This window comes from Hibiscus syriacus, unplaced genomic scaffold, assembly GCF_006381635.1.
Source record: "Hibiscus syriacus cultivar Baekdansim isolate YM2019G1 unplaced genomic scaffold, ASM638163v2 tig00110865_pilon, whole genome shotgun sequence".
NCBI lineage: Eukaryota > Viridiplantae > Streptophyta > Magnoliopsida > Malvales > Malvaceae > Hibiscus > Hibiscus syriacus.
This window is the reverse complement of record NW_024062894.1, coordinates 2,008,873-2,080,519: the sequence shown is the minus strand read 5'-3', so window position 1 is coordinate 2,080,519 and position 71,647 is coordinate 2,008,873. Positions and strand designations below refer to the sequence as shown.

Below are 71,647 nucleotides of genomic sequence, written 5' to 3'. Positions count from 1 at the left end.
TACTCTTTGTCCTCAAAAGAAAGACAAATTAGTGAATTTGTGGAAAATCCTTAGTGTGGATAGCTAAGGTAGTGGACGTAGACTTTGGTTGAGAAAGTCAAACCACTCTAAATCGCTGTGCAATTTCTTTCAACTTTCTGCAAAAGCTTCCACCAAAATTTTTATTACCAATTCACCCCCCTCTTGGCCGATTCCGTCAATCGATTAACTCAACAATTGGCATCAGAGCCTAACTCATTTGAATGTTTAATTTCCTCTTGAGTTGATTTGGGAAGAGTTACATCGATAATCAAAGTCATCAATGGCCTCTACTTCAAACTTCGACTCCGGTCTCGATTCGATGGCCGTCAACAAGACTCATTTCTTCAATGGGGCTAATTATGCCTATTGGAAAAATAGGATGATGTACTTCATTCAAGCAAGTGACATGGGAGCATGGAATGTCGTAGAAGAAGGATACTTTAAGCCTCTCACTCATCCAAGATTATGGAGTGAAGGAGAGACAAAAATGTTCCAGCTCAACTCTAAAGCCATCCATGTCATATTTTGTGCTCTTGGACAAGATGAATACGAAAGAGTTTCATATTGTATAACTGCCAAATAAATATGGGACAAACTTAAAGTCACTCATGAAGGTACTGATGAGGTAAAGAAATCTAAAATTAGTATTCTAACGCATAACTATGAAAATTTCAGGATGAAACCAAATGAAGATATCAAAGCTATAACGGATAGATTCTCAATGATTGTCAATGGTCTCAAATCATATGGAGAGATCATTTCAAATGAAAAGCTTGTGAGGAAGTAAGTCTACTCCCTCCCAAAATCGTGACAATCAAAGAAGACGAAAATCATCGAGTCTAAGGATCTAACGTCCTTAACTCTTGAAGAGCTAATTGGTTCACTCCTCACTCATGAAATGATGCTTGAAGATGAGGTGGACCTTGATAAGATTAAAGAGACACCAAAGGAGAAGGAGAAGAAGAAAAACATTAGAGTTGCTCTCAAATCCACAAAAAATAAGAGTGATTCGAATGAAGATGAAGATGACGATGACGAGAAAATGGTATTGTTTGCCAAACGGTTCAGAAAAATGATGAGACCTTACCGAGGAAGAAAATTCAAACAAAATGAAGGCCTCAAAAATGAACCAAAAGAGAAGGACCCGATTATTTGCTATGAATGCAAAAAGCTGGGGCATGTCAAATATGATTGCCCACAATTGAAGATAAAGGGTCAATCAAAGAATAAGCACAAGGCTCATGTGGCTACATGGAGCGATAAAGAAGGTTCCGATGAAGAGGAACAAGAAGTAGCAAACTTGTGATTGATGGCATTCGGGGAAGATTCTAAGGTAACCTCTAACTCATCTAATTTTGATGATTTATCCTATGATGAGTTATTAGAGGAATATAATGGGTTGGCTTTGGATTATGAGAAATTATTTTTAAAATATAAAAATGATGTTTCAAAATTGAAAAATGAAAATAAACTCATATACAAAACCAACAACGATCTTGAAAGTAAAATCAAAGATTTGCAAATCAAACTAGAAGAGTTTGAAAAGAAAATTTTGGATTTACAAAATTTACTTTCAAAGGTCAATGATGATCATCAAAAGAAAATTGATGATCTTAAAACTTCTTTTGATAAAGTTGGAACAAAACGTTTTGAAAATGGAAAAAATTCAAAATCCAACTTCGTTAGAAAAAGTTTTAAAAACTACAATCATAGAGGTCCCCAAAGAACCTCTAATGGAAAAATCGTTAGAAGTATATGGGTTCCTAAAGAGCTCATTACTACTAAAGATAAGGATATCCTACACAAATGGATACTTAAGGGGACTAGGATTTTGGAAACTAATGAATATGGACCCAAAAGAATTTGGGTACCAAAAATTAGAAATTAATCTATGTTTGTAGGAAAAGGAGCATTGTTACAAGGCACGGGAAGCAAATCCAAATTCATGGTACCTTGATAGTGGATGCTCAAGGCACATGACCGGATACAAAAACCGGTTCATTGAGCTTAACGCAAAAAATGGAGGAGAAGTAACTTTTGGTGATAATTCAAAAGGTCACATTGAAAGTATTGGTACTATTGGTAATACCTCTTCCATAAAAATTAAGAATGTTTTATATGTGAATAGATTAAAGCATAATCTATTGAGTATTAGTCTATTTTGTGATAAGTGATTCAATGTCATGTTTGATATTAATGGTTGTAAAGTCATTGACATTGTATCTAATCAGATTATGCTTGTTGGTCATAGAATAGGAAACATATACATGGTGCATTTAGATTCTATTGATATGACTAATTTGTGCCTAATTGCTAAGGATGAACATGATAGTTGGTTATGGCATAGGATACTAGGACATGCTAGTATGAGTGTTTTGCAACTGCTAATTCAAGGTGATTTAGTTCGAGGGTTGCCTAAGCTTAAATTTGATAATGATAAAATCTGTGATGCTTGTGCTAAAGCAAAACAAAAGCGAGTTTCTTTTAAATCCATTAATGACGTATCAACTAGTAGAGTATTACAATTGATCCATATAGTTCTTTTTGGGCCAACTAGGACTACTAGCTTGGGTGGAAAACAATATGCATTTGTCTTGGTAGATGATTATTCTAGATATACTTGGGTTCTATTCTTAAGTACTAAATATGAAGCATTAGAAAAATTCATCACATTTTCAAAAGTAATCCAAAACGATAAAGGTTACTCTATAACTAGTGTTAGGAGTGATCATGGCACTGAATTTGAAAATATTGGATTTACTGAGTTTTGTAATTCTAATGGTATTAGTCACAATTTTTCAGCACCTAGAACCCCTCAACAAAATGGAGTTGTTGAGAGGAAAAATCGAACTTTAGAAGAAATGGTTAGAACCATGCTTTGTGAAAATAATTTGCCAAAATATTTTTGGGCGGAAGCCACAAATACCGCTTGTTATGTTGTAAATCGAGTAATGATTAGGCCTATTTTAAATAAAACTCCATATGAAATTTTCAAAAATAAAAAGCCTAACATTAGCTATTTTCATCCTTTTGGATGTAAATGTTTTGTTTTAAACAGCGGTAAAGAAAACCTTGGCAAATTTGATGCTAAAAGTGATGAAGGAATTTTTCTGGGTTATTCCTTAAATTCTAAAGCTTATCGAGTATTTAATAAAAGAACTTTAGTTGTAGAAGAGTCTATACATGTTGTTTTCGATAATAATCCCCTTCCGAGGAAGAATTCTTGTGTGAATGATGATGTAGGTATTATAAATACAAATGAAGTTAGACATGATGTTGAAGAACCATCATCAAATGAAGAAACAAAAGATGAGGTAACTCATGATTCTCTTGAGAATCCAACCATTGAAGAAAGTGAAGTATCTTATCCAAGAGAGTACAACTATGTCAAGGATGGTGAGATTATAGGTGATCCATCCAAAGGGGTAACAACTCGATCTTCTCTTAGAAATATTTATAATTATGTTGCATTTATTTCATGCATAGAGCCTAAGAATATTAAAGAAGCATTAAAAGATGAACATTGGATTATGGCTATGCAAGAAGAATTAAATCAATTTGATAGAAGTAAAGTATGGACATTAGTTTAAAGGCCTAGTAATAAATCTACTGTAGGTACTAGATGGGTATTTAGGAATAAGCTTGATGAGGGTGGTAATATAGTGAGAAACAAGGCTAGACTTGTTGCTCAAGGGTATACTCAAGAAGAGGGCATAGACTATGATGAAATATATGCTCCCGTAGCTAGGATGGAAGCAATTAGAATGTTATTAGCATTTGAATGTTTTCATGAATTTAAATTATATCAAATGGATGTTAAAAGTGCATTTTTAAATGGTTTTATAAAATAAGAAGTGTATGTGGAACAACCTCCAGGTTTTGAAGATTCAAAATTTCCGGATCATGTTCTTAAATTGACAAAAGCACTTTATGGTTTAAAACAAGCTCCAAGAGCTTGATATGAAAGATTGTCAAACTTTTTAATTGAAAAAGGTTTTTCAAAAGGGAAGGTTGGCACTACATTGTTTTTAAAGCATAAAGGTAAAGATTTATTAGTAGTTCAAATTTATGTTGATGATATAATATTTGGTTCTACTAATGATGTTTTTTGCCAAGAATTTTCTAAGCTAATGCAAAGTGAGTTTGAGATGAGCATGATGGGGGAGCTCTCATTTTTCTTGGGACTCCAAACCAAGCAAAGAAAAGATGGCATCTTCATCAACCAAGCTAAGTACGTCAAAGATATGCTCAAGAATTTTTGACTGGAAAATGGGAAACCTCATGACACTCCAATGAGCTCTTCTACAAAGCTTAACTTGGATGAAGGAGGTAAATGTGTAGATGTTAAATTATATAAGTAAATGATTGGATCTCTACTTTATCTAACTGCAAGTATACCTGACATTATGTTTAGTGTTTTCTTATGTGCTAGATTTCAATCATGCCCTAAGGAATCACATTTACTAGTTGTTAAGAGAATCTTTAGATACCTTAAGGACACTCCTAGTTTAAGACTTTGGTATCCTAGAGACTCTAGCTTTAGCTTGCATGCCTTTTCTGATGCGGATTATGGAGGATGCAAATTAGATAGAAAAAGCACCTTCGGTACTTGCCAATTCCTTGGAAATATGCTGATTTCTTGGTTTTCAAAGAAACAAAATTGTGTTGCATTATCTACCACTGAAGCCAAAAACATTTCAGCTGGTAGTTGTTGTGCACAAGTTTTATGGATGAAACAATAACTTTTTGATTATGGAATTGAAATAGGTACCATTCCTATCAAGTGTGACAATACTAGTGCTATTTGTCTCACTAAAAATCCCGTCCAACACTCTAGAACTAAGCACATTGAAATAAGACATCACTTCATTAGAGACCATGTCACTAAGGAAGATATAGTTCTAGAATTTGTTGATACTTTGCACCAATTAGCGGATATCTTTACAAAACCTTTAGACAAGGAGAGATTTTGGACACTTAGGAGAGAATTAGGTTTGACCAACCTATCTTCACTTAGTGTTTAAAATAATTTTTAGCACTTTTAAGACTAAATGAAAAATGCTTAGAATAATAATTTTTTTATTGCGTTCATTGCTATTTGTTATGGGGAGTTTATGATTCTTGATGAATATTAACTTTATGTTCAAATATAGTTTAAAGATTAATTTGATTGTTTGAACGTAATTAATTTTCAATATATGAGTTTCCAATACCACTAGAGAAAATTAATTTAGCATTTTGAGTGTTTAAAATTGGATTTTAGCATTTTGGTGCAGAAGGAATCGATACCCCCATGAGGGAACCGATTCCCCTTTGAAGGGGAACTGATTCCCCCTAGGGGAATCGATACCCCCCTGGGGTTCTGGAATTTAACACGGGCAGAACACCCAAAAATCCTAAAACCCTATTCTTTCTCTCATTACCGCCGTTCTTCCCCTCTACTCTCTCAAATCTCCATTCTTGCCTCAAAACAATGTTTTTAATCGGAATTCACTTCAAATATCATCTTCTAAACCTGCTAGCATCATTAAAATCGTGCAAACAACATTAAAATCCACTCAATCTCATTTTTCAAGGTAAATTTTTCTGAACTCTGTATTTTATTAATTTTGAACATAGGACTAGTTTTAATTAGTTCTAGATAGAAATAGTGATTAGGCATTGATTGTTTAGTGATTAGAAACTAGATATTACAACTAATTTAATCAAAAACACAAGAATTTTAAAAAATTTAGAAATTTTCGAAATAAAAAAAATGTTTTTCAAATTATTGTGTTTTAATTGAATTATGTTGTTATGAAAACTATACATATATTGTTTTTCAAAATCTTATTTTTCAATAGTTTTCAAAAACTTTGCCCATTAGGATTGATTTAGAGAACCTTGAAATATTGAGGACTCAATTGAGTTTTGGGATTGATTGAATTGCATACATGTGTTTTCTAAATTGCAGGTTATACATTCTATTCCGATTTCCTAAATCATGTCCAATCCTAAACGTGCTAGGTCATCATCTAGTCGCTCACACCGTCAACCAAATCCACCTCCAAATCCTCCTCCTATTCCTGAAATTCCAATTCCTAATCCTAATCCAGTTGATCCCAATCTAACCATCCAAAATTCATGCTTCAATCATCCTGGTCCTAGAAATCATCGTTTTTGGTATTATCAATATTTTGACTCTTAAAAAATTAGAGAAGAATGTATCCCTTCTCGTCAAGCTATGTTAGATATTAATTTTAAATATCTTTCTCTTTTACAAGAGTGGAAATTTGATAAACTTTGTGACCTTGAACCTATAATTTACCATCAACTTGTTCGCATATTTTATTCTAATGCTGTTTGTGTGAAAACCCGAGCTCAAACTGAGACCATAGAAGTTCGTTCCTACCTCCTAGGACAATTCTTACATATTAACTCGGCTTACATAGCCAAGGCATTAGGATTAGATAACGATGGTATTTCAAATGAAAAACAAATTTTAGGTTCTAATTATAAAAGAAGGGATAGTGCGAGTGTTTTAGACCTTCATGAACGTTTTCTTCACCTAATGATTTCTTGGTGGTTTCGACCATCCGGAGGTCGTTATTCTACTCTTAGAGCCTTAGATCTTTGATGGTTACATTGTTTCAAAAACAATATTAAAATAAACCTACCTCATATCATTTTTGCTGAAATTGTTGAAACTGTAAATCTTGTTCCTAACAAGAAACTATGTTCATCTCTAGTTTACGGTTGCATTTTGAGTAATCTTTTTACTAAAGCCAGGCTTAGAGTTGGTCTAGATGCCTCCTTTCCTCTAAAGAAACAAATTAATCTTCTTTCCTTAACGAGAGCAGGATGGATAAAGGATAAGGAAACCGGTGAATGGGTTCGATCTTCTGAAAATACTCTGGGAGCTAGTTCTTCACGAGCTCCACCAGAAGCTGACGATGATCCCGAGCTTGAACAATTAATGCGAGACATTGATGAAGCCGAAGATGATCCTGAACAGCCCGAGGAGCAAGCACAACAAACGCATAAAATGCCTCCATATTTTCAATCTTTTATGGAGACATTCGATTTCCGATATGCTACCATGGATTCACGCTTTACTTCTATAGAGTCCTATTTATCCACGATGGGAGCTCAATAATTAGAAATTCTCTGAGAGATGCGCACAAACAACGCTTCGATGAATGAACGTATTGATGCACTCTCACATGAGATGGCTGCTATGCGATCTCATTTTCCTCCTCCCGATCCGGATTTTTGATTCTGTGTTTAGCTTTAGAACTTTGAACTAAAAGATTATTGTTTCAACATTTTGAATATTTTGGAATGTTTGATTTTGTGGATTGCTAGACTTTGGATTTGTTTGGATGTTTAAATTTATATATTTGGTTTAGTTAAATTTATTGCATCATTTACATCATGTTAGATATATGACCAATTTTGCCATGTCACATTGTTTATGAATATTGATTATGAAACTAATGGCTAACGTTTCTCTTAATTGTGATCTTAGCAGCTTCAACTATAATCAAATTGGCTAAATGATTTCAAAAAAAAACCTTGTTTAAAATCTTTTACGAGTCTTTTTGATTTAACAAAAAAAGAGAGAAGGTGTTAAATGTTTTAAATGGGAGAAGTGTTAAAGTAAGGGGGAGTAATTTTTTTCAAAAACGTCGTTTTTGATTTCAAAATCTTAAAATTACTAAAATGTTTTGTTATATCAAAAAGGAGGAGATTGTTGAAAACATTTTGATATTTCGATATAACAAATTAAGTTAAATGAATTTTAAGATTTTTCAAAAAGATTTTCTAAGTATATTCGATATAATTATTCGAATATCAAAATATTACTCCAAATCTTTCAAATGTCATTTTTAATCCTTACTCAAGTGTAAAATTAAGTTTTAATCTTAAAAAAAATTTTAAAACGATTTTACAAAATATTTCGAACCATTTCAAAGCTAAAAATTCCAGATTGCTCAGAGGGAACCGATTCCCCCCCAAGGGTGTACCGATTCCCCCCTGAATGGTTTAGCTCTGAGAATTCCAATATGCTCGGAGGGAACCGATTCCCCCCAGGGGGTACTGATTCCCCGCACTGTTCAACGGTCGAAATATTTGAATTTTACACTTAGGGAACCGATCCCCCCTATGGGGTACCGATTCCCCCCACGCTCCAAGCTGTTTTATTAATTGATTTCACACTAAAACGGCTATATTATCGTCATTAATGATCCCCAACGTTCAGAAGTGATTCAAGGTGTATTTAAGCAAGCTTAGAAGCCATTGATCAAGAATAAGAAACATCAAGCAACTAGAATCAAGATAGAATCAAAGAGAAAGCATCAAACCTCAAGTTTGAGCATTTCAAGCCTATTTTTCATTCAATATTCATTTTGCTTTCAAGAACACTTATTGTGCTCAATTGTATTCATTCTTGAGTGTTCTTTTCTTTGTTCTAGAATTGTGCAAACAATCTACCTTGTGAGGATTTCCTTGTAAGTTTGCAAATTTGTATTGTTCTCTTTGGGAGAGAGTGTTCTCAAGAATTTGGGGTATAATTCTTGAGGGTTTGTAAGGTTACTCTTTGTCCTCAAAAGAAAGACAAATTAGTGAATTTATGGAAAATCCTTAGTGTGGATAGCTAAGGTAGTGGACGTAGACTTTGGTTGAGAAAGTCGAACCACTCTAAATCGCTATGCAATTTCTTTCAATTTTCTGCAAAAGCTTCCACCAAAATTTTTATTACCAATTCACCCCCCCTCTTAGCCGATTCCGTCAATCGATTAACTCAACAGATAGTAAAAGACAGTAAACTTTCAGTTCAGAGGAAAAATGTTTCAAAATAACTAGGTTCAGGAGATCAGAATAGTGTGTGTAGTGTGTTCCACCCAAAACCAGTGAAAAGATATAAATCTTTTTAAAACAGTAATTATTTAAAACATATTTTCAAAATAGTGAACCCTCCAATCGAACACCGTTATGCAGTTCCCCAGAACTGCAGCCATAAGGGCTTACCCTAAGCACACAGCAAAGGGAGCCACCCTAAGAGAATTCCTTGGGGCCTAAGAGCCTACCCAAGAAAGTTATTCGAGGCCACGGGACCTACCCAAGAAGGATCTCGGGGCATCAGGGCATACTAAAGAAAGATCTCGGGGCCTTGATGCCTACCCAAGGGTCGCCTTAGGTCTGTAAGGATTTACTAATTGGATCAGGGCTGAACCTCCACACTCCAGAATCCTACCCATATAAAATCCAGTAGAAATCAGTTTTAAATATAAACCATAATATATGGATCATGATCCAGAAAAATATCGTAAACTGACAATAAAATAAACCACATAATTGCCCTCCACTTGCACACCATATGTAATCCTATGATTAACTCAAGGGAGTACCTTGGGGCTTGAGAGCATACCCAAGAAAGTTTCTTGGGGCCTTAGAGCCTGCCCAAGGGTCACCTTAGGTCCGTAAGGATTTACCAGCTTGATTAGACCTGAACCTTCAGCCTACCCAGATAATGTCCCAATAAAACAGTTCAAGTAATAACCAGTGAAAACATAAAATCATAGTTCATAAACCAGTAAATTCCATGATTCCATAAATCATGAACACATACCATGCAGCTATGGTTCATAAGCCAGTAAATCAATAATTTCGGTGAAACATATTTTGAAACATATAAGACAATCATTAGTACATGGGGAACACACTAGAGGATCCAAGTATTTTTTCAGAGGCACTCGGTAGTTATCAGGAATGGAAAACATGAAACTTATGTAATTTGATCGGATTCTAGGAACGATGTTTATATGAGAGTGATCGGTTACTAACAGATCTATCAGACCATTAAAATTAATACCTTATGACCCCCTTTTTATTCAGGTGCATTCAAGAAGGTGTTCAGGAATCTTTATATCAGAATAATTCTAGATTCAAATTTACTGAGAGTGATTTCGTTACTCAAATAATCAGGGGTATTCAGGACTATGTATTGAATTATCAGGATTTTGAGTCAAATTAAACCAACAATCTCAACTCTACAATACTTGTCAATCTTTCGAATTGTGATACTTCATTATTATTATTATTTCCTTATTACTGACTACACCAATTGATCTGATCAAAATCAGAATCATCCTTGATTCATTCTTGAGGAGACGAATAAGTATTCTAGTGATATTTATTTCTTTTTTGTATTGCAACGATATCACTAAATGTCGACTTGCTTGATCTGGGATTTAAAACCCTTGAGGGCGGTACAACATACAAGATTATCAGCGTTTCCAAACTTGTCTAAGCCATCCACTTAATTCTAGACCTTTGAATGTACTTAGGTCATTTAGTAGTCATTTAGTAGTTAAGTCTATCCCGATCACTTTAGAGTTTCCATAGTAATTCCATCATTTCTGAAATTCAGATATATACAGTTTTTCCCCTTCAGTACTACTTGGTCATATAATTTAGTCATTTAAGGAAATTCAGACGTGTAAAGTACCTTCGATAATTCAGTCATCGGGTGTTATTTCAGAAAATAGAAATTCTAGGTCATTTGGTATTCGAGGTTGATTTATTCATTTCAAAGCTGATAGTATTTAGTTATTCCAAAGCTTGAATGTGCTTTAAATCTTATTACACTTCAGGGGTATTCCAAATAAATCAGGAATTTAATTGGTGATTTCCAGATTCGAGTGGATCATAATTTAAGTTCACAAGTCGTCTCCATTATTATATTCATCCATAGTCTTTTTTACTCTTTAAGGATATTATCGTTATTTCATTCAATTCTGTCAGTGGCATTACTTTTGATAACTTAGGCTTGAAAGTATTTTAGTTCTTTTAGAGTTCAAATTCCTTTATTCATTTGATCACTGGAGGTTAATTTCACCACTAGGGGAAGTCTTAGTCCATTTTTCTGTACAAGGGTATTTTCATAATTTACCATATAGTGCTATTTTTGGTAATTTCTTATCCAAATATTTTCAACATTTAACCTTTAACGAGATTAATAAGAATTTACGAATTCTAAGATTGATTGATTTACTGATTAAATCACTGAACTTAGGTTTGTTTCCGATCAGTCTACCAATTTCTTTTATTAGCCGTCTGAGTCTTATACAAATTTCTGTCTTTATTCTAAATTTAATTTGAGTCCAATGATAATTAACTACATCTCATGGACCAATTATTTTCATCCACACATTTACCAATTATCAATGTGTTTCGAAAAGCATACAAAAGGTAGTAGAATGTTACCTCGATTTCCATGCTCCACCGATTGAACATTTAATCACCATTCGATCACTCTCAAACTTGAATTAAATGTCCAATAATTCCTCGGATACATAGCAAACGAATTTACATCAAAAACTAAACTTAATTGAGAAACCATATTGAATCCGAAGGTAAATCACTAAAAAACGACTTACCTAGTGCGAATTTGGCAAAACGAACTTTGGATTCAGACTCAGGATGTCGAAAAACATAAAATAGGACCTTTTCAAAAAAGTTGACTTTTTTTGTCAAAGCTAACGGTTAACGGTCAAAGTCAATGGGTTAACTCGGACGAGTTGACTTACACGAGTTGAATCGGTCGGGTTAACCAGACCCGGTTCAGACCGGGTTGGGCCGGTTCAGAAAGGTTCCAGAAGCTTCCTGGACGGTGACAGAGGTCGGGGTGATCAACTGATTACTCCCTGTTTTAACACTAACCATAATCACTCCAAATCAACATCAATAATCAACTAAAACCAATTAAAAATAAGTAAAGGAGATGACAGGGGACACTTTCGACTGGGTCCTGACCGCGACTGAATTGGGAGCTCAATGGGAAAAGCAGTGAGACGAGGCGGCGATGGAGGTGACTGGAATCGACGAAAATCGAGGTGGTGATTTTGGGTTTTAACGTAGCTTCCAAACGTTCGATCCTGACGAACGATGATCTATACGGGGTTTATGACAGTCAAGGTTTGGTCGAGGTAGGACGTCGGTTCAATTGGTGGCGACGACGCACACTAGCGACAGCCGGACAGTAGAGAATCGACTATAAAGGGCAGACATGGGAAAAGAAATTAGGGATTTATTTTTTAAAATTTGGGGATAAATTCGGGGGAAGAAGTTGGGGATAATAACATTTTACTAAAAAAATGGTACAATTCCAGGCTGAGTCCCTGAATTCCTAAAATTTTCTTAAACTATCTATAAGTTTTAAAAACTTAAAATTTGACCCCTAAATTGGGGTGTTACAATATGACCCAGGCATGTTTCAAGTACTCTAGAGGAGTAGACTAGACTAGTAAGGTATCGATACTATGTGACCCGAACCTACCTTAAGGTACTTGGGAGATGTTGATGCTATTCGACCTAGATCTTGCCTAAGGTACCTCTAGTAATCAAATATAGGTGTGAGTTCCCTAATGCTAGGTGACCTCGAGCTACACCATGATGCTTACTTGTTATTGTGTGATTGTACTTGACATCTCTGTGATATCGGGTACTATCATTGTGTGTTGCATGATGATGCGTAGTTGTGTGATATTGTGGTTACGACTAATATATGTATACTTATGGTGAGACCCTTAGTAGTAGACTAAGAAAAGCACACGACTCAGACCCTCATGATAGTTGATGTACCTTGAGTAGACAGTTTAGTAACATTGATAGCATAATAATATTGCTTATCTAACTGCTCTTGTTAGCATGTTTATTTTACGAATGTGTGTAGTATAATAGATGTTTTGTGTGAACGAAGCTTACGAGCTCAACGTTCGGAATATTTTTTCGTTCGCATGTTATAGGTCACGTAAAGTACGATGGAACAACGATATCATTGAAAGAGTCTCAGCGAACTACTAGATTATATTAGTGACAACTTAATGGGCATGTAGAGGTCATGATTTGAAAAGAAATGACTTTAATATTTTAATTAATCATTTTACTTATTTTATTTATCAAGTTTTTAAATTAGGGCATTGCTTTTGTAAATGGTCGTGATTTCATACCTTGGGTAATATTTTAAAAATGAGTATGTTTTTAATAAAAAATAATTAGTCATTTCGGTGATTCCTTGTGACACTCAAATTTGTGGGATTTTTATGTTGCATTATGTTTCACCGGAGGCGCTTTCTCAAGGGATAATCATCACGAAGAGTGATATATGGTTATCGGGTTATTTGGATCCATTGATAGTCTTATTGTTCCTTGTTGGATTTGACATTCTACAATATTAATCTTTAGAAATTGAATTTTAGTTTGTATAACTAAGATTATTTAGGTTCATTTTATCTCTAGATACCTACATCTCATTTTCTCCGAACTTGTGGTGTTATTATTTGTTATCAAAAGTTGAAAATCTTTCATTAGTCTTGAAATGCAACACGAGTCCTTGAAAGAAGGCAAATTGAGCAATGGAACAATGGAGCAGAGATGTCTGAAGAAGCATGGTGAAGATGAACAACAACGAGGTTGATAAGAAAACCTATTAAAATGGATAAATTAAAATGTTATCCCTAAACTAATTTTAATTTACAAAAAGTCTCATAATAAATATTTTGTCTAAGGTGCAGGGGTTAAAATAAAAATTAAATCATTTTACTAATGGGTCACGTAATCAAACTAATTATATTTAATGTCTAAGTGACCAAAACTTGATAAAACAATAACGCAAGTGACCAAAATTTATGTTTTATTTTTAAATTTAATGAGAAAAAGTGTACAACATGAAGGGAAAGTGACCAAAACTTAATCCACATATTATCTACGTAGAAATGGCGTAATTTTAATTTTACATATTTATCGTGTCACATCAGCAAACCGTTAAAGGTTTAACGGTCATTAACATTCAGTAACCATTTCTTAATTAAAACAAAGCGAAAGTTATCAAATCTTATAATTTTTGAATTCAGTGAGGAAATGTTTATAAAACTCAAACAAAAATGACCATTTATGTAATTTACACTTTTTAACAAAAATGTATTTGGAGAGGAAAAAAGTATTGATAAAAATATAACCGAGTCAAGGAATTGATGGGTAGAAAAAAATTCATAAGGAGTTATAGTCGGGAGACCAAATTAAATAAAATATAAAGTTGAAAATTTTCATAAAGAGTTATAATCAGGGGACAAAAAAATAAATTTATTGTTAAAAAGAAGAATTGAGGTTATATAAGTATTCTATAGTGGTAAAGGACACGTGGTTCAAATTTTATAAGAAAATGACTTAAAACTAACGAGAATTGAAAAAGCAAAGAAATCATTTAAAATTGAGAGACTAAATTGTAAAACAATAAGAAATTTATCATCAAAAAGGGGAATTGAAGCTACATAAGTAATCCACAATTATTGATGAACATGTGATTCAAATTTGGTAAAATAAATAAATTAAAATGAAAAAGGAATTGAAGAAACAAAGAAATCAATGATCAAATCGCAAAATAATAAAATGAATTAGTTAAAGTCAAAACAAAATTGTTTTAATTTTTTATTTTTAAGTTAGTTAAACTTTACAAATTCAAACTAAAACTCAAAATATGAACAAAATAGTTTAATTGACTTAAATAAATCAAAATTTGAAAAAAAATAATTTTTCGAGTCGAATTGAGTTTTGATCACCCTTACCCCACCATTATCAAATATTCTTGCACCAGAGGCGTGTGCTTCTCTCATGCCTTTGGCACCATGGCAATGTACTTCGCCCATAAATACATGGTCATATGTGCAAAGCTTTGGTTACATCAAGCAAATCCCATTGCAAGTTAGCGAACTGTAGAAACTCCAAAAAGACCTTTTAGTTCTCAGCTCTAAAATTCACCATGTCTGACAAGTGTGGCAACTGCGATTGCACTGACAAGAGCCAATGCGTGTAAGTGAACGATAATCATCGATCCACAATGCACTTCGAGCAGTTCTAGTGTGTGGTTTGGAGATTATGTTTTTTGTTTAAATGCTATCATGCTAAAGTTCTACATGTTTTTAGCTGCAATTTTTTATCATAGGTTGTTTTAGAGGCATATTACTACATGCAAGACCATTCATTATATCTTTTCATCCCATATTTCCTCGTGCAGATCCTATGTACCTGGATATAGGAGTGAATGTTGGATAAAAATATACACGGGCCCTAACATGCCAGACATCGTACGCGGATACTTTAGAGAAAATGAAAACTCCAAATAACATACACTAACCGTTTTGTTCAAGCTTGTTATGACTAGGTGCATGAGTTTGCAATCACTTATCACTGAAACTAAAGGCTTTCTTTTTTTTCTATGCTTACAGGAAGAAAAGAAACACTTTTGCCATTGAAACTGGAAGGAGGTATATTTTCTGATCTCCAAAGATTCTGATATCTGCAAAGAAACAAATTGATATTACACATTCTCTCACATGCTGTTATTTTCTAAGTTCTGAACCATCTCTGAGATTTCCAAACAAGCAATCAAAAACTTGAGTTATGAATATGATAATTATAGTATGTTGTGTTATTTGTGCACAGCTACATCAGCAGTGTCGTGATCGAGGCTCGGCAGAAAACAATGGCAAGTGCAAGTGAGGAGCTAGCTGCAGCTGCACAAAGTGCACAAGTGGTGGTCATTAAGCAAACATATAGAATAATGATGTTTCCAGTCCATACCAATATTGGGACCAAATAATAACGAAATTCGGTTGAATAATTTGTATCTTCTGTTGTATGTCTATGGCCTTTAGTTGATTACTGAATTATTATTAGTATATATCTTCTCTGTCTTAACTCTAAGCTGCATTTAAATGGCTAGTGGGAGGAATCCCACCTCATTGTTGAGTTTAAAAGCTCCACTCATAAAACACAGGGATGATGCAGTGAGACCCTCCCCCCCCCCCCCCCCCCCCCCGCTATCCAAATGCAGTGCTAGTCCTCTTGTCATAGCTATAACACAACGAGAGACAGTGCAAAATAAAAATATAATCGTCTAACAGACTGTTACCAAGAGATATCAAGAACGAAGCAGTCTTTCAAGTTTCCAATTGGCACATTCATATATCAAACCAATCAAGTCATCACCAGAGTTGTAATCACAGTACTTTCGGGGTGCAACACAGGAAAATGGTACATCCTGCTTATCGATAAGCTAAAGCTTTTTATATTTCCAAGTGACTAGTTGTCCGAATCTATTCACATATTCATAACAGTGCACAATCTTCTTTCCTCAACTTTTACCAATGTAAGTTATGCAATAACACTAGGGAGAGAAAATTGATACAGGGAGACAGCTAATAGGAAAGTAAAGGGGGGATGTATTTACTCAAGGAATCAAGGCATAGAGTTTCACTCTGTCCATATCATGATTCATGGAAGTATTCCAGATGTTTTAATTCACTTGATAGAGGTAAATAACCTCATAAACAGAGAAGTACAAGAAAAATGAACAGTTGGGACTTGGGATGCATCCAAATCCAACTCCAACTGCAAAGAAAATCTCTTCTCTTTTTATTCCTAGAATCTTTTTATCAAATCATCTCTGTAATCCTATAATTAAAAAGTTTGTACCTCGAATTGTTTTCATTCTATAAACCTCAAGTACCAATCTCAAACATTGAATCCCTCTGCACGAAGGCATATACGATGAGCCTCTATCCATTTTGCACAAGCTTCTTCGCCATGCTCCACAATGCATTCATCTCTGAGCTTCTTTGTCTCGGGGCAAGCTCAGAAAATTTTCTTCTTTGGCTTTGATTCTGAACTAGATGTTGCCGTCTCTGATTCCCGGTTTAGCTGCAAGCGAGGCAAAGCTATTGCAGATGTATTTTGTGTTGGCAACCCATTCATTGTATCAGCAGTAAGCAAGTGTAAGATACTGTGAGTGAGAAAGAGAGAAAAACACATCACAAAAGAAAATGTCACCAAGCAATATGAAGTAATTTCATCAAAAAGACAAAGAAAATCAACATAGACTATTATAACATGAATCATATCATAAAAAAAAAACAGCAGATAATGTCTATTACTTTTCATTTGTGATCATTCAATTAGCAATGTCAGCATATTTACATTTCATACCATCCAATTAATCAGTATCGAAAGCAAATACATAAAAACCAGAACACCAGTCTGTCTAGTATGATTTCAACAAGAAATTGCAAATTTAGGTGTTTGTTCGTTCAGATTGGTTAAAACAGTAAACGAATAAGCATTTGAGTTATTTTAACCAGTTAAGAATTAACCAACTTAACGCAACACCAAGATCAAGTTTAGCCCAAAAAAATAGCCAATTTCAATCAGAATAAGGGAAAAGCAGTCATAATTGATCATAAAAACAAAAAAAACCCAGACAGAAAATTAAATATTAGCACTTTGCAATGATAAAATTTAATACTGATCGGTTCTAGATTTTTTATTATTCTTTTGTTGCCTATGTTAGTTTTGGCTCTATTGAATCAATACACAGGGATAAATTAAATAATAAAAGAAGAGCATACCGTTGAATTATAAGTAACCGGAGCCGGCAACGGGTGACGTGTTTTTCAGAGGTTTTGAGTAGGGCAACAAAGAAGGAAGGAATTTTCGGTTTAAAGCTCACCACGTTGATGTCGGATCGGGTAACTTTTTTGTTTTCTTTTCTGGGATTTCGGCTTAATCAGGTAAAATTAGTACAATAATCTTGTCGGAAAACGTTTTTCTGTTGGACTCCGGAATTGGGCTTCGACGTGAATAATTAGGTTAGAGTCGTCACCGATTACTTTAAAACGAATTTAGGTGGGTCAGATACCATCTTACCTTATATGCGCTATACCAGAAATGTATCGGGCTCGGGAGTCGGTTACGGTCAATGAATGATTAACACCCTTGAACCGCTCTTTCGGTACCAATTAATTTACCAGTTATCTTTAATTGCGAAAATTAAAATTTAAATTAAAATTTAAAATATTCTATTCGAATTACTTACCTTTAATCGACTGAAATTATCCTTAAAAAGTCGAAACAAAGTTAGATTGAAAAATAAATATTAAATTGAGAAAATAACAATAAAATGTTATGAATAACTGAAATAAAAATAAAAATAAAAACGAAGAAAAATATTCAGTCTTTTTTTAATGCGAAACTCAACATGATTCACTAATGTAAACTAAACTCATACATAAATGGATAAAAAAATACCCAAATATCCAAGAGATTGGACTTGCCAACTACAAGCTTGGGCTCGAGATAGATAGCCCACTTGAATTATGTGAATGGAGGTCCTCTCCTTTGTTTTGCTAAGGACTTTGCAGTAGCCTTAATTAAAACGAAAGGGCAAAAGAAATCATCTTCTCCATAGCAAACAAAGGTGTTGCCCCTATTAATCCTTCAAGCTCGTCGTCGTCCTAGGGCTTCTACGATCGTCAGTGTTGTTGTTTGGTTTCTCTTCCTCCTCTTTCTCTTATTTGGTTCGGGTTTGAAAGAAATCGACCCCAAACACTTGATTATGGTAAGGTCTCTAGATTTCTTTCGTACCACTGATCTCACACTGTCACCGTTGGATCTTCACAAGGTCGAGATATGTTGTTACCCCCGTCATCACTTAGCTCCTCACCGTTGGAATTTACAAACTGATCGCCGGAGCCACCACCATCTACAACCTCAGGTAAGGTTCTTAGCCTTTTATTTCTTTTTCGAAGTTTAACGAGTGTAGATGACTTGTGTTTTTTTCTATATTTTCGTCGTATACTCTCTGTGATCCTCTGCCCTCTTACTTTGGGTTTACATGTTTTATTTATAATGAAAAGAAAACCTATTTTTAGCTTGAGTCCTATGTAAATTGAGACTCTTGATTTGTTGGTCGTTGGTGACGTGGCGAGAAGAACAGCGTCAGTTACTATTGTGGATCACTACTATATGTGTGGTGAAAAGAGGCTCAGTGGAGGGGGTGGGAACGAAAATTTAGTGTCTACAGCTGCCCCTCTTTGTCCTTTTTCGTGGAACAAAAAATTGGGCAAAGATAAAAAAATACAAAATTTCGTTCAGTGGAGTTGAAAAAATTGACTCTGAAAGAATAACTCCCTGTCGAAATGAATTGCGAATGACTCCTCCGTTGTGAAGTCGAGTCCATCTTGAAATGATATGTAATTAAAGCCGCAGTTCGGAACTTGGATCAGAATGCAGCTTCTCGTTACCAAATTACAATCAACTTCAGTCATCTTCTCAGTTTAAAGACCTTGGTTTAAACATTTGTCTAGAAAATGGTTCTTTGACTCCACCATGTAGTTGACAAGCCCTTGAGCTGAATGAAATCGAACTCGAAAAGTCTTCTTTGACAGATAGCTTTTCTTGACTTAAGCTATGCTGCTAAAAAAACAATTTCTTGTCACTAAGGCACGGTTAACCCAGGTCTTCTTCTCGACTTGAAAGCCTTGATTGCAGTCGGACAGTAGTGTGATTGAGGTGTCATCGAGCTGAATGGAACCGAACTCGACAATTTTATTGACAGATAACCCTTCTTGCCTTGAGCTATGTTGCAAATGATGTGCCTTGGAGCTGAGCGTAGTCGAACTCAAAGGTCTTCTGGCGACAGATAACCCTTCTAGCCTTGAGTTATGCTGTAAATAATGTGCCCTCGAAGCTGAGCGTAGTCGAACTCGAGGGTCTTTGGCAGATATCCCTTCTCGACTTAAGCTATGCTACAAATGATGTGCCTTGGAGCTGAACGTAGTCGAACTCGAAGGTATTTTGGAGACAGATAACCCTTTTAGCCTTGAGTTATGCTGTAAATAATATGCCTTGGAGCTGAGCGTAGCCGAACTCGAAGGTCTTTTGTTGGAAAATAGCCCTTCTTTCCTTGAGCTATGTTGCAAATGATGTGCCTTGGAGCTGAGCGTAGTCGAACTCAAAGGTCTTCTGGTGACAAATAACCCTTCTAGCCTTGAGTTATGTTGTAAATGATGTGCCCTCGAAGCTGAGCGTAGTCAAACTCGAGGGTCTTTGGCAGATAGCCCTTCTCGACTTAAGTTATGCTGCAAATGATGTGCCTTGGAGCTGAACGTAGTCGAACTCGAAGGTCTTACCCTTCTAGCCTTGAGTTATGCTGTAAATGATATGCCTTGGAGTTGAGCGTAGTCGAACTCGAAGGTCTTTTGTTGGCAAATAGCCCTTCTTGCCTTGAGCTATGTTGCAAATGATGTGCCTTGGAGCTAAGCGTAGTTGAACTCAAAGGTCTTCTGGTGACAGATAACCCTTCTAGCCTTGAGTTATACTGTAAATGATGTTCCCTCTAAACTGAGAGTAGTCGAACTCGAGGGTCTTTGGCAGATAACCCTTCTCGACTTAAGCTATGCTGCAAATGATGTGCCTTGGAGCTGAACGTAGTCAAACTCGAAGGTCTTTTGGAGACAGATAACCCTTCTAACCTTGAGTTATGCTGTAAATGATATGCCGTTGAGCTGAGTGTAGTTGAACTCAAAGGTCTTTGTTGGCAGATAACCCCTCTAGCCTTGAGTTATACTGCAAATAGTTTGTAAAAAAATGGCTTCCCTCCATGGGTCTAAGTCGGTTATACTTCAGGTGGTTCCTCTAAGCGAGTCTGAACCAAATGAGACGATCTTTGAATGACTCCCCTTTTACGGAAAAGCCCATTGAAAGATTCTGACAGTCAGATTCCATTGTGGAATTGAAATCTGGCTTGAAGACATTAACTGGAAACATGCTGCTCATTGTTGAGTTGAGCTGAACTGGATTTGTTTTGAATTAGTTCTCGAACCCATCTGAAGTTGATTGTCAATCTTTCAATCTGTTGAGTTGGTTGCGGTGTAGCTTCTTGTTGATGAGTTAAACAACCACCATCGATCTTTAAATGTGCTTTTAAATCGAGTAGTCTTTGTATTGAAGTCGAAACTTGACTCTAAAAGCTGTAAAAAAAATCATGTATGCTAAAAATGATGAATATGATGCACCTAGGTATGTCTAAGATGCATTCAACATGAATGAATTATGTGTTATCTCCTGGATGTAGTCTCGTGCTTTGTCTGCCAATCTAGTCCATGGAATCGATCGTGCCCCATCCTCTTTTCAAGCTTGGGCTTTACAAACCCTTCATATCTGAGACTGTTCTGCTTGAAAGTATTTTTCTCCTTTTTTCTTGTTTTAGGAGGGAAAATGATAAAAATGATGTAAAATATTATTCGCAGTTGAATCAAATTGTAAACGTGAGTTCAAAAAATATCAAAGGAATCAAGAGCTCTTTTAATGCTTTCAGGATTACAACTCTTTTACAAATGTTCAAATGGATGAGTTGGCTTTAGGTTGGCCTCCTTTCTAAGGTTTTATTAACCCAAAATGTCATTTTTTGAAATATCGCAACATGCTTTGGTATTTCAATTGGGTGCGGACAAAATGACGCAACTAGCATGATTAATTACTAGACCTTTTATTTCAGTCCTCTAAAATCTTCCATTTGTTCAAGCCTCGTAAGCTCCTCTAACAAAGGTAGTGCAAAAATATCGGTCTAAAAATGAAATTCTTGAGTTCTCGTGTGAAGTTGACTATAACAGGTGTTCCTTAACTCCCTTAGTCCATCATTACCGAAAATTTCTTGCTTAGATAAATTTGATTTAATTTGCCGTTATCTGGCTAGTTGAATCCATAAAGCCGGGGTATTTAACCAATTGCTTTAGAGGGACAACTTAACATTATAATCAAGTTAACTAAAGGGTTCATCTCATCACAAAGTCTTCGGCCGGACAATAGCAGTGGAGCAAACATCGAATTGCCAAGTGTTCGAGCAGTGTCATAGTTTAAACGTAATCTACTCATAAGGCCAGAGCTTTCAAGTTTCCTCTATAACCAATTGCCTTAGTGGAATAGCTCAGCTTTACGGATTTAATTTCTTAAGATTGTCAAGAAGATCCTGTTATAGCCTAGGTGTTTGTTGAAAGTTAAAAATTTCATCTTTAGAGTTCAATTTTCATGCAACTGTCCTAAGCTAGATTCACCTACTCGACTCTTTCATTTGTAAAGATCATCATCTTCATTGAACATCTTAAATAAAAAACATAGTAATTGTCATATGCAAATGATGCCCCATGTTGTCCGCGCCTTATGAAAGGAAAAATGTTATGTTGGTTAATTGCAAGAGCAGGGTACGATGTTTGAGGGAATATTCTGGGTAAGGTCAAAGTCCTTGTTTTAAATCATGTTAAAAAAATGTATAACTCTGAACCATTTACAGAGTTTCTTAATTCAAATGATATTCAAAGAATTGCAAGTTTGCAAATGTGATTCATTGCTTAACATCTTTTAAGTAACATAAATTTCTTTAAAAAGTCCTTACAAAAACTTGAGAAAAAATGAAAAACAAATTCAAACAGAATGCCTCAGATGATGAAATGGTCTTCATCACTTGGATGCCCCCAAGTTGTTGAAGTCGATCTAGTTCTGGTTACGCATCTTCTGTACGACTCTCTTGAATGCGTAACAGTTCTCAATTATGTGCCCTGGGACACCGTTGTGATATTCACAAAGAACATTCTTATCATACCACTTGGGGTACGGGGGCTTCATGGGTTCCACCAGATATGGTGACACTACGTGGGTGTTAAGAAGCTGCTGGTAAAGCTCCTTATAGGTCATGGGAATAGGGTCGAAAAGCTCTCTTTCCTTCCGGGGTTCTCTGAAATCTTGTTTAGAAGTACCTGATGGTACAGCTGCAGTTGATTTTGGGCATGAGATTGTAACACCTTTATTGACGTGTTTGATGTTGTTAATTTCTCCATCCTTCTCCCTCGTAAGAGGTTTCTTACTGGCTTTCCCATCCTTAATCTTACCCTGCTTTATGGCCGACTCGACCATTTCACTGGCCATAACCAAGTCTGAAAAGCTTCCTGATGTGATCGCAACCAGGTGTCCGAAGTATGGAGTCTTCAGAGTCTGTACGAAAAGTTTTCGGGTTTCCTTTTCGTCCAACGGCGGATGAACTTGCACAGCCAAGTCCATCCATTTTTGTGAGTATTGACTGAAACTCTTGTTATGCTTATTTTCCATGCTTTGTAGCATAACTCGATCTGGCTTTATGTCATTGACATGCTTGTATTGTTCCAGAAATGATTTGGTTAGGTCTTTCCAGGTCTTGATATTTGATCGACTTAACTGGTTGTACCACCGAATGGCTGAGCTCGACAGACTCTCCTGGAAGAAGTGGATCAAGAGTTGGTCGTTTCCTCCATATCTTGTCATCTTTTGGCAGAACATGGTGATATGAGAGGATGGACAACTGCTCCCGTCAAACTTCTCAAATTTCGGGGACTTAAATTTCGGAGGAAGAACCAAGTCCGGGACTAGACTGAGTTTTGCGGCATCGATTTCATGGTAGTAATGATCTCCTTTGACTACCTTCATTTGGTCCTCAAATTGTTTGATTTTTTCCTTCATCTTCCTCACTTTGTCCTCTTCGTCCAAATCCAATACATGGTAATATCCCGGATTGTTTTTAGGGTTAAATACAGAGGACGAGGGCTTCGCTTTTGGAGCAGATGAGTCCCCTCGAAGTTCAGGTAAGATTTCAGGTGAGATAACCACTTGTGAGGTGGTTGTATAGTTACCCCTTCCAGTGAACCTGCCCAGGCACAATGGTCTTTTACGACTCTTGGTTTTTTGTGATTGTTTTCAAAGTATTTCGAATGCTCTGGTTTATCTTGTCTTCTAGCTCTTTCTGTAGTTTCAACATATTCTCCTCGATTTGTTTAATTCTGGTTTCCATCCTCTTCTTCTTCAAACGGGTGTTATGCGGATGGGGTGTGTCCAACGCTTGAGGCGGTGTATCCAGTATTTGCTCCCTTTTCATGATACATGTATATGTTAGTTAATGTGAATGCAAAGAAAATAACAAAATGCAAAATGTCTAAATGCATGATGTATGAAATGTCTGAGGCATTGACCCAAAAAATGTGCCTGTTATTCTGAATAACCCTTATTGGTGACAAAAGTGTTACGTTTGACGAGACAAAAAACGTTTTGATGGTATAGATCCCGCACAGCTTCTGACAAGTTGATTCGTCTTTCGCCTTTTTTCCCGGTTGAATATCCTGTCGAACTATTCTGGTTCCTTTGGCTAAACTTGTGCAGGTGACGAGCTACTTGCCCAAAAAAGGGTCTCGAAGGAATGCATCTTCAGCTTTCACTCTATGTCGAGCTTGTTCCAAACGAAAGTGCCATCGGAGCCCTCCATCCGAAGTTTATCGACTTGTTTCTAGAATTTATCAATAATGGTCTCCAGTGTAGCTAGGGTTTTGCCATCTTGTTCTCGCAGTTTTCGAAAGGACTCTCCAGGTCAGTAACATTTTCCTCGTCTTGCCCCTGCAACTTCTTCCAGTCAGTTCTTCAAAGATAGACTTTCATTGTATTTGATGTAGACCAGGTTCATTGAGTCCTTTATAATACAGTATAGTGATATACTCTTCAATTGTGGGCACCACGTCTTCTGGATTAAATGTGACACATAGTCTCCTTGTAGACTGTCCTCTGCATTTTCATCTCTTGTATTACAACCCCTTTGTCCATTAATGCAGATTATTCATGTTTAACAAACACGTTTTTGGTGGATCAACACCTCTTTTAAATGATGAAAGTGATGAAAATAAAATGAAAGAGAAAAAAAAAGAGTCAGTGAGGTAAAAATAATAAAAAATAATTATGAAAAATAAAAGTCCTACCCCATATGATATCTACCCGAACATGCTTAATATTCCTACCCAGATATGATTTCTATCCCGCATGCTAATTTCAAACAAATCCTAACCGCATATTTGTCTAGTTCGCATGCTTTGAAAAGAAAATAAAGCAGAAAACAAAACAGCCTAGGGTTTGGAATGAGGTTTTGGGTAGGCTCTAATTCCATGTACTCTCCCGGTTTAGGTTCTAAAAAAATGTACTCGAGTTCTCCTTGCCAGTGCCCCCACGAGCTTGTCAGACCCTTAGTCCTAAGCCTATTACAAGCTTATGTGGACTAAGTTAAACTCGAGAGGAAACATTCCCTTATGCCCATACGGAGAATAAATTCACACGAAGGCATAAGGTATATGAATCCCGAAGGTTACTTGCTAGGCCCATACGGTGAATAAGTTCACACGAAGGCGTCGCTTTCACCCCCACTTAAAAGGGTTCGGAGCTCGGGTATAGAGCTAGAGATGACAATTTTGAAAAATCTGAAATCATTAAAAAAAATGTCAGTACAACTATTTACTTGAAAATAATCAAAGGTAAATAATTAGAATCGAATAAATAAATTTAAATTTAAATTTATAACTTTCTCTAAAAAAGACAACCGAAAATTAATTTCGACCTGACTCACTTACCTGTCCCCAGCAGAGTCGCCAAACTGTCGGAAAACGTTTTTTTTGTTGGGCCTCGAAATTGGGCTTCGACGTGAATAATTGGGTTAGAGTCGCCACCGACCACTTTAAAACGAATTTCGGTGGGTCATATACCATCTTACCTGATATGCACTACACCAGAAATGTGTCGGGCTCGGGAGTCGGTTACGGTCAAAGAAGGATTAGCACCCTTGAATCGCCCTTTCGGTACCAATTAATTTACCGGTTGTCTTTAATTGCGAAAATTAAAATTTAAAACATTCGATTCGAATTACTTACCTTTAATCGATTGAAATTATCCTTAAAAAGTCAAAAAAAGTTAGATTAAAAAATAAATATTAAATTGAGAAAATAACAATAAAATGTTAAAAATAACTAAAATAAAAATAAAAATAAAAACAAAAAAAATATTCAGTCTTTTTTTAATGCGAAACTCAACACGATTCACTAATGTAAACTAAACTCATACATAAATGGATAGAAAAAATACCCAAATGTCCAAGAGATTGGACTTGCCAACTACAAGCTTGGGCTCGAGATGGATAGCCCACTTGAATTATGTGAATGGAGGTCCTCTCCTTTGTTTTGCTAAGGACTTTGCAGTAGCCTTAATTAAAACGAAAGGGCAAAAGACATCATCTTCTCCATAGCAAACAAAGGTGCTGCCGCTATTAAACCTTCAAGCTCGTCGTCGTTTTAGGGCTTCTACGATCGTCGGTGTTGTTGCTTGGTTTCTCTTCCTCCCCTTTCTCTTTTCTGGTTCGGGTTTAAAAGAAATCGACCCCAAACGCTTGAATATGGTAAGGTCTCTAGATTTCTTTCGCACCACTGATCTCACACTGTCACCGTTGGATCTTCACAAGGTCGAGATATGTTGTTACCCCCGTCATCACCTAGCTCCTCGCCGTTGGAATTTACAAACTGATCGCCGGAGCCACCACCATCTACAACCTCAGGTAAGGTTCTTAGCCTTTTATTTCTTTTTCGAAGTTTAACGAGTGTAGATGACTTGTGTTTTTTCTCTGTATTTTCGTCGTATACTCTCTGTGATCCTCTGCCCTCTTGCTTTGGGTTTACATGTTTTTATTTATAATGAAAAGAAAACTTTTTTTTAGCTTGAGTCCTATGTAAATTGAGACTCTTGATCTATTGGTTGTTGGTGACGTGCCGAGAAGAACGGCGTCAGTTACTATTGTGGATCACTACTATATGTGTGGTGAAAAGAGGCTCAGTGGAGGGGGTGGGAACGGAAATTTAGTGTCTACAAATCTAAGCGATAAGATTAATTTAACTTATACGGCAATTTAAAAATTAATTTAGTGTCTACTATATATGTAATAGAACAACTAAAATTTGTCATTTTCTCACGATGAATTTTTTAAGATATTACTTTTTATTGACTCTCATTTGTATATCATATTCTTTCAATATATTTTTACATCTTTAACGAGTTTCACTTGATCAATTAAAATTTTATTTTTTTGAAAAATATATTATTTTATTATTTTTTTCTTTCTAAAATTGAGAAAATTCGGCAACTCATAAAGAGTAAGGGTGAGTAAATTTTGACTTGACTCGAAAAATTAATCTTTTCGACTCGAATTAAATTGAATTCGAGTTGTAATTCATATACTCAACTCGACTTACAAAAAATTCAAATTGAAGTCAAATTATAAAATAGAACTCAAATTACTTGAACAACTTGAAACTTCTAGTAATTTGTGGAATAATTTTCACGTTTTACTCAAAACCCTCAACTTTGTATGGTATATGTATATAACATATGAAAAAAATAAAGAAATATATATGCATTGTATATGGTTATTAAAATCATTTAAATTGGAATCATAGAGTATCATAATATTATAATATAATTAAATTTAAAATAGAAACTCGAATAACTTAACTCGACTGGAAATCAAATTTTATAAACTTGACTCGAGTTGAACATTTTTTAAATTAAATTTGAGTTATAAAATAAAAATTGTAATAACTCAATTTTTTTTACTCAACTTTATTCATTTCATTCGATTGAACATTTACCCCTAGTCAAAGGGACATGAACCATAGAGAAAAATCAATTTTTTTGGGAGAACATTTTCCCAATCGCATCTTGATGAGTTTTCGGATATTTTTTTTTAATTTTAAAAGTAAAAATTAACGTATTTTACAAAAAAAAATTATTTTTTTATTTACGAAAAACTCATCATAAGCATGTGACAAGTTTCATCAAATAATTAGAATAATATGGTTAGGGATGGCAACTGATCATATTTTTTGCCAACCCGACCCAACCTAAAAAATATGTATCTTCTATCCGACTTGATCCGACCCAAAAATTATATATTCTCCATCTGACCCAACTCAACCCAAAAAATATATATCATCCACCCGACTCTGATTAGATTTGAATTTTTAGAGTATAAATCTGACACGACTCTATCCGATACGATATAAAATAAAGACTTAATTAAAAATAATAATTTTTTAAGAAACTACATTATTATCCTCGGGTCAGGTCGGAGTTTTTTCACCCTCCACCCGAATTCAATCCGACCTGACTCGAACACAATTTTTTTTTTAAAAAAATCTAACCCTATCAAATTGGGTCAAGCAGAACCCATTAGATTCAAATTAAATTATCATCCTTAAGTATGGTCTACGTAACTCATATGACCATAATCAATAAAAATTAATATCTCATCAAATTCTTCACGAGAGAATGACGAGCTTCATAAACATTGTAGCATTTACAATATATCTCAAATTAATTGTTAGGTTATCCTGTATGCCCAAATAATTGATGCAAACAATATTAGTCAAAATTTGCCACTTAACTGTGTCTTTAACTTTTTTTTGTTATCCTCTAATTCTTAAGGTTTTATCTTGACTAATTTAGATTGATCGGGATCGTACATTTAATTTTGGTAAGTGAGTCTATCAACATGGATTTTTCGCATACACCTAATTTTTGATAAAAAGTTAATAATTTTTTTTTTGAAAAAAATTAAAGTTTTGGATAAACTATATATTTAGTCATTCAATTATTTTTGTCATTTTTTAATTATCTAATTATTTTTTTGAAATCGTATTTAACATTACTTTGTGATTACCATCCATTACAAAATTAATAATGATGTTTTAAATTTTAATAAAACTTTTACAAAGATAAGATACTCAACTTCATGGATATGATTAAAAAAAGACTTGAGATGTTGTTCCCCGGAGTTATATGATAAAAACAGGGTTGTGAGTTTCACTTCATTTTGATATGAAATGGTCAAATCTTCTCCAAATCTCGAGCATTTCTTTGATCATTTGGGTATATTTGTTACACGGAAAATTAATTTTAAAAAATGAATTCCGTAAAATAAATTACATTTTCTGAAAAATAAATTCTACAAAATCATTTTTACGGTGTTTGGATAATTCATTGTTTGATAGTTTTTTAGAAATTGTTTACTAAAATATCAAGTATAATAAATAATATTTTTATTAGGAAATAATTAATAGTATTATTTTTAAAATATTAAAATAATATATTTAATATTATTTTTTAATAATATTATTAAAATGGTTAGGATCCACTTACATACGTAAAACTTTTTCAATTTTATACCTTTTTAGGGAGGGAAATCAAATGATAAGATTAACTCATTGTGGTTTTTTTCAATGAATATCTTTTCATTTTCTATTGTATTAATATTAATATTAAGTTTATAAAATTATATTATTTTGAATATTTATGCGTTGGAAAATAACTTAATAAAAATCTATTTGTAAGTCATTTTTCAAAAAATACAAAGGAAATTCCATTGACCAGGTAAATAAATTATGTTGACCATATATTTTCCACCTACAAAATATCAAAAAAAATCAGAAAAAAACATTTTTCAAAAATCAATTACAAAAAAAAAAAGAACCATTGTGTAACGCCCCAAATTCGGGTTAGTAGTTTTGGGTTAGCCCGAGTGAGTCAAGTGGACTCCATTAGCCTTTTAGAGAAGCTTGGATCATATTAGCTTTGAGTTTGAGCTTGGTTTGGGCCCAATCATACGACAAATGGGTGTTTTTAAAACAAGGATAAAACTAGGATAGCCAAGTAGCAATTTAATCATTTTTCAAAACAAAAGCTGAAAACCAATTAAGGATGGGTGACATCACATCTGAACCTTTTCCATTTTTTTCTTCACAAGCTTTTTTTTTCTTTTCTTCTTCTTCCACTCATTCCTCCTCCATCTTGCATGAACAAGGTGTAAACTTTATTAGTTATCATTCTCATTCCGAGATTTTGAGGTAAGAATCAGAATCACCATCTCTTTAGCTTTCAATCAAGCCCCCAAGTGCAAGTTTTGGTGAAAGAAACCAAATGTGGGTTTAGTTGGGGTTTTTGGGAGCCCAATTGTTTCGGTCCGTTTTAGATAGATTAAAGACACTAGAAATGTTTTAAATTCATCTCTAACATCCCAATATCATTGGTGACCCTTGTTTTGATTTATCGCTTAGTGAGAGAGGTTGGAGAAAACTCCAAAGCTAAGGGAAAAGAGAATCTCACTCTTAGTTGAACCTTGAGTGCTTCCGGAAGCTTAGAATAACAAATCACTTCAAACTCAACCCTACCACATATAGATCATTTAAATGTGTTTGGTAGGTTGCATGAGTTAAGTAGCATTTTCATGGTAAAGATTGGAAATTGGTGTTTCCAACATGTTTATGGACTCTTTATGACACCTTCAATCATTCATAAGACTTTAAAAACTATTGGGACCCTCAGTAAGGCTTTTTAGAATGGAAATATTGCATTTTTCGTGCCCAAACAAGGTATTTTCGAGCTAGGGTATCAGTACTAGAAAAACAATACCGATATTGTTCTTAAAACAAAGAGTAAATTCAACAGGGAGTATTGATACGCATTCAAGGAGTATTGATACTGCATGGTTGGTCTCGATACCCATGAGGTGATATCGATATCGATAATAGAAACTTGATTCCAATAGACCATTTTGGTATCGGTACTCATGGGAGTATTGATACCTAGGGTAGAGTATCGATAATCTTCATAGGGGTATCGATCTCAATCTATTTTTCCGAACATCAAACCAAATTGTGGTATCAATACCCATACCCAATCTGAAAACCACATCATCAGAGTATCCATACCCATCTAAGAGTATCGATACTGCCCGTCCCAAATCATCCTAAATCAGCATGTTAGTATCGATACCTAAAAGTGGGTATTGATACCCAAGGTTCAGTATCGATACCCAAGGTTCAGTATCGATACCCAAGGGTCAGTATCGGTACCAGCATGCAGTATTGAATAAATGCTCCAATATTTTCAAGATCATGCTCGATTCACTTTAGCAAGGTGAAACATAATAGTTAGAAACATAACAACTAGGGTGAAATAAAACTAGCATTGCTTGACGCTCGGTACACAGGCGGGACACCTGAGTCACTTTAGCATATATAATCGTACAGTTGGATATCCAGTCAGTGCCAAGGCATTTAACTGCGCATATGCCCTAAGACTTAACGGAGTGAGTTGGCTGGGTGTACGTTTTCGATATAGATTTTGGATCTCACCCAGAGTATGTAACACCCTCAACCCGTACCCGACCCGGATAAGAGTTCGAGCTGTCACATTAACTTTTCAAACTTTGACTCTTGACGAAAAATCAAGGAAATTTAAAACTTTCATTAAAATAACATTGTTACTTTACACAAGTTAACCAAAACAAAACAAAAATGATCAGAGCATTTGTAACAAACACTTTTCTTACATGCCAACCATATACACGACAAAAGACATACTTTATCCGTTACTTCTGATATGATCTTCTAGTTGTGTTGCTGTTCTTGCTACCCTATTTCCGCTCTTCCTGATTCTTGGTACCTACGTGTAAATCACTTATACGCTAAGTCATAGACTTAGTGAGGCATATAAATATAATAATAATGCATTCAATATGAATATGAACATGCAATCTATCCATTCAATCTTGTCGTATACAATTCAAAGTAAACAATAATAATATGATAACATATAACTATAACAATGTAATTACCTTTGATAACCTTTTATAGGCCCATGTACATTTTTGATAACTCAAGGTATTCGAGTACATTGAGGTTGTGCACTATGTTGTCACCACATCTTTGATTAATAATACAACAAGAGTTCATTTTTGCAAGTGCTGATTTCCTTGTGCTTTCGAAGCTTCTTCTCCTAGAGTTCTTTCAAGTTCTTGTGAGGGAGATTAATCTTCACACTCCAATTTTCCTTTTCATTGTGACTAGGAGGGTTGGCTAGAGTCATATTATCCTGTTTGCCTTTTCATTGCGACTAGGAGGGCTCGATAGGACATTATCCATCTATTTTCCAAAAAATCCATCCTCACCATCATCACCTTTACCATCCACCTTCACAAGGGAGATCTTTTGATTTCTTGATTATCATATTTTATTTTTTAAAGTTCTTTATATTTTGTTAAATTATTCTAATATTATTTTACCTTGTTTCCAATACCTAAAAGAAACCCTAAAGAACCTACTTGCTATCGCCACCTTCCCCTATTCATTCTCATTGCTCTTTATCGAGTCTAGAGCTTTCTAGGTTTGATTCTTCAACAAGAGCAACGTTCATTAATTCACCCCTGCTTCCCTATCTAATGGTATTAGATTTGGGTCGATTCTTGGAAATAAGCAAGAAATCTTGCTTGTTCTTGCACACAAAACTGTCAAGGTACCCCAACGGAGCTAGTTCATAAAAAATTAATTGTTTCAAGTTCTTTTTATTTAATTTTAATTTAGATTCAAATCTTTCTTGTTAGTTTGCTATTTTTTTCTTCAAAAAAACAAAAAATTAAAAAAATTGCAAAAAAAAAAGGATTTTAGGGTTGATTTTATCCAGATCTCATATTCATCTTAAGAGTAATCTCTAGTCCAAAATTCACCCCAATCAGAGTTCATTAAAGCCTTCAAATACACCATTCAAGTTTCATTGGCAAATTCGGTCTAGAATCTTGTCGAATTTCTTCAAAATTCTACAGGAGGAATTTCGTGGTGAAAATTTCCATACTGAAACTGCATATATTGAAGATCATTCACAAAAAAATCAGAACTTTTGGAGATCAAGAACACCTTCGTACAAAGTGATCACGAAAAATAGATTGTTTAAGGACTCACCGTTGAACAGAGTCTACTGGATACTACTGAAAGTATTTGATTCTGAAATTTTACAGGTAGTTTCTAGACACATCGAAAGACATTCAAGAATTTTTCCAAAATATTTGGACACTGGTAACCCCCTCACCTATGGATAGACTTGAGTGCGTCACTACCTTGCTCAAGGGTGACGCTGGTGAGTGCCTGAGTTGATTTCCATAGAGGAATATCATTTTAATAAGTTCTTGGAGGGCCTACACATCGATATCCTATCACACCTAGCCGCTGACCCTCATTGAGTTTTCACTGAGTTATCCCGCCAGGCTAAGGCGGTCAAGAGAGTTTTGAGCATGAGGGCTAGACAATCCAACATGACTAAGGGGCAGTCCAAGAGGGTTATCGAGATAATTTGATCATTGCAAACTCCAGCTAAGAGTACCAGAGCTAGTAAGGGTTTAGGGAGACTCACATGCACATAGTTGAGGAGGATTGGGCAGAGTTTAGAACGATGAGGTAGATCTGATTCTAGGAGGAGACCCTTGACACTAGATTCAGGAGCTAGTGTCGGCGGGTCAACCAGAGGATTCACTCACCATGTTTGTGATTAGTGCGGGATGAGGCACCCAGGGACATATCAACAGGGATCAAGGGGTTGTTACAGTTGCAGCGCCTTGGGTCATATTGCACGTGATTGTCTGGGAGTTCATGGTGAGAATTAGCTTATTGGTTAAGGTTTTTCTTGGTTACTAATTCATTTTGGGTTCAAATACAATTAAGTTATTAATTTTTTTTTGTCTAAACTTAAACAAGTTATAAAACATATGCATTATTTCAATAACAAGCGTGAGAATTAGCTTAGTGGTTAAGGCATGCATAGGTTACCCTTAGGTGTCAAAACCCATCTTCATTTATTTTCAATCCAATAAAAGGTGTCACGTGTCACCTTTTGATTGTATTAAAAATTTATTAAATTTATTAAATTAAAAAACCTTCTAATCAGATTGTGACATGTGTCACAATATGATTGGAGAAATAAATTTATTAAATTAAATTGAAATTAGGACATAATTAAAAATTAAGAACTAAAGTTCATCTCGGTGATCAAATTGATTAATTCTAAAATCTAGGAGATTTAATCTATAAATTTAATACATGAACAGAATAAAAATTTTAAAATTAATGCACAAATTAAGTCATTAGACAAATTAAAAAAAAATCAGGATCAAATTCATTAAATGAAAGTCCAAGGAAACAAAGCATATACAAGTAGTGACCAAAATTGAAGAAAATGAAACAGTGTTCTAGCACCACAAATATGTAACTTTACAAGGACCCCAACCCTAATTATACAAATTTAATTAACCTCCACGTAAATATTTCCGCTAAATGTTAATGGAAGGTGGCTATATTGAAACCATTGAAATAGTTTAGTGGTAATATTGACACAAATTTAAAATTATCGTCATTTCGATACCAATCTCCATAGTTGGATGGTCATTTATGTAGTTTACCCTAAAAAACAATGATTTTTGTGATCAAATAGATAAGCGTACCAATTAGTGTATCATGATGAGATGTCAGGTTTCTAGAGCTTTATTATAAAATAATATATCAAATTATATCATTTTTCACGAATTGATGTTTAAATTATTTTTTTTGAATCATTTAAGTATTTAATGTTATAAATGTTATTATTTTAGTTACATGGGATATAAGACCTTTAAATTTCACTGTTAAAGGACATATGTCATATTTATAAAATTTTATATTTTTATTTAAATTTTAAAATTTTAAAATATTATTATATTTATTAAAAACTCTATTTTTTTTCTAGAATTACTAAAAAAACTCAAAATATGAAAAAAAAACTTAAAAAAAGTTTAAAATCTAAAAAATAACTCCAAGTTCCTAACATCTCTTATTCTAATTTCCTTTACTCCAAACGCCAGTCATATATCTAGCCACCCATCCGTCGGCGATCGGCCACCATATGTCGTCGACCACCCACTGACCAGTCATAACCCTTACTATCATCTCAAAACTCAAAATTCTCAAATCCCTACACTTCAATCCTTAATCCTTAAAATCTTAAATACCTAATCCATTAATTTTTTTGATCAATCATGGTAATCAGTCGTTTAGCCGACTGTCGCAGCCGACGGTTTGGTCATTTGGTCAACCATTTAATCGATCGTTTGACCATAGGAAAGTAGGCGAGGGAAAGGGAGGACGCAGGTTGGGGGAGATGTTTTTTAAAAAATTTTAGTAATATTTTTAATTTTTTTTTAAAAAATTCTAAATATGTTACACGTGTCATTTAATGAAATTTTTTTAACAGTCGTTACATCCCATGCATCTTAAATGATAATATTTGTAACATTACACATCTGAATCATTCAAAAATATAATTTAGGCACCAATTCGTGAAAAGGGTATAATTTGGACACTTATTTTATAATAAAGCCTAATATTAATAAAGTAAATTATGTGGGAAAGTCATCCCATGATGTACTTTTATAATATTTAATTTAATAATTAAAAAAAGATAGGACTTCATTCAAAATTATTTATATTTCTTTTACATTTAAAATAAATATGGTGACGCATTTCTTTCAGTAAAATTCCATTCCATCTCAATTCTAGAATGGCACATGACTGTTTGATGTCATTTTACCTATCATGTGTAGTCATACTTTCGAATTTTAATTTTATTTTTTGGACTCAAAATTATCATTTAAAATAAAGAAAATCGTATGAATTGATATAGTTATACAGAAGAAAAAAAACTTTAGATGGCTGTTTGATGTCATTTTACCTATCATGCGTAGTCATACTTTCAAATTTTAATTTTATTTTTTGGAATCAAAATTATCATTTAAAATAAAGAAAATCGTATGAATTGATATAGTTATACAGAAGAAGAAAAAAATAAAAAACTTTAGATGACTGTTTGATGTCATTTTACCTATCATGTGTAGTCATATTTTCGAATTTTAATTTTATTTTTTGGACTAAAAAATATCATTTAAAATAAAGAAACTCTTATGAATTGATATAGTTATACAGAATAAAAAACAAAAAAAACTTTAGATTATATATATATAATGACTTTCAAGCAATTGGAAGTTCATCAAAAGAGATTTCAATTTTACATGATATATAACTATATAATATGTATATATGTCATTTCTCATTATACAAAAATACATATCGATAACGAAGCGTTATTCATGATCAATAGAGCCCCCAGAAAAAGGCTTTTTGAATATTTGATAAAAATCAATATATATATATATATATATATATATATGATATTTAATCTAATCAAGCGTAACCACAATATCCATACTCACACTTCACTCCTGCTGAGCATTGTTTGTCACACTTGCCGCAATGATTAACATTGTTGACAACATCCGTACAAACCCCACCACAGCAACGTTGCCCGAACTGGCATCGATTCCCGCATACTCCGCAGTTATTCCGATCACGAAGCACGTTTCGACAATGCGTCTTGCAACAATATAGTATGCCAGTCCCGTTGTTCACCGAAATGACGTTGCATATGTTTTGGTAGGGGTCGTGTACGCAATGTGCACCTTTCCTGATCTTATCTTTCTTCGGTGAGGTTGTTAAGAACCGGCTTCGAGATCGAAGGTTTGGGATGATGGGAGGATGATCAAGCACGTATTCTTCTTCTTCTTCGTCGAAGTCTTCGATTCGAAATGAGAAGGTTGCTTGAGGATGGAGAGATAAGAGGATTGAAACGGCAAGGGTGAGAATGGCTATAAGCTTGAGAATGCTATTAGAAGCCATTGCTTTGAAATGGTAGGGAATTTTTGCATACAAGAGTGTAAGTTAATGGAAGGTGGAGGGTGTTTTAAGCTGCAAATTTATAATGAATTATTCCATAATATAAGGAAAGGAGAGCTATTTTATTCCAATACCAATTGTAAGATTTAGATAAAAAAATAATGTTATTCAAATATGAAAACAGGGGAAGCTATCTTTAAAAATTATAATGATTTGTACGAATTAATTTACCTTAATGATTATGGGTTTATTGTTATCCTTTGATATTTTAAATTTGAGTACACATTTATAGAGGTACATGTATGAGTGTTTATTATCAAATAATTGTTAATTTGAGTATGACAGTTATAGGGGTATATGTATGAGTCTTCGATTTGTACGAATGTTTGAGTACGAAATTTTTAGGTTTGACCATCTTATATTCATCCTATATTAATAAAAAATTATAATGATTTAAATAAAAAATTGAAAGAAAAAAATATTTTGTGTAGTTTACTAGTAATTAATAAATACCGGTAAATATTTGGGTAATCAAAACAGAAAAAAAATTGGCCCAAATATACGAGATAGTTTTACCATACGATAATATAATTTAAGGATAAGAAACGACAGAGAATGAGCGGAAATGAAAATATTATAAAAAATATAACATTTTCGATTGGACGTAACATAAAATGTTAATTTTTTTTAACATTTTCGGTTCAACTGAAAATATAAAGAAGAAGGTAACATTTTCGATTACCAATCGAAAATTTTATGAATAATGTAATATTTTCGGTTGAAAAAGTAACATTTTATTTTGTGTCCAACTGAAAATGTTATACTTTTTATAAAATTTCCGGTTGCGTATATTTCTTGCTATTTCTTAACCTTAAATTAAGTTGTCACTCCTTGTATTTTCCCTAATAAATGTACTTTTAAATCGACAGTCATTTTGATCGCATATCTAACCAGGCCTAATTTAAAAAAAATAATATCATTATAAATGAAATCAATTTCTTTTATCATAAAATTATTAAATATAAATTTATATTCTTTTGTAAAATCATAAAACAGGCATCCATTTTAAGGCTTGTTATTAAAAAACTAAATACAAACACCTAAATAAGAAAAAAAATCTCTCTTTGCATGTGATTTTTTTCTTCTTTTGGCATGTATATGATTTTTCTTTCCGAATTAACTCGGTACTATTCAACTAATGTAATAATTTTAATTAGGAAAAAGTGTTTTAGTAATTATTATTATAGTAATCGCTCAAGTAGATCTTATATTATGCCAGAAGAGGTATATCAAATAATCGTGAATGATTGAAGTTAAATGTTTGACGTTAATGAAAAAAATGTTGTTAATTACGAAGTCTACTTCTCCAAAGCATGAATTAATTTTAATATCTACAATTAAGTTAGAATAAAGTATTTTAACTAAAAAAACATAAGTGGAAGTTTAATTTAAAAAGACAGGTCGGGCTGAAATCTAGCAGAGCGGACAGCTATTGTGGATGTAATTAAAGGGAGGGGGAGAGAGTCAAAGCTTTCCGGCACGAATTGCTGTAAAAACATGTGGAGCTGATCCTGTTTTCCGGCAAATGCGACATCCCAACTCACACGTTTTCATCCACAGCAGCCCTCAAATCATGCCTCTGCTCATCTCACCATTACCTCATAGTTCTTTATTTCCTTTTTCTTTTCTGTTAGCCTCTTGATGTTCCATTTTGATTAATTTGGACCGATCTGTATCACATATTTGGTTTTAGTAGGCAAGTCTTCGGGCAAAAATTTTCTATATACACAAAGACTTAAACTCGAGACCTACTTAGACAACATAAAACTGTTTACTACTAAAACTATTATAAAGTATATCGTGTTAAATATTTCTAGAAATTACAAATTCCAACCAATTTGAACACATGACATTGATTTATTTAATTAAGAATTAGCGTAATAATTTAAGAACTGGAGCAAAAATTACATTGTAAATATTTCTTGATCGAGATAGGATTTAGAATAAATAAGACGATAACTTTATTGAACGATCTTAGTGGTAAGAGAAAGTGTTATTCTCGCTATAGATATTAAGTTCCAGCAGCTACGTCAGCAGGATGTGTGCACATTTATTCTCAATTGACTAATAAAATTATAATCAGATAATATCTTATAATCACCACATATTAACAAAATAAATAAATAAAATGATGCTTGACGTGAATAAAGAGATTTATTCATGTTAGTGTTGATGGTACTTATCATTCATCATCGTCGTTAGTTTTTATTCATATTTTATATTTTTTTCAAGTTGTTTAATTTTAAAATTTTAACTACTTTCATATATAGTTCTATTTTTATTGTTGTTGATAAAAACAAAGAGGTTGTAATGATCGAAGACAATTCATCCCTTCTAATTTAGGTAGAGAGCTGCAACCGGTGACTTTAGTAATGAATGAGGAGATGAAGAAGAACGAAGACAATGTCCTTGATGAAAATAGAGAAGATAAAAGAGATCCTATCTCTTGCCTAGCATAGGGTTTATATACTGACCCCTTATATATGAATGTTGATGTAAGATCTAGGATCATGATTTCTATCCATAGATAAATAGAGTCAATCAGTAGATTTGATCCTGATAGATCTTTTGGTTTTACTGATAGTTTTGTCAAGAGGTTATAGCTGGCTGAAAGATACATTGATTGACAATATAGCGCGTTCGTAGGTTCCATCATGTGGAGGCGTTGTAGTTTGCAGAGGAATAACTCCAGAGGTACAAAACTTGACCCATTAATCGAGGGATTGTCATAAAGTGTCTTGATCAGAGTTATATGTGGGGACATTTTTGTGTTTATTAAACTTGGGTTGAATTTGACAACTAAACTGAAGACTCATCGATGCTTAATCAGATTGTAAAAAGTCATAATATTTACCTTAATTTGTATATATATGTTGCTTAGTATCATTTTATTTCTCTTTCTATGAGATTTGCATGGATAAATTTTGAATCAGATAATGTACTCGGGCCCTTACATATCCTCTATGGAGAATTCTTAAGATTATAGTTGCATATCTTAATTTGCCGAAGTTAAATTGTGTGGAGTTATCTTTTGGCCCGTATGAATACTCTTTCAAGGATTCATTGGGCAATTTTTAGGTTAGGGGAGGATTCTCAACGCTTTTGTAGACGAACACCCCATCACAACGCTTTGTAAAAGGCAAGATTATTTTTTTTAGCTTTAACAGAGACATCTCTACTCTATTTAGGCTGCAAGAAGATCATAATATAATTCTCATATTTGATATGGGAGTAAAGCAACCTCCGTGCCTTTGCCCGTGAAAGAGGTAACTCGACATCCTCAAAAGAGTCCAATTTACAGACGGAGGCTTCTTGGCGTAATTAATAACAATGTGGAGGTTATTGTCCCCTTGTTGAGGCAAAGGCATCTTTACGCTCACAATAGCAACAAAGGAATTCATGTTGTTGAGTGAAGGTATCCAAACACTCTTTGAAGGATCCATTGAACTGTGAGAGCTAGAGTATCAGGCAACTCCTCTATATCAGTTGGTGTTATGAAGGGTTCCTTGAGTTCCAAAAGAGTAGAGATATCTCAATGCCCTCAACCATTTTAGAGAGACAACTCAACCTACTATAGGTACACGTCATGTATAGTGGAGGCATGTCTACGCTTTTAGAGAAAATATATATGTGTGACTAAGGCATCTTTATCTTAGTATAAGCGATGAGTTGACTTTCATATCACTAGGTCAAAGGCATCTTAGCACTTGTTAAAGCACAATAGAGGAACTATTATTATAGAGAAGGTAAGTTAATCCCTTAGATAAATTCCATAGGTTATAAGCTTAAGGTTGAGGCAACTCCACATTTCACTGAAGTATTTTGACAGTTTAAGGGTAGAGGCGTCTCGATGTTATTAGTGGACAACAGAGGCGTCTTAACTCATCTAGTCGGTTGATAAAGTAAATATATTATTTCCTTTGAGATATAATGATGGAAACTCAACAGCCTTAGCCACAGAGAAGACATCCCATTATGGTAGCATAGTAGAGGCATCTAAAGGTCTAACAACATGACGAAGGATATTAATATTCTCGAAGAAACCACAAGAATATGATTTTTGGAGGTAATCGAGTGCATACCTTTAGAGAATCCTAATGCTCAAGAGGAGGCGTTAGAACTTCAATTCATGTGTATAATAGGAATGCTTCTAAATATAAAATTTTATAAGGTGACAAAAATTCTAGGTGCGAGGGATTTCTCTCCCCATCATTTCCTTCATCTTATACGTGCCAAAACTTATCTTTTTTATGACTTTGTATGTAGCATCCCAATTGGATGCTATATTTCCCTTTCAACATATAGGTACACTTTCCTCAGTGTTTTGCATGAATAAGTCTCTAATTTGGTATTGTTGTCACATTCCAGTTTTGGAAACTAAATTAAGATGTTTTTAAAATTCTAGTATCAATTTGGAAATTCTCAAATGAAGGTCTTATAATGTAATATGCCTATAGGTTGTTTTAAAACCCTATTAGTTTTCTTTTTTCCTCTTTTCTTGTTCGTGCACTCCACCCAACCATTTTTTTTCTTTATTTCTTTCTCTCCCAACTATTTCCATTACTGTTCTTATTTAATTACATTTTTGGCTGTTGTCCCTTTGGTCGTGAAGTACACCTCTAATACCACTGTGTTTGTCTTGTCGACCCCGTTCATTCGATGTCCTTAGTTCATTGTTCTATGTCGATGTTTGTAACCGATGAGGGGTCAAATGTTCAAGTTTCATAAAAACTCCATCTACGCCGATCTTTTTTGGAAACCGATCTCGATAAGTAACTCCTTGTATTTTAAAGTAATATTCAAGAATTTTTTGTGAAAATGACCCCTAGTTGGTGTCCTACACACTCCCACGCGCTACTTTGCAGGTGTGGAATAATTTTGGCAGTCCAAACTACTGAACCAGCCAAACTGGTCTAACCTTGGACTGATCTATCTGAATAAGTCATCCTGAACCAGTTAACTGAATCACTGACCAAACCAAATTGTTGACGATTGATCGTTGACCATTAATCGCTGACTTTAACTATTGATCGTTAAATTTTTTCGTTGAACCCCACCCTCATTTTTTTCAACATCGTTAGTCAGATTATGTAGTTCGTTTTGCCAAATTCTAACCCAAAAATCTTGTTTTATGTTATTTATCGCTTAAAGTCATAACTAAGTTAAGTAATTTTTGAGATTTTGGATTCACTTTTTGATGTTATGCTTTGAAGGTGAACACGAGTCTCCGCACTACTCTTCAGTAGGACTAGACCACTCTCACTCAGCTCATTTTGATTTTGTACATTTATCTTGGGATACACATATGTTTTGTTTAACGACTTAATTGCCTATTTCATCTTAGATAAATGGTTTCCGTACTCATAGGGTGGTGTGTTATTTTTTAGGTCACCATTCTGCAGGACCTAGTACTAGCGACCATGGGAGGCGTTAAACTTAGCTGGTGTTGATTAAGTGCTATAGGTGTGTTCTTTTGACCCATTTATTACATTTAATATTTTATGCTATCAAGTTGTATGAATTTATATGTACGCATGTTCGTGTTCTGATTATATATGTCTGTGATAAGTCTTCTTTCTAATTAATGTTGTATCATTTTTATATTTATATTGATGCATTTATATATTTTGTTTGAGATCCTCTAGGCATGGAAAAATCTTCATCCTGTTTTTGTGTGGGATCCTCTTCGGAGGGCTATATCCCTATTTTGATTCCCGTTCTTCTTGGGATCATTCTCGGAGGTGTTATCCCTATCATGATTCTGATAGGGACCATCTAAGAAGGGTTACATTCCTATCATGTTTTCTGTATTCTGATTTGGATACCTCTTCGAAGGATAATGTCCTCATCCTAATTATCTGGGGTGAAAGATAATGTTTTGTGATTTTTTTACATAATATTTCATGTAATGAACTATTAATTACAATTGTTTGTGATTTGATTTACGCATCATACTTTTTTGAAGTATCTAATATTGTAAAAGATACCTTTTACACTTAGAGGACACACTGAACTTTATCGCTCATTGTTTTTGTTTTTGTCTTTAAGAGTACGACCGGTACTTGAAGGATCGTCTAGTAACACATTTCTTTTTTAGATTTCTATGTACATTTTCAGACTTTATTATATTTCTTTTTCAGTTAATTTTAATTATATACTTTTATGAGGATTTTGGAATATTATATTTTTTATAGGTTTTGGATTTTAAGCTCATATTATGATATATTTTATGAATTCTTATTTCCGATGATAGTCTTTTACTACTTTTTTGACGATACATGTTATAATATGAAATTTCAAGATTTCTATTGATTTGAATTAATGTGGTCTCTGAGATTCGATCGTATCATCAGTTGTGTCTAGAAAGTTACATTTAGTGGTATCAGAGCAAAAGTTTAACTATTGGACTATGTTACCTGAGAAATTTATATTATTATGAAAAGTATTTTTTGACATGCATTGAAATGATTTTGGGTACGAGAAATATTTTCTAAAATCCGTTTTGACTACAAATTTTTATTAAACAATTTTATTCTTTTTTGTTTTTAAATATAAATATTTTGTTTTGAGACTATAATATTGGATCTAACTTTAGCTTATGTTTACTATTATTTCAGACACTACATTATATTATTCAAGAGATAGTATGCCTCAACATAGAGGTCGACGTTCTTTTGCACCATCCTGTAGACGTTGTAGTTCTCAGGGCTGTGGAGGTCGAGCGACTAATATAGACAAAGATCCTCTAGATCCTGAGGTTGAGACATCCGAGGGGCATACTTGAGTGTCCAATTCTTCTGATCCAACTGATAATACTCTTATCATTAAGGATAAAATTACAGATGATTTGGAGGATATTGATGTTGGTCAAGCAATATTGCATTTACTCCAAAGATCAATTGGGCTATAGCCAGAGGATACTACTGTTAATATTTCATTGAATATTTTATGTCATAGAGTGGAATATTTTAGAGGGCTCACTCGAGCATCCATGTTTGTTGAGAAATATTGGATTGAGGAGACCGAGTGTCTTCTTGATGAGATGGATTATTCTGAGGATTGAAGACTTCATGCATTCATTTTGTTGTTGAAGAATGATGCCCTGAGTTGGTGGAATTCAGTGAAAATGACTACTCTAAGGGATCACTTGACCTATGCGCTTTTTTCAAAATGATTTTAGAGTTAGTTTGTGGGCAACCATTATCTCAAAGAATGGAAACAAGAATTCATATATCTGAAGCAAGGTGATATGTCAGTTCAAGATTATGAGCTACAGTTTTTGCGTCTTAGTAAGTATGCCATTGGATTGATCGCTATCGAAGAAGACAAATGCTTATTGTTTGAGAAAGGTATGTGTGTTAGGATTCATATCATAAATATCTACTCATCATAAGCAGGACTTTGTTAAGCTCATGGACCGAGCTAAGACTACCAAGGAAATAGATCTTAGTAGGGGTTCTACGAGATCAGAGGTTAGACAACCTGCCCTTATTTATGATACGAGACGTTGTAAGGATCATGATGAGCCAAATGCCATTGCAAGTACTCTTACCATTCATTGTGTTCATTATTTTGCATTGCTTGATGGTGGCTGTACACATTTATACGTTGCGAGTTTTATTGCACACAATCTTAAAATTTTGGTTGAGCTAACTACCTGTCTTGTTACTGTTTAGTCTCTTATCAGTCAATTTGTAGTGGTTGCAAAATATACCGAAACTGTTATCTTGAGCTTTGTAGAGAAACTTTTCCTACAAATCTTATGGAACATTCTCTTAATTATCTTGGTCTTATTCTCGGTATCAGTTGGTTGAAGGAACATTAGTCTAACATGAACTATGAACGTAAAAGTGCGATCTTGAAGACTTTGGATGATATTGAGGTTTTTCTGATCGATGAATAACGGGGTTATCTGTACAATGTGATATCAACAATGGTAGATGAGAAAATTATTTGGAAGGTTGTCACAATGTGCCTTATTTATATTATAGATTCAAGGAAGTCTACTTTTGGATTTGAACAGATTCTTACTATGAGAAACTTTTTGGATGTTTTTCCGAAAGAGTTGTTTGGTGTACCACATGAGAAGGAAGTGGAGTTCAAAATTGAATTGTATCTAAGAACCACACGTTATCCATGGAACCTTATCACATGTCCCCCAAGGAATTCAAAGAGTTTATGTTCCAATTGCAAGAGTTGTTGGATCAAGGTTTTATTTAGCCTAGTACCTCCCCTTGGGGAGCTCTCGTTCTATTCGTTAAGAAGAATGATGGAACTTTGCACTTGTGCATTGATTGTCGGAAATTACACAAGTTGAGGATTAAAAAATATCGGTAACAGTGTATTGATGATCTATTTGATCAGTTCCGAGGTGTAAATATTTTCTCTAAGATTAATCTCCAGTTTAAATATTATTAGCTTAATGTGAAAGATTTTGATGATCCAAAAATGACTTTATAGACTCAATATGGTCATTACTATTTCTTAGTGATGTCATTTAGGTTGACTAATTCCCCTACTGGTTTTATGGATATGACGAATCGAGTGTTCCAAACATATCTAGATCAGTTTGTCATTGTGTTTATCGATGATATCATGATTATGGGTTTAATATTGCATATTTTCATTATTATTTACCTTTCATTTTTCTCTTGGATATTACTAATTTATTTCATTTTGGAATGAATTAATTAGACCAAAAACTAACAGATTTTGACGGTTCAGTCATCATCTTCTGGAAAACGAGTAGACTCATCTTGAATATTTAATTTGGAGTTTACATGGGATAAGGTTATCCAGAAGATGAAAAAAAATTCAACCAAGACTACAAGACTTAAATATTTATTTTTATCTTTTGTGATAAACCTTGTAGATTTAATATTTTTAGTTTGATTATTTTATTACTATTTATTAAATAATTAGTTATTTTATTTGTTTATAACTTCTAATAGGATTTTTAGTTTGATTATTTTATTTATATTAATTATTTTATTTACTTAGAACTCTAAGGTTTTAAACACCCATTAAGTTCAACAATTGAAAAACATATTGAAATTTATTTTCCTTGGTTATTTATTGAAGTTATGTTTTTCTTTCATCTCCTATTTTCTTTCTTTATTTTCTTTCATTATTTTCTTTTAACAATTCTAAGCATAATCCAATCCATGCTTAGGTAAACTTCCACTTAGCCAAAGGTTTTTGCGAAACTCAATTTTAATCGTGAGAATTGAGCCTTGATCTTCATACATTCAGATTGTATTCTTTGATTATCTGGAAACTGGGAGTGGTAGTCGATCATTTCCTTAAAAGGTATTATATCTTCAACTCAAAAGGTGCACGTTGATTTGAAGACTATTTTGATTAAAGTTTGGAAGTTGGATCAGTTGGTCATAATTCGACCAACTATGAACAAACTTAGCGATGGTCTGTTAAGGGGAATTAATATCAAGTTTGATTCTCGGTGAGATGCTATAACTCGAGTCCTGCTTTTCTAGAACTTAAAGCTATTTTATATCTAACGACAACATATATTGTTAGACTAACAAGGGCTGAATTTCAGAGATAGACATAGAAATTTTGGTTAATTAGAGAGAAGAGTTAGCTACAGGGGTTGGGCCCATTTGATTGTAACTGGCGTGCATGTCGAAGGGAAAATTTTATTTTGATGATTGATTGAAATTGAGGCTAAGCAATACCTAAGGCTATATAATCTCTATTGAACTCTTATAGTTTATTTATTTTATTTATTTTCTCATCATCTTTTATTCATTATTTTTTTTATTATTTACTTTCATTAATTTTAAAATCCCTTATTTATTTTTTACAGTTCATTCAATCCGATAAATGACATTATCAAACTTCCTTAGTCCCTGTAGATCGACCTTACTTCTCTATACTAGTTTATTTATTTATTTAAGAATTAGGAATTATTTTTATTTGAAAAATTCAACGCTTTTCAAATTAGCACTGTTTTCGGGGACTTTGACAAAGTTACTAATGGTTTCTTGATTTGATATATGAATAGGTCCCATCCGAAAGAATTAATAAATTACGAACCTGAAATCGAAACACTTGCTCAGAGATTAGGTGGAGAAACTCTTCGATTATGAGACAAAAACAGGAAAAAATGTCAATTGAAGTTTGATCCAAACTCAGAAGAAGTCTCTTACACAAAGTTTTATTCATATTTTACATAGAAGAATCAATAATATTGTTGATCCAATGATCCTAAAGCCAGCTGCAACACATGATGTACAATAACCGCTTTGCATCACGTTCCCGAATGGCAAAACGCCATTCGAATTAAAGACGAGTTTGATCTATCTTCTATTGAAATTTCACGGTTTGCAAAATGAGAAGTCACATTAACATTTGAATGAGTTTCATATTGTTTTTCTGAGTATGAAACCGCAAGGATTATCTGAAGACCATATAAAAGTTCGTGTTTTTCCTTTTTCCTCAGCCGTTTTGGTGAAAGATTGGTTATTTTATTTACCTCCTGATTCTATTGATATATGGGCTGATATGTCTCGTTTATTTCTTGACAGGTTTTTCCCTGCAACTAGAGGAGTGAACTAAGGAGAAATATTGTATGGATTCAGCAAAAAAGATAGTGAATCATTATATGATTACTAGTAACACTTCAAGAAGTTGTGTGCTATTTGTCCATATCACGACTTACATAACAAACACTCTTATAATATTTCTATGAAGGATTACTTCCTATGAAGATGAAAATGATCTATGCGGCAAATGGAGGAGCTAATGTAAACATGACCCTCATACAGCTAGGAATTTAATTTCAACAATGGTCACCAATGCTCAACAATTTCGTCCCTCTAATGAACCCATTCGATGAGTTCATGAGATAAGTACTCTTCCATCGAAGATAAGATTAATAAACTTACTAATATAGTTCAAACTCTTATAACATGTACAACATGTTCGACTCACTTATGTGGAATATGTACTATGTCAGATCATCAAATAGATTTTTGTTTGACTCTTTAAGAAGATAATACGCTACATGTAAATACCGTAGGGAATTTCTTGGATCTCCCTAAAGGCGTTATAACCCTCATTCAAATACATATAATGTTAGTTAGAAAGACCATCCAAATCTTAGCTATGATTAAAATCCTAGATATAACCAACCTTATCAATTGAGACCGCCTACGCCTCAATAATATCAACCACATAATTCATCTTTGGAGTCAATAATGGAAAGACTTGCACTTTCAAAGGAGAAATTTCAACAAAAAATCGAGGCACATTTTCCAGAAATCAACTAACAAATAAGTCAACTTACATTAGCTTTGAGTTGTTTGGAATCTCAGGGAAAACTTCCATTTCGAACTAAACCAAATCCATGCGCAATTACCCTATAAAGTGTAGCTTTTATTGGATCTAGATTCCAAGAAGATATTGGCGTAAAACCAAGGAAGAAAAAGAAAGAACATAAACTTCTAGTGGAACTACTTGTTCTATCTCCATATGTCCTAGCTCCCCCATTCCCAAGAAGACTCGTCAAACAAGACAAAGAAGCTGAAGAAAAAGAGATTCTTGACGTTTTTTGAAAAGTTAAAATCAACATTCCACTCATCAACGTAATAATAAAATTTCCAAGGTATGCAAGATTTATGAAAGATCTATGTACTAACAAGATGAAGCTCACCAAGAATGAAAACATAAATTTAGGTGAGAATGTTTATGCTATTATTAAATGAAAAATCTCGCCTAAATACAATAACCAAAGTATGGTTGTAATTCCTTGCAAAATCGATAAGATTGGTATTAAAAGGGTCATGTGTGATTTAGAAGTTTCGATTAACATTAGGTCTTTATCTATTTTTAATTTTCTTAACACAAGTCCTTTGAAAGAGACAAGGGTGACGATTCAACTTGCTCATAGATTGGCGGTATGTCCAAAAGAAGTGTTGGAAAATATTTTTGTAAAAGTAAGAGAATTGATATTTCCAGCCGATTTCTATGTCATCGATATGGAGGATGATCGATCCAAAAATTCTTTTAAAAATTTACTCGGAAGACTATTTCTGAGTTTGACACAAACAAAGATCGATGTTCAAAGTGGAATACTCACCATTGAGTTTGACAGTATAGTGAAGTTTGATGTTTACAAGGCCATGAAATATTCTAATTCTATGGAAAATGTTAACTTTATCAATGTTATTGAACCATTTATTGAGCATAAATTTTCTGACGAATTGCACAAGGACTTGAATGATGAAGCTAATGTTTCAATAGAGTCAGAAAATATTTCTAACGTTGATTTAAATTTACACTTAAAGACTTCTCAATCTAAAATTATTTCATCTATTTTGCAAACAACAAAATTAGAGCTGAGACCATTGCCAGAACATTTGAAGTATATGATTTTGGGCGAAGGGGATACATTGCTTGTTATTATTTCGAACAAGTTGGAAAAACTCTAAAAAAATGCCTAAGAGAATTATAGAATGTCTCATAAAGAAACTCACAGTTGGAAAAAATGAATTAAGTGAAGAAAATATTTCACGCAAAACCTATAATCTGAACCAGGTCGTCAAACTAATGACGTTAAACAAAAGTGCTCTAATGGGAGGCAACCCATTTATATTATTATTTTATTTTATTTATTTATTTTATTTACTTTGATTTATTTATTTTGGTTATTTATTTTTATTTATATTTTTAGGTACACTAGTTATTTCTGATCGAGATCAGAATTATGGACATGACATTGATTCGAATAAAGGCCAATGTTCCTATTTATTTTTTCATATTGGGGCAATACTCTTTAAGTGAGGGAGACTGACATCAAATCAAATTTTCCCTTGTTTGTTTATATGTTTGAATTTTTTTATGCTTTTGTTTGAATATACTAAATTTTCTGTTGAATATCTTGAGTTTCATTGAATATCATAAAATGCCATGACTTTTTTTAACAAATTTTTGTTTGGATTAAAATACATGAAAGTGGATATTGTGATTAGTGTTTTTGAAATAGTACACTGACATATCATGAGTTTGTTCATTAAAAATGCACTTGACTTAATTCTTAATACATCTTATGGTAAAATTTGAACCTATCGAGTAATTCATTATATTCTTGCTCATTTTTCTTATCTTGAGTGTGTTGGAATTAGCATTTATATATTAGAGCTTGCTTGTGAATACATGTTGAGACTACAGTTTAGATTTGATGCTTAAAAATGATAGGGCAATTAGGATTAAGCCATTTCTCAAACATTAAAAAATGCCTACCCATTTATTTTCCTTAGTTAGCCACTTTGAGCCTTTCCACTTTTTCTTTGTTTTACCGCATTTTAAACTCAAAGCCTTTTATTTTTTTCCCTATTCTACTACATTTTTTGATACAAGAGAACAAATTATTTCACGAAAGAAAGAATAGAAATAAAGGGAGAATGTTAAAAAAAGTGCTCGAATAAAAAGGAGAACGAAAAATGTTTGGAAAAAAGAACTAAAAAAAGAGAAAATTTGAAAAAGAGGTTGAAGTTTGGATGTTGAAATTCTTTTGATTGATTGACTTTTGTTTGATATTGTTTTTTGGATATGATCTTATAAGCATCTTTCATTTTGACTATTGAGCCTATATTTTTGCCTTTTTCCTACATTTACCTAAGCCCCATTATACCCTTTTGATTTTAGCATCTTATTCATATATAGTGGTGGAGATTTGTTTTATTTGTAAGCCTATGGTAATATTGAGTTATGTTATGACTTTGAGAGTTCATTAAACCCTAAACACCTTAAGAGTATTGAGTGAATCCATACGAGGGTGTTAAGTATTGTCGCATTTGAAATTAATGGATTAATGTGATGTTCTAATTTTGCCATAACTTTATTCTATTTCGCTCTCCTACTTAATTATTGTTTTGGTTTAAATATTTGATGTGGACTTCACTTAATTGGATTTATTTCCTTTTGGATTTATTTTGGACACGACCCTTATTGAATTAATTAGTCTAAAAACCAACAAATTTCAACGGTCCAGTCAGCATCTCCTAGAAAACGAGCGGAATTGCCTTGAATATTTAATTTGGATTTTACTTGAAACAATGTTATCTAGAAGATGAAACATAATTCAACCAAGACTACAAGACTTAAATATTTTTTTTCTTTTGTGGTAAACCTTGTAGATTTAGGATTTTTAGTTTGATTATTTTATTATTATTTTATTTAGGAATTAGTTATTTTTATTTCTTTAGATCTTCTAGTAGGATTTTTAGTTTGATTATTTTATTTAAGAATTAGTTACTTTTTTTTACTTATAACTCTCACGTTATAAATATCCCTTAGGTTCAACAGTGGAAAAATATATTGGAATTTATTTTTCTTGGTTATTTATTGAAGTTCTACTTTTCTTTCTTTATTTTCTTTCATTATTTTCTTTTCAAAATGCTAAGCATGATCCAATCCATGCTTAGCTAAACTTCCACTTAGCCAAAGATTTTTACGAAACTAAATTCTAATTTTGAGAATTGAGACTTGTTCTTTATACCTTCAGATTGTAATCTTTGATTCTCCAGTAACTATGAGTTGCAATTTAAAAGTTATTACATATTAAACTCAAAAGGTGCATGTTGATTTAAAGACTATTTTACTTGACGTTTGGAAGTCTGATCAGTTTGTCATAATTTGACTTCCTTTGAAAAACTTAGTGTTGGTCCGTTAAAGGGAATCAAGATCAAGTTCGATTCTGAGTGAGATGCTATAACTCAAGTTGGGTTTTTCATAACTTAAAGTTATTTTGGGTCTAGCGATGATAGACATTGCTAGACCAACAAGGATCAAATTTTGAAGATAGACATGGAAATTTCAGTTAACCAAAGAGAAGAGTTAGTCATAGGGGTTAGGCATTGTTAACTGTAACTGGCGTACATGACAAAGGGAAAATTTTATTTCGATGGTCGATTGAAATTGAGGCTAAGTAATACGTAAGCTATATCATCTCTATTGAATTATTCAACTTTATTTACTTTATTTATTTTCTCATTATTTTTTGTTCAATATTTATTTTTATTATTCACTTTCGTTAATTTAAAATCCATCTCTTTTATTTTTTTTACAGTGGATTCAATCTAATAAATGACATTATAAAACTTTCTTAGTCCTTGTGGATCAAACATACTCCTCTATACTACTTTATATATTTATTTGAGAATTAGGAATTATTTTTATTTGAAAAATTCAACGCTTATCACCTGAATTATTTAAAGTTTGAGAATGAACATGGTGAACATTTGAGAATTGTTTTACAGACCTCGAAGGGAAATAAACTTTACGTAAAGTTTAGTAAATGTGAATTATAGCTTAGTGAGGTAATATTTTTGGGACAAATTATTTTTTCTAAGGGTATTTTTGTTGATCCAAAGAAGATTGAAGTTATTCAAAACTAGAAGCAACCTAAGAGTGTGGTTGAGATATGTAGCTTTATGGGTTTGGCAGGGTATTATTGGAGGTTTGTAAAAGGGTTTTCGATGATTGCAACTCCTTTGACGAAATTTTTGAGGAAGACTATGTCTTTTGTCTAGAGTAAAGCTCAACAGTCGAGCTTTGAGTAGTTGAAATTAGTTTTGATCCAACCTAAGTCTGGAAAGAATTATACAATTTACGACGATGCTTCTTACACTAGTTTGGGTTCTATTATGATGTAAGATGGTAGAGTAGTATCTTATGCGTCTTATCAGTTGAAGCCACATGAGTGTAATTCTCTACTCATGATCTAGAGTTAGTTGCATTGGTCTTTACACTGAAAATCTAGAGGCACTATCTTTATGGGGAGAAATGTTATATCTATACCGATCACAAAAGTCTAAAATATTTGTTAACTCAAAAGAATCTCAATTTGAGATAGCGTTGCTAATTAGAGTTTTTAAAGGATTATGATTTCAAGATTTAGTATCATCTTGGAAAAGCCAATGTAGTTGCTAATGCTTTGAGTCGTAGAGTGACTACTGATTTTAAGGCTATGTTTGCTAGCTTGACCTTGTATAACGATGGTACTTTGTTAGTTAAACTTTGATTTATGCCAACCTTGGTGGTTAGGATTAAGTTGAAGAAACCTCTCGATACTTCATTATTTATGTTTGCAAAATGAGTTGAGTAGACTTTTGATTTGGAGTAAACCTTCGATTATGATGGTGTATTGTGCTTCCGAGGATGTTATTTTGTGCCAAAAGATCTTGAGTTACGGAATACTACTTTGCGGGAAACTCAGGAATGTCCTTTTTCTATGCTTCCTGGTGGTGTTAAGATGTATCAAAATCTATCAGAAATTTACTATTGGCCTAGATTAAAAAATGATGTCACTGATTATATGGCTAAATGTTTGATATGTCAGTAAGTGAAGGTTGTGCATCTGATGTAAGGTAATTCTACCTTCTTGTTTGATTGTGGATCTAGGAAGGAAGCAAAACAACCTGCAAAGTGAATGGCTCAAAAATAGAAAGGTTAAGGTGGTAAACGTAAGGGTGAAGAGGTGGGATGTTTAATAATTAAGAGATGGAAGCGGAAGTTGATGGATATGGCTATGGGTTTGGTTATCGAAACAATGGAATGGATGAGAGGATAGTATCTTAAAGAAGGCTTAAAGATGAACCAATGCTATACAGAGCAGAGACCCAGACTTTATATTGCTTCTTTAAGGGGTGGTTTACAAATACTTTGACCCACTAGTTATAAAGAACTAGGAACCAGAAGTATCAAGGTGAAAAGGAAAGGGTTGACGCCACAAGTATAAAATACTTGATAAGTCGATAAAAAGTCACCAGGACTTAAGAAAGAGAATAACCTCACTTCAATTAAAAATAATGGTCTCCTTACAAATGAAATATGAAGGCCTATTTATAGTTTTTGAAGGGACTTGGCCGAATAGGTACATGTTGGTTCGGCCAACCCTTGTACCTTCCTAAAATGACATGATTTTTAATGAAAAAACAAGACTTTAATGAAAATACATGCTCTTGGCCGAATGATTATGTGTTGGTTCGGCCCTAAGGATGATTTGAATACATTTGGAAGTTATTTGGGCGCCAAAATAAAGAGGAAAGAGTCTTTGGCCGAATTGGAAGCATCCCTTGGTGTTTTGGCGCCAATTTGATGTCACATGAAGTGTACATGCTTGAATGATGCACATGGCAGCCTACATGAATGCACATGGGTCTTCTTGCTATGCTTTGATGAGGTTGCAACCATAGGATGATGTCTTGAAGTCCATGGAATGAAGATAGGCAACAACTAGGCATGAATTAGCTTCCAACGTGTATCTAGATGACATGGCATCCATTGGGCAGCCTAGAGATGAACTAGCTTCAAGGTAAGCTAGATGAGTGTCTTGGTAGCTAACTAGGTGAGTTATAGCTTGGTAAACTCAAGCTAGTTAGCTTTGGTCTTCTCAGCTCCTCAGCTACTGTCCCAGCTACCTTTAGTCCACTTTTCAGCACTTTGGTCCAAAACTCTCCTTTAGCTAAGTTCAACTACATGCTAGCTCCTCCAGCTAAGTTGAGCTTTTCTTAGCATTCCACGAGCTGCCATATTCCATGTGAGCTATTTGTGAGCTGCATTTTATGTCCAAATAATCCACCAAGCTGCCTCATCGTGCATCACACTCCAATGTACCTATATGTTCAAGGAACAAGGTAAGTCCATGATATTGAGCTGTTATGAGCTAAATGCCTTGCTTCCATGTATGATTATGGTGATGTGAGCTATGTTTGAAGGTCATGAGCTAATTATATCATCTCAAAGTATGTGTAAGATAATGCATGAAGCTTAAGAGCTAATATGAATGCATATGAACTAATGAAATGATTTATAATGATGTTGCCTTGATGTATATATGATAATCATGCTTAATATGATTATAAGACTATCCTAATATGCTTATAACATTGTGTATCAATCATAAAGATAGGGTATATGTTGTATGCATGAATATTATATAACATGGTATTCATAAATGATAAATGGAAACATGTAATAATAATATCCTAAGAAATGATATGTAATCATAGCATATATTTGAATAATATGAAAAACATGATCAAATAAGCATAGGATGGAAATAATAGTATGATAATTTATACTAACATGTAAATGCATGCTTATGATAGAATAGAATGTATAAATGATATAGTATAAGATAGGGTAATGAAGAACTCCCTTAGAAACAGCTTTGAAGAACATTCATGGTGTGTTCAAGTCATGGAGAAAGTTGGAGCTTGTTTGGATCGTATCATCCTCCCCTTCTTTTAGGCAATTTATCCTCAAATCAAAGTAGTTTCTCATTGAAGACCTTCTTGATGTAGGAAGGATTGAATCCTTATGTTTTCCTCCAATATATGATTCATATGAAATGTTCAACCTCTTGGCTTCAAATCTTGTAACTTCACGTCCTTTGATGGGAGGACACAATGTTTGGGAACCATCACATGTCCTTTGAATAAAAAAGACATATCCCTTCACGAACCAACTTAATCCTTTTACTTTATTCTTTGAGTAATCATAATGCTTGGAAAGGACCTCTATATCTTCATTTTCTCCTTTTAATTCACCATGCTTGTTGGTGAAAAGGTTTGTCTCTTGGTTGGAGTCATCACGTCGCTTGGTGAAGATAAGTGTTCTTTGAATGACTCATTGGGGCTGATTTAAATCATCATGTCCTTTCACCATTGTGCCTCTCCAAATTACTGCCTTGAAGGTTGGTATGATTTCTTCACCATAAGTATGAAACAAGTTGCTGCAAAATAAATCAAAGTTAGTAAATGAAAAACTATTAACAAGGTGAATGGAAATAGCAAACCGGGGTGGATGTTTAATGGGCATTGGTTGCTTGATGATGAAAAACTCCATTGGTTGCTGAAATTTCTTCAATAGTTGTAATGTACTTGGAGCCTCAATGATCACAACTTGTGGCACTTAAAGTGACACATCTTTTTGAACTTCTAGAGACATAATTGTTGGAACCTCAAAGGACATGTCTTGTGGATCACCACAAGTCACGCCTATTGATTCTTCAAAACACATGTTCTTTAAGTCTTCAATTTGAAGTGATATGTCTCTTGGATTGTCCTGTAAAACAAAAGTAATAATTGGAGGAAAAGAGTTGTTAGGTGAATCATGCTCTCCATTCTCCCTTTCTTTTCCAATGTTTCTAGTATCAATATGATTTTCCACTTGTTTTACTTGATGCTCTTGCAAGACTTCTCTTTCAACACTAACAGTTTCATTTACAATTGTTCTTGTCTCCTCAAAACGTTCTTCTTCAAGGGTTCTTTTCATGGCTTTCTTTTTCTCCCATTCTTCTATGCGTGATTTGTGGGTAACCTGACATTCATGGACTTGATTTGGAAGCATAGGTGCCAATATGATTTTCTTTCCTTGATGTGGGAAAGTGTACTTGTTAGAAAATCCATCATGGGTAGCATTCTTGTCAAACTGCCAAGGACGTCCAAATATAATGTGGCTTGCACTCATGGGTACCACGTCACAAAGGACTTCATCATTGTATCTTCCAATTGAAAAAGGAACAATAACTTGTTTGGTTACCTTGGCCTCCCCCACATCATTTAGCCACTGAAGTTTGTATGGATGAGGATGCTTGGAAGTCTTGAGACCCAATTTTTCCATCATGTGAGTACTTGCTACATTTGTATAACTTCCTCCATCAATGATCACCACGCAAATTTTATCTTCCACGTGACATTTGGTATGAAAAATGTTCTCTCTTTGTTCATCCTCTTAACTTTGAATGTTCAAAGTCCTTTTGACTACAAAGATGTTGGATGGAAGAGACATGTTAGCAAATAAGGAAAAATTGAAATGTGTGTAGGACCTTACCAGAATATACTCACACAAAGCCTCACGAGTCACTCCAAGAAAACTTGATGTCACTCAATCCGCTCGTGTTTGCACTCTAGGACTTTAATGGCTTTTACTTGTCCTCTTCTGATCTCACACACTCTCCAACCTTTTTCCTCTCGATTCTCTTGTCTTAAGTACTAGAGAACTTTACTCAAGACTATATCAAGTAAATTTTACTTGTTTGGCGTCGGCTGCAAAAGGGTTAGTAGGAAGGGAAAAACAAATATAATGAAAGGGTGGCTTAGAAATAGAAAGAAGAGAAACAAAAGGGTTACTTACACAAGTCACTTCACAACCTTCTATCACCATAATCAATTTAAATGGCTTACTTGAATTGCTTGGTGATGATAATTGTTGATAAGTGCTTCAACTTCTTTCTTTTCTTTTCTTTGCTTTTCTTATTTTTGAGTGATGGATTTTCTTTCTTTCTTTTGGAGTGCTTCAATTTCTTTTCTGATTTTCTTTTTCTTTAACTTTGCACTTCACTTGCACTTCTTTTTGTATTTTCCTTTTTGTTGTTGTTGCACGTTGCTTTCTTCCACCAAAGCTCTGATTACCGCTTGATGTAAGGCAATTCTACCTTCTTGTTTGATTGTGGATCTAGGAAGGAAGCAAAACAACCTGAAAAGTGAATGGCTCAAAAATAGAAAGGTTAAGGTGGTAAATGTAAGGGTGAAGAGGTGGGTTGTTTAATAATTAAGAGATGGAAGCGGAAGTTGATGGATATGGCTATGGGTTTGGTTATCGAAACAATGGAATAGATGAGAGGATAGTATCTTAAAGAAGGCTTAAAGACGAACCAATGCTATAGAGAGAAGAGACCCATACTTTATATTGCTTCTTTAAGGGGTGGTTTACAAGTACTTTGACCCACTAGTTATAAAGAAATAGGAACCATAAGTATCAAGGTGAAAAGGAATGGGTTGACGCCACAAGTATAAAATACTTGATAAGTCGATAAAAAGTCACCAGAACTTAAGAAAGAGAATAATCTCACATCAATTAAAAATAATGGTCTCCTTACAAATGAAATAGGAAGGCCTATTTATAGTTTTTGAAGGGACTTGGCCGAATAGGTACATGTTGGTTCGGCCAGCCCTTGTACCTTCCTAAAATGACATGATTTTTAATGAAAAAACAAGACTTTAATGAAAATACATGCTCTTGGCCGAATGGTTATGTGTTGGTTCGGCCCTAAGGATGATTTGAATGCATTTGGAAGTTATTTGGGCGCCAAAATGAAGAGGAAAGAGTCTTTGGCCGAATAGGAAGCATCCCTTGGTGTTTTGGCGCCAATTTGTTGTCACATGAAGTGCACATGCTTGAATGATGCACATGGCAGCCTACATGAATGCACATGGGTCTTCTTGCTATGATTTGATGAGGTTGCAACCATAGGATGATTCTTGAAGTCCATGGAATGAAACAACTAGGCATGAATTAGCTTCCAACGTGTATCAAGATGACATGGCATCCATTGGGCAGCCTATAGATGAACTATCTTCAAGGTAAGCTAGATGAGTGTCTTGGTAGCTAACTAGGTGAGTTATAGCTTGGTAAACTCAAACTAGTTAGCTTTGGTCTTCTCAGCTCCTCAGCTACTGTCCCAGCTACTTCCAGCTACCTTTAGTTCACTTTTCAGCACTTTGGTCCAAAACTCTCCTTTAGCTAAGTTCAATTACATGCTAGCTCCTCCAGCTAAGTTGAGCTTTTCTTAGTGTTCCACGAGCTGCCATATTCCATGTGAGCTATTTGTGAGCTGCATTTGATGTCCAAATAATCCACCAAGCTGCCTCATCGTGCATCACACTCCAATGTACCTATATGTGCAAGGAAACAAGGTAAGTCCATGATATTGAGCTGTTATGAGCTAAATGCCTTGCTGCCATGTATGATTATGGTGATGTGAGCTATGTTTGAAGGTCATGAGCTAATTATATCATCTCAAAGTATGTGTAAGATAATGCATGAAGCTTAAGAGCTAATATGAATGCATATGAACTAATGAAATGATTTATAATGATGCTGCCTTGATGTATATATGATAATCATGCTTAATATGATTATAAGACTATCCTAATATGCTTATAACATTGTGTATCAATCATAAAGATAGGGTATATATTGTATGCATGAATATCATATAACATGGTATTCATAAATGATAAATGGAAACATGTAATAATAATATCCTAAGAAATGATATGTAATCGTAGCATATATTTGAATAATATGAAAAACATGATCAAATAAGCATAGGATGGAAATAATAGTATGATAATTTATACTAACATGTAAATGCATGCTTATGATAGAATAGAATGTATAAATGATATAGTATAAGATAGGGTAATGAAGAACTCCCTTAGAAACAACTTTGAAGAACATCCATGGTGTGTTCAAGTCATGGAGAAAGTTGGAGCTTGTTTGGATCGTATCATCATCAGTTTTTAAGAAGGATTCCAGAGTGGAAATGAGAGTGAGTAACTATGGATTTTGTCAGTGTATTGTTGTTGACGCAATCTCTAAGAAGGATTCAGTCTGGGTTATTGTTCATTATCTCACTAAATCTGGCAACTATATTCTGGTTTGGACTAATTATACTCTGGATAGATTGGCTCGATTGTATATTTCTAAGATTGTTCATTTTTATGGGGTTCCCTTATCCATTATTACTGATCGAGATATGAGGTTTACATCATATTTTTGGGAGGCTCTTTATTATGCTATGGGTACTCGGTTAAGCTTTATTATGGTTTATCACCCACAGTCCGATGGTTAGTTTGAGCGGGTTATTTAGGTTCTGGAGGATATGGCGAGAGGATGTATTATAGATTTTTGAGGTAGTTGGGAGGACCACTTGTCATTGATTGAGTTTGCTTACAAAAATAATTATCAGACCAATATTCAGAGGGCACCATACGAAGCCTTGTATGGTCGTAGGTGTTATACCCCATTATGTTATACTGTGTAATCCAAGAGGAAGATTGTAAGATTCGATCTTATTGAAGAGGCCAAGGGTACTATTATATTGATTCAAGACATGCTTCAGATTATTTTTTTGATAGGCAAAAGTCTTAAACTGATCTAAAGAGAAGAAATATCAAGTTAAATGTAGATGACTGAGTATTTGAAAGTAGGTTATCAAATTTGACCGTAAAGGCAAGTTGAGTCCAAGATTTATAGTTTCTTATTAGCTTGAGTTACTGTCTGAACTTGAACGCATTCAAGATGTCTTCCATGTCTCTATGTTGAGTCGCCACTGTCCTAATCTGAGTTATGAGGAAGAACCTATGAGGATTCTTACCTATGAGGATTGGGTTTTAAGAAGTCAACATATACTGATGGTTAACGTACTATGGAGTAACCTTACTCCCACAGAGGCCATTTGGGAGAGTCAACAATCTATGCAAGAGCAATTTCCTCATCTCTTACAATCAGGTAAAATTTTGAGGTCGAAATTTTCTTTAGGGGAAGAGTTGTCACATTCCAATTTTTGGAAATAAATTAAGATGTTTTGAAATTTTGGTATCGATTTTTAAGTTCTCAAAATTAGAATGTCTTATAACATAATTTTCCCACTAGTTGTTTTAAAACATATTCCTTTTGCACTCCACCTAGTCATTATTTTTCTTTCTCTCTCGTAACTATTTCCAATATCGTTCTTGTTTAATCGCATTTTTGGTTATCGTCCCTTTGGCCGTGAAGTATACCTCCGATAGCATTATGTTCGTCTCATCGACCCCGTACGTCTGATATGATTGATTCATCATTATCCACTGACGTTTTTAATTAGGGAGGGGTCAAATATTCGGTGAAAGCCCCATCTTCGCTGATCTTTTCTGGACACAACCCGTTAAGTAACTCTTCGTACTCTAAAATAATATTCTAGAATTTTTACTGCACAAAGGGCCCGTAGACGGTGTCTTATGAACTCGCACGAGTCATTGTATGCACGTGGGACAGTCCTGGTGATCCAAATTGCTGAACTAGCTGGCTGAACCGATCTGATATTGGATTGGTCTTTCTGAACCAGTGTGCCTGATTTGGTTTATCACACCGTTGATCAAATTCAACCAGACCATTGATCAAACCAAAGCGAACTATTGGCAGAATCAAATCGGACCGTTGACTGGATACGACTGTGTAAGTTTGGATTACGGTCAAAGGTTTCTTTGCCAACAAATCCTCTACAACAATCATAAATCTTCATTATTAGCTCAATCCTATCACTAAAGTGGAGCTCAACATGCGTTCTTATGTCTCTCAAGAGAAGGAATGATGCGCTTGCGACATCTGGAAGTCCCATTTCTGATTTCGAGCATATTGTAACCATCTTGGATTATTTGTTGACTATTGATCTGTTTTCATGGTTATAATAATAATAACCGTTGTTTTCCTATCAAAATAATTTCTAGCTTCTTAATAAATAAAAAGAAAAAGATAGTATAGAGAAGCAGGGTCGATCCACAGGGACTGTAGTGTTTCTGATTTAATAAAACTCTTTCTTGATTTTAGAAGAAGATAGAACTCCAGATGAAGTTGAAAAGATATATTAAAATAAAATAAATAATAAAAAAGGACAAATAATATAATAATAAATATTAATAGTAATAAATATAAAAGGGAGATTTTTAAAAGTTGTTTTTAAAATAAAAAATAAGAAATAAATAAAAGAAAAATAATTAAATAAACAAATTAAAGAGATTTAGATAAAGAGAAACTTATTGTGAAAGCAGCCTCAGACTTCAGTTTTGTCTCAAATTCCTGGGATCATCGAAACATATTTTTACTTCAAGATTCACGTCAGCTTACAAGAATAATTCTTCGTTGCCAACTCGGATTGTGTCGTTTCAACAATAACTGATTCCGATCTCAGTTTCCTCTTAGCAAACAATTTTGCTAAGTGTGTTCTCGGGAAGTTGAATATGCTTCAATAAGCAAATCCTTCTTCAAACGTTAACCATAACAATATCTGGACCAATGTCGAAATCGTTTTGATTTGAAAAGTAAGCTCATAAAACAGAGAGAAAATCCGAAGCGATTTAAGTACCTTACAGTTCTCACGTTTGGAATTGAGTCTTCGCTTTAGCCTTCGGCTTGAAAGAAAATTAGCTAAGCATAACCAAAGTCATACTTAGCATAATTGAAAAGTATGAAAAATAGAGAGAAAACTAGAGATAAAAAGAAGATTTTATTGTCATATGAGAGAGATATGTTTCTAGGCTCACCCTTAGATACTAATTAAAACACTTAAAACTATTTAAACTAAAATACCTAAAAAATAATATTTAAAATAATATTCTAAATCCTAATTAAAATACTAAAACCTATTTAAACTAAAATACCTAAAACAAATATAAAATATAAAAATAATATCCTAAAACTTAATTAAAATACTAAAACATATTTAATCTAAAATACAAAGATAAAATATAATGTTTAAAATAATATCTTAAACTTGAGTTTAATTCAAATCCGAATTCCAACCAGCTTTGATTCCGAAAAAGAAATTTTTTTGCAGAATTGTGTCTTTTTTGTCAATTTCCAGAATCTTACTTCCTGTACAGAAAATGAATTAAAATGAACAAATAAGCCACAAAATCAATGATTAAGGAGTAATTTAAAAGTAAAATATTAACTAAATTAAGCACTTATCAAATTCCCCCTCAGTTATTTAATGATTGTCCTCAAGCATTCCTCAATTAACATATCAAAATCATAAGTTGTCATCTTCAATTTCAATTTATTCCTCAAATGTCCAATCGAATTAAGTCCATAACATTTGCCGAATTCAAGTTACAATCAAGCAAAAACATAACCAAGAAAATTTAAAGTAAGCAAGGTTTCCCAATTAATTGCCAATTTCAATGAAACATGACTCAATACCTCACAAAGATTCACACATATCCGCTCAAAGTGTTTGACGTAAATGAAATTGCTTAAACCGAAACTAACAAAATATTACCATAGGCTTGGAATCCAATCAAGTCTCCATTACGAAATATGAACATAATGCAATAATCAAGGGGTCTTTAAACAAGGTGTAACGGGGCTTAGGTTAGGGTAGGAAAAGGCCGAAAAGAAAGGTTTAAAATACCAAAACAAGAGATCAAAATAATTAAGAACAATCCAAAAATTAACATGAAGCACAATGAAGAACAAAACAAGGAAAAAGAATAGATGAAAGACAATTGAAGCGATCGATTTTTCCTTACTTTTTTTGTTTTTTTAACAAAGGGTCTTTTTTTCTTTTTTTTTTTGCTCGAAACAATGAACAACTTGTTTTTTTTTAAACATTGAATTTTTTTGTGGAACAACAAAGATACAAGATCTCAAGTCTCGGTAAGGGTGTGAAAAGAGAGGAAAAATAAAAAGAAAGGCTTCGAGTTTAATTATGAGGTGTAAAACAAAGAAAGGGAAATAGGCTCAAACGTGGTTCACTAGTGGATATATAAACATGTAGGCTTTTTAGGAAAAGTGGGTTTATCCTAGGTGCCCCTATCACATTAAAACATTAGGTTCAATATGTAGTCTCGATATGCATTGTGATTATAAGTTCTAGAATATCCTAATTAGTTTGGCACACACAAGTCAAACAATGAGCAAGAAAGAAAATGTATGCTCGTTAGGCTCAAATCTCACAAGAAAAGTTTATATGCATTGAGTCAAGTTCATTTCTATCGACAAAAGCATGAAATATCAATACTCAACAAAAAATTCACCAGCTATATCAATCACCAATAATGCAAATTAAATTCGATCAAAAAATGGTCATAATCCAGAAGGAAGTAAGAGTATAAATCGAAATTCAAGACTAGTAACCAACGATCCCAACATATCAACATCAGAATAATTCAATTTCAAACAATTAAGCAAGTCAAGGAAAAATTGACACATGTTTATCTTCCCCTCTCACTTATTCCATTTTGTCCCAAAACGTATATCAAATTTAAAATCAAAGAGAGGGAAAAGGAATACTCCCCAATCTAGTGGTGACTGCGGCCACGGTCATGTTGAGACGAGCCCAGGTGAAGGTAAGAAATATTCGATCGGAATTCAAATCTGTTCAGAGAAAAAATAAAATAAAATTAAGCATCTGATAAAATAAAATAAAAGAAATGGAATGAAATAAATAAATAAATTGAAAATAAAAAAAAATTAAACGAAATGGGTTGCCTCCCATCAAGCGCTTTTGTTTAACATCGGTAGCTCGACGACTTGATTCAGACTACAGGTTTCGAAAGAAATTCTTCCTCCACTTTATACGTTTTTTCCAACTAAGAACTTTCTTATAGGCTTTCTCATAGGCTTTTCTTCGGATCATTTTTAGCTTTGAAAGCTTATCCAAAATAATAACTGATGAAGTATCATTTTCTCCTAAAAATACAATCTTTAAGTGTTTTGGCATTTTTTTCAATTCTATCTCAGATGCCTGCAAAACAAAATATAAAATTTTAGTTTTAGAGGAAGGTAAAAGTAAGTCAGAATTGATTGCATGAATATTTTCAAACTCTCTTTCTTCCTCTTCGTGGCAAAGTTCAGGATCCATGGAAAGATTATATTCAATATATTCATCAATTGAAGGATCTATAACATCAACAGAATTAATTCTTTCAACATGATCAGGGCATTTCATTGTTTTGTAAACATCAAATTCAACGATCTCACCATCAAATTCCATTGTCAGTATGCCACTTCTAACATCGATCTTTGTATGTGCGGTGCTTAGGAAAGGGCGACCTAAGAGTACTTCGGAATAAGTATCCGACCTATCATGTTCCATGTCAATGATATAGAAATCTGTAGGAAAAAATAATACATCGACCTTCACTAAGACATTTTCCATCATTCCCACTAGTAGATCACGGACCGATCAACCAACTATATGGTTACTCTTGTTTCCTTCAAAGGCTTGTTAGTAATCATTTTATAAATAGATAATGGCATAACGTTGATTGAAGCTCCTACGTCACACATTGCACGTTTAATTTTAAAATCACCTATTTTGCAAGGTATAGCGAACATACCTTGATCCTTCATCTTTGGTGGGAGTTTTCGTTGAAAAATTGCAGAGACATGTTCTCCCAAATTTACCTTTTCATTCCCCATTAATTTCCTCTTTGTAGTACAAAGTTCTTTTAAAAATCGAGCATACCTTGGTAATTATCGAATTACTTCAAGAAGAGGTATGTTGACTTTAATTTTTTAGAACACCTCATGATCTCCTTTTCTCCATATCTTTTGTCACGCTTCATCAACCTTGATGGGAAGAGTGGTGGTGTGATTTCATGAGAAGAAAGAGAAGGATGTGAGTCAGACGTACCTTGTGTTTTTGGAGTTGGTGTTTCCTCTTGTTCTTCCTGATGTGCATCTTTTTCTGCTAGAACTTCGGGTGAGATAACTTTTCCACTTCTAAGTGTGATGACACTAACATTCTTTCTTGGATTTAACTCCATTTGAGAAGGTATTCTTCCTTGTGATTCTAATTTTCCCATAGTTTGAGCGAGTCGGCTTACTTGGTTATCTAACTCTTGAAGATGTGTTTCAGTTCGGCTGTGGAATTTTTCCAGGGATGCAATAAGCTTTTCTTGTGAAATTACTAACTTTCTTATGAGTTCCTCCAATGATGAGTTTTGCGTTTGATGTTGAGGAGGAGGCCTTGGTTGATAAGTTGGTCTTTGATTTGTCGCATAGCTGAAGTTTGGGTGGTCTCGCCATCCTGGATTGTAAGCATTATTGTATAGGTTGTACTGTGTCTGTGGAAGACCTGGAAAGTTCCCTATGGCATTGATTTCTGCATTGCCTCCTTTTTGTATCAGTGGGTCCGTCGGATGGTCTAGCTTTGTACATATCCCACATACTCTTGTTGTTCCAGATTTTCCTTCAACAAGTGAATTGACTTTTTAAGTTAATTTTTCTAACTTATTATCAAGGGAAAAAGTACTTATCTCGTGAACCCATCGACTGGGTTCACTTGAAAACTGTTGAGAGTTGGCTGCCATGGTTTAAATCAATTCCCTTGCTGTTGTTGGGGTCATGTTGACTAATGCTCCTCCACTAGAGGCATCCACCATTTTCATTTCCATTGGCAAAAGGCTTTCATAAAAGTATTGAAGTAACGTTTGCTCATTTAATCTGTGTTGTGGACAACATGTTCAAAGCTTTTTAAATCGCTCCCAATAGTCATAAAGACTTTATTCTCTCTTTTATTGAATGGAAAGAATGCTCCTTTGTAACTCGCTTGCTTTAACAGCTGGAAAGAACCTGTCAAGAAAAATTTGATTCATGTCAGCCCATGAATTAACTGAATTTGGAGTTAAATAAAATAACAAATCTTTAGCCAAGTAGTTTAAAGAGAAAGGGAAAGCTATCAATTTAATTTGATCTTCTGTAACTCCCTGTGGTTTCATGCGAGTGCAAACCATGTGGAACTCCAACAAGTGTTTGTACGGATCTTCAGTGGGAAAGCCGTGGAAAGTGAGAAGAAGATGAATGAGTCCCGTCTTTAATTGAAATGGAGTCCCGCCGCTAGGAAAATTGATGAATAATAGCGTCTGAGTGACAGGAGTTGTGGCTAGTTCTCGGATCGTTTGTTCTTCTTCTGCCATCAGAATGTTTTATGTGCCTGCTTCAGAGTCCGGATTTGATTATGTTTCTGATTTCTGCTCTTGTTCTTTTTGTATTTTTCTCTTTTCTCTAAGCGTTTGTGCATGGATTCTTCGTGCTCGTGCTTCGATCTCTGAATCTAGATCTACTAATTCATCTGGGTTTCTTTTGGTCATAAATAAAAAACTAGAAAAATAAATAAGTACTTGCCGTTAGTCCCCAGCAACGGCGCCAATTTAATAACCGTCGTTTTGCTATCAAAATAATTCTTGGCTTTTTAATAAATAAAAAGGAAAAGGTAGTATAGAGAAGCAAGGTCAATCCTCAAGGAGTGTGGTATTTCTTATTTAATAAAACTCTTTATTGATTTTAGAAGAATATAGAATTCCAGATGAAGTTGAAAAGATATATTAAAATAAAATAAATAATAAAAAAAGAAAAATAATATAATAATAAATATTATTAGTAATAAATATAAAAGCAGGATTTTTAAAATTTGTTTTTAAAATAAACAATAATAAATAAATAAAAGAAAATTAATTAAATAAACAAATTAAAGAGATCGAGATAAAGAGAAACTTATTGTGAAAGCAGCCTCAGACTTCAGCTTTGTCTCAAATTCCTGGGATCATCGAAACAGATTTTTTACTTCAAGATTCACGTAAGCTTACAAGAACAATTCTTTGTTGCCAACTCAGATTGTATCGTTTCAACAATAACTGATTCTGATCTCAGTTTCCTCTTAGCAAACAATTTTGCTAAGTGTGTTCTCGGCAAGTTGAATATGCTTCAATAAGAAAATCCTTCTTCAAACGTTAACCATAACAATATCCGGACCAATGTCGAAATCATTTTGATTTGAAAAGTAAGCTCAGAAAACATAGAAAAAATCCGAAGCGATTTAAGAACCTTACAATTCTCACGTTTGGAATTGAGCCTTCGCTTTAGCCTTCAGCTTGAAAGAAAATTAGCTAAGCATAACCAAAGTCATACTTACTATAATTGAAAATTATGAAAAATAGAGAGAAAACTAGAGAGAAAAAGAAGATTTTATTCTCAGATGAGATAGATATGTTTCTAGGCGTACCCTTAGAGGGTATTTATAGCCTTCAAATTCCTAAAAACAAGCTAAAATATAAAAATAATATCCTAAAACTTAATTAAAATACTAAAACATTTTTAAACTAAAATAAAAAGATAAAAATATAATGTTTAAAATATTATCCTAAAATTGAGTTTAATTCAAATCCGAATTCCAACCATCTTTGATTCCGAAAATGAAAAAAAAAACTGCAGAATTGTGTCCTTTTTTTGTGCAATTTCCAGAATCTTTCATCTTGTACAGAAAATAAATTAAAATGAACAAATAAGCCACAAAAAACAATGATTAATGAGTAATTTAAAAGTATAATATTAACTAAATTAAGCATTTATCAAACATCAAGCTGTGACTCGCTGACACTTGATGGGGTCATTTCCACGCTTGTTGATGCTGAAACTTAGTACACAAATTATGAGTGTCTTGATGGCTTGCTACTTTGTGCCAGTGTTGCATAACTCAAGGTCGGTAATTCGAACTTAAGTTCGAATCAGACCATCAAACCTGAGCGTTCGCAATACTACTTTGGTGGTTGGGGAAAAGGGTGAGCCAGAGTGCAACGTCAATTGTGCGAGAAAAATGGTCACGTTATTGATTGTTGCTGGCATCGTTTTGATCAGACATTACACAGTGTTTCAGCTTCTATTGGACATAGGGGATCAACACATGTAGCTAATATGTGTCATTTTAGTTCACATTCTTCCCGTAATGGTTGTGTCTGTGTAGGTCATCTTGCTCGTTCTCCCTATGTTTCAAATGGTTAGAATAGTGATCTCCCTCAAGCTCATAATACTGATGGTAACTCCAACTCATGGTTTATAGTCTCAAGAGCTACTCATCATGTCACTTTGGATATTACTGATGTGGTTGATGAGATTGAGTATAATGGTGTCAGTAAGCTTGTTCTTGGAAATGGTAATGGCTTATATATTAATTAGATTTGTCAATCTTATTTGAACACGTTCTCACACTCTTTAAAATTGACTAATATTTTTCATGTTCCTCACATTACTAAAAAGCTTGTTCCATTTTCAAAGCTTGGTAGAGATAATCACGTGTTGACGAAAACGGGTAAAGAAAACAAAAGAACACGAGAATTTTACGAGGTTCGGCAATGTGCTTACGTCCTCGGTGCCTAGGCGGCGCTAGAAGTTTTTATTCAAAAATGATATTTTAGGTCTAGGTTACATCTCTATTTATAATAGAAAACCCTGGTACATAATTACAAAATTAACCATGTACCGTACCGCGAGGGCTGCGCCCCCGCACCCCCAACCCACATAATTCGTAACCCCACAACGAGACTTTCTTTATAAGGACAGTTGATGTTCGCTTCGCTCACTCCGCTCCATCTCCTGTCCTCTTTATTGGTATATTTATGAGCCATACCTAACAAATCTCCACCTTGGCGAATATCCTGCCTCTTGGAAAATTCAATGTGGGTTGGGTTACCTTGATTCTTTAACAACTCGAAACATTCAACAAGTCCAAGCAATGCTTGAACTTGTCTGTCGTAACTGGCTTAGTGAACATATCAGCGGCATTTTCATCAGTATGTACCTTCTGAAACAAAACCTCTCCAGATGCAACCAACTCTCTGATCTTGTGGAACCTTACATCAATATGTTTAGTTCTAGCACGATACACCTGATTCTTAGCCAAGTGAATAGCACTTTGATTATCACAAAGCAACTGAACTCCACCTTGTTGAACACCCAACTCCTTCACTAAACCAGTAAGCCATAAAGCTTCTTTTGCAGCTTCAGCCGCTGCCATGTACTCAGCTTCAGTTGTAGATAGAGCCACAATAGATTGAACAGTAGACTTCCAACAAATAGGCCCTCCACCAAGAGTAAAGACATACCCTGTCGTAGATCTTCTATTATCCAAGTCACCTGCATAGTCTGAATCCACATATCCTACAACCAAAGGATTATCCCGCTGACTCCCAAAAACAATTCCATGTCCCACAGTACCGTTTAAGTACCGAAAGATCCACTTGACTGCTTCCCAATGTTGCTTACCAGGTTTAGACATGTACTTACAAACTTGACTAACAGCATGAGCTAAATCAGGACGAGTACATACCATCGCATACATCAAGCAGCCAACAACATTAGAATATGGAACCTTTGCCATATCTTCAGCTTCCTTATCTGTCTTGGGGCACTGTTCTGATGAGAGCTTAAAGTGATTCGCCAATGGAGTGTTAACTGGTTTTGCGCTGCTCATCGCAAACCTTTCTAGCATTTTCTCAACATAACCCCGTTGAGATAGCCGCAGTTTCCTTGAGTCTCTGTCCCTGCAAATTTCCATTCCAAGAATTTTCTTTGCAGCACCTAAATCTTTCATATCAAATTCCTGACTCAATAAAGTTTTCAAACCGATAACATCATCCATGTTCTTCGCAGCAATCAACATATCATCAACATACAGTAATAGAAAAATAAAAGAACCATCATCAAGGCTCTTAACATAGACACAACAATCATACTCACATCGGTTGTAGCCAATCTTGATCATATAGGAGTCAAACCGTTTATACCACTGTCTCGGAGACTGTTTCAACCCGTACAAAGATTTCTTCAATCTGCAAACTAAATGCTCGTTTCCAGGTTGAGTGAACCCTTCAGGTTGCCGCATGTAGATCTGCTCCTCTAAATCACCATGCAAAAAAGCAGTTTTAACATCCATCTGCTCTAAATGCAAATCCCAACTAGCCACCAATGCAAGTACTGCTCGGATTGAAGTGTGCCTGACCACAGAAGAAAAGATTTCATCATAATCAACTCCTTTCTGCTGTGAAAAACCCTTCGCTACCAAACGAGCCTTGAACTTCTCCCCCTCTTTTTCTGTTACTACTGGTTTCTTCTTATACACCCATTTGCAACCAATCGGCTTCTTACCCTCAGGAAGGGGAACTAACTCCCATGTGCGATTGTGATTCAAAGACTCCATCTCCTCAACCATGGCTGCCATCCACTTGTCGTTTTCCTGACTAGTAACGGCATCATGAAAAGTAACCGGATCATCACTGCTAACAATAAGTGCAAAAGATACCAAGTCTTCAAAACCCAATCTGTTCGGAGGCTTTATATTCGTCCGTCTCACCCTGTCTCTGGCGAGACTATAATCCTGCAAATCATCCGTAGTGGAACCACCAGAAGTCGGTTGAGAAGTTTCTGGTTTCTCAACTGGAAACTGCTCGAAATCCACCACTGTCGTGTCTTGCTTCTGCTGCAACATGGATTGTTCATCAAAAACGACATCTCTACTAATCACAACTTTCTTCGCAACTGGATCCCAGAACTTGAATCCTTTGACACCTTTCTTGTAACCCAGAAAAATGCACTCCTTCGATTTTGCATCAAGTTTGGATCTCTCATCAGCAGGTACATGCACATAAGAAGGACAACCAAAAATCCGTAAGTTATCAAAACTAACATCATGACCAGTCCATACCTCTTCTGCAACTTTCCCAGCCAGCGATGCCCTTGGCGATCTGTTGATAAGGTAACATGCCATGTTAACAGCCTCAGCCCAGAAGTGTTTGGGAATCCCCGCATTCAACCGCAAACATCTGGCTCTTTCATTCAACGACCTGTTCATTCGTTCCGCAACACCATTCTGTTGTGGTGTCTTGCGCACTGTAAAATGCCTCTGAATCCCATGTTCCTTACAGAATTGTAGGAACTGTGAATCTGTGTACTCCGTACCATTGTCAGACCGCAAACACTTGATTTTTCGTCCTGTTTGGTTTTCTACCTCAACTTTCCACAGCTTGAACTTCTCAAAAACTTCAGATTTCTGTTTCAAAAAATACACCCAAACTTTCCGTGAAAAATCATCAATAAAAGTAACATAGTACCTAGATCCACCCAAAGACGATGTCGTGGAAGGCCCCCATACATCAGAATGCACATAATCAAGAATCCCTTGAGTTGTGTGCTTCGCAGTCTTGAAACGGACTTTAGTCTGTTTACCAAGAACACAATACTTGCAAAAGTCGAGCTTACAGCTTTTGACACCATGCAACAAGTTTCTCTTGTGTAATTCTGCCATACCACATTCACTAAGATGAGCAAGGCGCATATGCCACAATTTTGTCGTATCATCACAGGACTCAACAGAGTGAACTCCACCTGCAACGGTACTCCCTAACAATCTGTAGATATTCCCTGCAGTCATCTTGCCTTTCATCACAGTCAATGCTCCTTTAACAATCCGAATGGTTTCCCTATCCTCGTCAGCCTTAGGGATAAAACCATTCTTGTGCAAAGTGCCCAAGGAAATCAAATTCTTCTTCAAGTCTGGGATATGTCGAACACCACTCAATGTCCGAACGGAGCCATCGTGCATCTTAATTCTGACATCACCAATACCAACAATATTGCAACATCGATCATCACCCAAATAAACCGAACCAGAATTAACCGGCCTGTATGTCGAAAACCATTCCCTATTTGGCGTGATGTGATAAGAACATCCAGAATCAAGAATCCAAGCATCCGTCAATTGTGTCGTTGAAATAGAAAGCATATCACCCTCACTGCAATCAGAATTATCATCCTCGACCACGTTCACAGACTTGGATGAGCCATCACGCTTCTCATCAGTCTGCTTTTTCAACTTCGGACAGTCTCACTTCATATGTCCCGCCTCCTTGCACTTGTAACAGTGAATCGTC

The 71,647-nt window shown here is 34.3% G+C and overlaps 1 protein-coding gene and 1 long non-coding RNA gene across 2 annotated transcripts; both read right to left on the bottom strand.

Moving 5' to 3' along the window:
• Nucleotides 1-16,340: 16,340 nt before the first annotated feature.
• On the bottom strand, nucleotides 16,341-17,577 carry LOC120144016. The gene is made up of 2 exons (XR_005518002.1): nucleotides 17,469-17,577; nucleotides 16,341-16,846 (listed from the first exon to the last, which is right to left on the bottom strand). It is a non-coding gene; the product is annotated as an uncharacterized LOC120144016 (long non-coding RNA).
• Nucleotides 17,578-35,751: 18,174 nt separating this feature from the next.
• On the bottom strand, nucleotides 35,752-36,363 carry LOC120143983 (protein GRIM REAPER-like). The gene has a single exon (XM_039158167.1). It carries the CDS (start codon nucleotides 36,309-36,311, stop codon nucleotides 35,820-35,822), a length of 492 nt encoding a protein of 163 aa, XP_039014098.1. The 5' UTR covers nucleotides 36,312-36,363; the 3' UTR covers nucleotides 35,752-35,819.
• Between the last annotated feature and the right edge of the window lie 35,284 nt (nucleotides 36,364-71,647).

Bases quoted from the DNA above. Each gene is read 5' to 3' on its own strand.
- LOC120143983 (XM_039158167.1), bottom strand. From the start codon at position 36,311: ATGGCTTCTAATAGCATTCTCAAGCTTATAGCCATTCTCACCCTTGCC.